The sequence below is a fragment of the Atractosteus spatula genome, chromosome 19 (genome assembly GCF_055471065.1).
Source record: "Atractosteus spatula isolate fAtrSpa1 chromosome 19, fAtrSpa1.hap1, whole genome shotgun sequence".
Lineage (NCBI taxonomy): Eukaryota > Metazoa > Chordata > Actinopteri > Semionotiformes > Lepisosteidae > Atractosteus > Atractosteus spatula.
The window spans coordinates 4,640,291-4,712,379 of NC_142724.1; the positions used below are offsets into that span (position 1 = coordinate 4,640,291).

Here is a 72,089-nt window from a genome sequence, read left to right on the forward strand (position 1 = left end):
GATTTTGTAGTAGGCGCAATACTGTATATTTCTGATATATACAGAATGCATACAGTATGCATTGCAAAGGGTTACGAATACCATGCTTAATTTTTCATGCTTAAAATAGATTTATTATTTTACACATTCCGCAGAACAAAAACTACATCACCCATGATCCTAGGGGAACTATGGGTTTCAGTTTACTGGGACATCAGTAACTACAAATCCCAGGATCCATATGACCACTCCGGACTCGCTAAACAAATTCACGGTCGTTGTACTGCGGCAGCCTAGCTCGTCTGAATGCTGCGGGAGTAGGAAGAAAGCAGTGCGATCAGCGTTTGGGAGATAAATGGAGGTTTATTTCGCGACATTTGCAGTACTCTTATAAAAATCATGCAGATGGCGAAGGATCAAGAAGTTGAACGTATTGCCAAAAAGCTAGACAAGATGGTAAATAAAAAAAACACGGTAAGGATAATTTAATAGCATCCTCTAACATAGGTGATAGCTGTTCAGATGTTTCACCTTTGTTTTGGTAGAAAATTCTGACGAAATCCAATCGAGGAGACGGCCAAGCGCTTTATTGCGTGCAGTTTCCTATATATAACAAGATAAGTCTAAATAAATAGGAAGGGCATTTTCGTGTTCAGCAAGAAAAATCCATCTTGTTTGATTGTGCTGTATTTCACAATTGTAACACTGGTAATACAAAGTATCCGTCGGTTTCATGTTCCCAGATATCTCAGGCCGAGATTGCACCCACCTGGGAAAAGGAAACAAGCTCCAGTCTCATACGGTTCGGATGCATGTGTAGTCTGTGCCGTTTTGCAGTAATGCAATAATAGCAATAGGAAGAATAACCGTTTTGTCAATTTGTAAGCACACTCATACTGTACGCAGACGCTATCGCATCCCATGCATTGCCTGTAATCCTTATGGATCCCAAAAAATCCGTAGTGAAATATGCAAATCTGTTTTGCGATGCTGGGATTTACCACACCTCTTGGGTAACGTGAAGTTTTGTGCAGGCTAGCAATCGTGCCGTCCATGTATAAAAGGCTAAAAGTGGGCTGCATCAGAGATCTGCATGTTTATGTGCTGATGAGCTGGCAGCTGGTATTGGTCCAGATTTTTCTGTAGTGTCAGTCTTTAACAAATGGGAAGCAGGCTTTTTCTATAAAAAACAATGGACTGGATCACTATGACCCGGGCGGCTACAGTTATTTAACCCAAATGGCGATATATGTACTGTGACTAGTGTGACACAGAACGACCCATCCGTATGAAGTGTCATTTCTGTCGCAAAACAGGTTTCACACATAGTAGGTATAAATTAATTAGAACGTTTAATGACGGAATAACTTAAGTGCTGAATTTATTTCAGTGGGGTTTATACAGTCTATGCAAGAAATGTATGTTATCAATACAAGAAAACGTTAATGATATAATCATGAATTCCATTTCAGTCACGCACTGTTTAAGAGTCCCGCGTGAATTTGCCTAGGAAGAAATGAAAGCGAAAGTCTCGGTTTTGATTGTGCCTTGCATTTACTGTATGTATCTGAATTCTTCTGAAGTTCACGGAGTTTGCAAATTATTTACTTCACTTTTCATCTTTTTAGGATGGAGCTGTGGACCTGCTCAAAGAACTGAAAAATATAAAAATGTCTTTAGAGACGTTGCAGGTGAGATAGAGCAATCATAACATTAGAAATGACAGAAATCAGAATTGTAACTTTCAAAACATGAGAACGTGCCAATGAAAGAAAGCCATCATGCTCACTTGGTTGCTATTAATATATTGAGTTTACAGTTTCATCCACCTTGCTGTAACTGTACTGTATAGCAGGGCAGTGTGCTCTGGACCAATTACTGTATGTTTCTCTCACATTAGTATTTATAGTATTGCTTTTAAAAAGGCTTATTAAGAAGTACCTTATAAAGTGCATGGAATGTGCAATTAATCCACCCTAGGCAGTTTGTAAAACGTGTTGTTGGCCTTTTATCTAGATAGGCATCAGTTTTTGCGCATTTCCAGATTATATTTTTATTTTGCACTGGACACACAATCCCTGGTTTTGAACTGGATAGGGATGGTGTGCCTGAAATCTCCACCAGATGAGTTGTGTGGGATGACCAGTACCAGGAGTGTGCCACAATGCTGGGTCGAGCCTATAAATGTCAGCATTGGTCTCGGATTACAATCACACTTTTTAATCAAGCAGTGATTTGCTCCGACCCTCTGTCCGTCCTTAGGGAGAAGGTGTGTGTGGCAAAGATCCACACCCAGCTGGGCTCCAGAGTGCCTGTAGCACCCAGGTTATCCCAAAGTTCCCTGCTGGCCAAGCTGCCAAGATCAGCCACTCTAGTGCGGCCAACACTACAGTGGGCTTCCACTTAGGGAATTCGTCCTGCAGCTGTGTAGTGGTACAGGGCAGAGTGAGTGTCAGGGAGACTCTAGGGCACAACCTGAACCCCAAATGAATGACTTTACTGATTGATTCAGGTTGTGAATCCCTTTTTTATCTTTACTGAATGTTTAGCTTTTACATTACTTTGGGATTTCTTTTAGGATTTTTTTTTTTATTCGAGACAGAAAGGAGACAGATACAAAGTGTTTTTTGCATGTTTGAATGTTATGTTCTGTATTTTACAGTCTACAAGGATTGGGATGTCTGTTAATGCGGTGAGAAAGCAGAGCAATGATGAAGAAGTCCAGACTTTAGCCAAATCTCTCATTAAATCGTGGAAAAAGCTGCTTGGTAATGAACTTTCTGTTTCAGATTTATATAAAGTAGTGCTTCTCAACCATTTCCATTCCGCAGTTCAATTTTATACAGTAAATATAAAAAATTTGCGGCACACCGCCTGGGCATGCACACGTCATTGGCCCAAGCACATTATTAAAATATTATAAACAAAACTCAGGAATGTACAGTATGATGGGTGAAGCACTGAGATGTTCTCTGTTTTTATTTTTCTATGTCAAGCTTAAAAAATTGAATTTGCGCCACGCACTATTCCCTTATGGATGATCTTTAAGTGTGGCCTCTGTCTTCTGTGTATACACTGAACATGTAACATGAGACTTTGGTTCCTCCACAACATTAATATATATAAAAATATTTAGTTTTTTTCATTTTTTATTTTCTCATATGTGATTTGTTCAAAGTTTTGAGGTGCACCCCGTTAATGTCTGAAGGCACATTAGTTTAGAAATGCTAATGTGAAGGTTTGCTTTGCTTGTTTTTTTTTTGCCACAGTATATATAGAGTTGTAAATAATCTATTTAAACCACATTTATTTCCAAGGTTTAGGGAGACGGGGAGATTTCATTGTTTTCTGCAGTTTCTGATGTAGATGGAAATGTTTACAGACCTTGTGAATCTGAAAAGCTGCTGTAATGACATGGAAGAATGGGTCTCTAATTAGGGTTGATGTACCTGGCCTGTCTTTACAATCTTTGTGTTTACAGGAGCCAGAGTTAGCTTGTAGGAGCTGCTGTGCATACCATGTCTGTCTTCAGCCAAATCGGTCTGCTGTACACAGCTGATACATTAGCAACCTGTTTTGCATAATGGAAGTCCTTGGTTGCATCCAAAGGTTCCCAGTGGATCATCTCAATAGATGATAAGAGGTTACAAGCAGGAGGAAGCCATTTGCTCTGTTTAACCTTTTCGGCTTCTAATTAGGTTTGAGGATCTCATCCAGCCGCTGCTTGAAAGATGTCAGTGTGGTTGATGAATCACAATCATGGCCTTCTGGTCGAAGTTTCAAATACGCATCCTAGAAGTTTGTGTGTGTACCCTCTCGTATCTGTGAAGCCATTTGTGATTAAATGGCGTCTTGTTTTCTATTGAGAATTGATCATGCTCCTGGATGTCAGCAGTGTGTATTTAACTGGGAAAATGTTATCATTTAGATGGTTCTGAAAACAAATTGGATGACAAGAAAAAAGAGTGTTCTTCATCTTCGTCCTCTTCAAGGAACATTGTGGAATCCAGTGACCAGAGGTACAGTAGGTTCTATTTCTTATTTGGTGATAAGAAGGAAAACGAGCAGATGATTGGAAATAGTCCGCATGACTTCCAATGTACTTTTTTAAATCTTTTATTTTTTTAAGAATGAATTTCTTACGAGCTGCAGGTCCTGTGTTGTTCCTGTCATCCAGCATTTATGAAAGCTTGTGAGCTTTAAATATTATATTGTATACATATTTTAATTGTTTAAACATTTTTCAAAGACCTACTTACTTGGTAAAAGCTTTAATTGACAATTTGAAGAATGGTGGCGTCTGTCTTCTTCTCAAGCAAAAATCAAGAAACACCAAAGACCCCAACTACTCCGACCACTCCAAAAATCACCACTTTCCCCCCGGCACCAGTGACCACAGACAGTGTGCGCAACAAATGCAGGGAGCTACTGGTAGCAGCTTTGCAGACAGATGGTGAGTATTGCATGGAAGTGAACTTGAGGATCATCCTTTACTTCCTAGTGTTTATAGAGCTACACTGCATGCACTCTTTTTAAGCACCAGTGTTGCCTGAACCAGCTGTTCACATTATAAATAATTTGGCACCTCCCTGTTGGAATGCTGAGTGCACCTCCCTGAGTCCTGGGTCAGCAAGGTGTTCTGAATTTCTGAATGTTCTGGAGAACAAAACTTTTAAAATGAAGAACTGTTGTAATGGTAAAATCACCAGAAGTCAGAAATTGAAAACTGAGTTATGATGACTAGGTTTCAAGCCTACAGTAGGAATACTGTAGCTATATGAAGCCCTGTATTGCACAGTGTGTGTAAGGTATGAGCTTGTTAACAGTTAACAGTTGTCTGCAAGCTGCTGCATATCCATACAGCCCTGTTAAAGTATTCAGCACGATTCATGCTTGTGCGAAGATTTAGCTTGGTTTGGTATTGTGCACTCATGCACAGCTTTTTTTTAGCTTTGTAAATTGCAAACATCAAGCTTGAAGGGGTGATTTATTAATAGATTTCATTATTGTGTAATGCTTTATTTTTGGAAAAGATCAATTGCAGGACTTGAGTTTGTCTCACAAGAAGCTCTCATCATCCCGATAGTGCAAATATATCTGAATAATAACTGTATTGTGATCGCATTGCGTAACAAGTGGGGCATATGAGGTCCTAAGGCCATTCATATGAAATGTACATGTGGTAGATGGCTTGATGTTCTCTAAAATGGAAGTGTCGATTAGGGCATAGTGGATAATGACCTTAGCTGATCTAAAATCATTTTTTTTAAGCTGCAGCTTTAAAAAAATAAAAAAAATGTTTCCTGCAGTCGAGTCCAATTCACAAAATAAGGAATTTATCTTTATAACATGACATCTAGTCTTACTACTGTCAAAGATGACATTTGATTCTCATAGCGGTGATGAAAGAATTACCTTATTCTTTGTGAAATGAAAGGTTATTAAACAATGTTCTTTGATCATCCTTATGTGAACAAAGATTATCCCATGACAATCATTTATTTCCTACTTCATAATGTCATTTTAATGTATTTTAGGGTATAAAAAGTTAATTTAAGTGACTATTCTTTCTTTAAAGAAAGGTATCCCTGCACAATTGATCTTGTACTATAGTGTGCATGTCACTAAAATGTCATGTCTAATTTTATATGTGGCTTAATGATCCAGACTCTACCATGTGTAATTAGTGTCCTGAAGGGAACAGCTTATTCACTGTTCATGCTTTCTTGAACCATGAAGCCTGTATTTACCATTAATAACTTTTCTTAAATAAATTTTTTAACAGATGATTATAAAGCAATTGGAACTGACTGTGAGCACTTGGCGGCACAAATTGAAGATTATATCCTTTGAAAATTAAATACTGTCAGACAGAATTTTTCATCAGTCTTGAAGGTGCGGTATGTTGTTTTCCTTCAGAAAAATAGAAAGTTAATGTTATTGTGGCTTTTAAACCGTTTGAAACATGCATCAAAGGTGATAAAAAACAGTATCACTATGGCAGAACTGACAGTGGAGCTGGGAACAAATGATAATGGTGACAACACAGCGTTAGGAAAACATTTAGCCAAAAATGGAACTTTTATCTATCGTAAGAAAGTTGGACAGCCATAATCCAAAGATCACCCAGCGGACACCTCACTCAGTCATATGTTAGAAAAATAAAACATGGTGATCTTCAAAAGGCTTTTCAAGTGCAGAACAGGTAAAAAGTGAAACATACTAGGTCACCTATCTGTTGGTGGGGGAGCTGGTGTATTTTCTCTGTCTTGGTTTTTAGTTTTAATAAGCCAAAAGATTTTGTAGAGGTTCAGTGGTCTTTGACATATCTGCTTGCACAGTAGAGCACCCTACATGCCACATACAATTTATTTTTATAGGACAAAACAATACATGCAGAATATTGCTGTTTAATGCAGTTGCTACACTGCCAGATATAGAACCACCTACCTGATGGATCATTCAGAATTTTGCCTCACTAAAAAGAAGCCTTGACATTATTATTGGACATTAAATTTACATTGAATCCTGTACTTCTAGCTATAATGAACACTTCATAACTAAACTTTTCATGTTTGCTTTTTTAAATTACTTTTTCTACTGTGAATGTACAGCTGTTCCTCGATATCCTAATCCCCGCTTCCGAGTTTTCACTTTTACCAAGTGTGCGTTTTCATATGTGCCAAAGAGATTTGGCAACAACAAAGGTGCATGCTTTATAGCCAAACAGAAAACCCCACCCACCACCCATTCTCTCCTCTTAACTACTGTACTAACTTAATAAGATAAGTTTTGTACTTATCATGAAAAAATAGTCTTCTTTGACTATTTCACTATTTCTTTACCTTTATAATTATAGGCAGTGAAACTGCTCAGTGCTCAATGCCCTGGTTGCTGTGCTAAGCATTCCCAAAAATAGAATGCCATTCATTTGCATTGTCCCAGTGCTGAAGTGCTGTTGCCAGTGCACTATGAAAGGCACTGATCTAAAGTTTTTTTTTCTACTACATTTGTCTTCTTGCATCTGGTGGCACTGGGCTTTAAAAACATGACGTGCCTCTTTGGTGTGTTTTGGCGGTCCTTGACTGGTGATTACGTATCTACAGAGAGTTCAAATCCACAGACATGAAATACAAAACCAGGCTGAGGAGCAGGATTTCCAACCTGAAGGACCAGAAGAACCCGGATCTGAGGAGAAGTGTCCTGTGTGGGAGCATCTCCGCAGAGCGCATCGCTACCATGACCGCTGAGGTGAGCCCATCCTCTCCCAGGGTGCTGGCGGTGTTACAAGACAAAGATTAGGCCGTAGGAAGGCTTAGCTTCTTTTACCATCAAGTGTGTCCAAAATAACACAATCAGCATCTTTAGTTTAATATCTGTAAAGGAATAGGAGGTGGTTAGAAAGCCTGGTCTTGGAACAGATCGCTGTGAAGAGACGGAATGCTGGTTAAGTAAGAGAGGGGGGGCAAGTAGCCCATGGAGGAGGAGGAGGAATGACGAAGAGGTCTAGATAAAGATTTGGAGGAAGGCATAGTGAGTCGCAGCAGAAGTAGGTTTACGTAGTTCAGGTGCGTAGCTGCGTCAGCATGCGTTGGCTGCAAAGGAACAAGTAATAGGTTTATTCCATGCTGAAAAGAGAAGAATGTTTCGGCTATGGAGCCTTCTTTAAGTGGCTTAGTTTAAGCCACTGAGTTTTGGTTTACTTACTGCGTATTTACCTTGTCTTGCAAATTCTGGAACCTTGAATTACAGTTTTGTAATTCCAGAAGGCTCCTCTTATTAAATTTATAATAGTTATTTGGGCTGGCGCTTTATTAAAAGCAACTTCCATTTGTACCCGTTTCCCCAGAAGCAAAGTGCTTTGCTTCAGGGTGCCACAGCAGTGTTGCACCTGGGATTTGAACCCACAGCCTTCCTGTTCCAAGTCCAGCTCATTCACCCCTCGAAATCTTATTCAATAAACAGTCGAAGAAGATGAGGAAGGTGACTATAGGAGTAGATGGAACTTTATTATCTGAAGCGCCGTTTGTAAACTACATTCAGCCGTAACTACAGTACATTCTTTGTAACGTCTCCTTTTTTCAGCCTTGAGGTTTTGGAGGCGAGAAGAATGAACTGCATGCTCACAGCTGTTGGGCGTTTTGGTTGCAGGAGATGGCCAGCGCGGAGCTGAAGGAGATGAGGAAGGCCCTCACCAAGGAGTCGATCAGGGAGCACCAGCTCTCCAAGGTCGGAGGCACGGAGACGGACATGTTTGTGTGTGGGAAGTGCAAGAAGAAGAACTGCACCTACACCCAGGTACTCCTACGTCTGTCCCTAGGGGCTGCACTCACAGGGGTGCTTTGGGTGCTTCCTGCCTGGCTTCTGCAAGTCACAGTTTACCTGAGAGTGGGGGGGCGTCAATTCATTGCAATAATTTGGTCCACCAGGCTTCCAGTCAAAATGCGTTTTAAATTTTAATTGTATTATTTTAAGACAGGTTATTGTTGACGTTTCCATATTTCTTACCCTGACACATTACCGCATAAAATGACCTTTTTGATTTTGTAGTTTGATGGTAGTTATTAAATAGCACTTTAAATAGCAATTTTAGAATTAAATGTATACTAAAATGGCAATTTAATAGCATTTGAATGCATTTTTATAGTAAATTTCAATAGGACACTTAATATTTGTTTTGTTTTTTTAGTAGGCTTCAGGAGTGCTTTAAGTACAGATAAAGCTGAAGCAGAAATTTCATTGATGTCTAAGTGATGTTTTGATGTCTAAATACAACCCAGAGCTGGTTTACTTCCAGTCTTAAAGAGATTTTTATTTATCACTGGGTTGCAATGCTCCATTGACTTTTTTTCACTCACTACAGTATACAGTATTTATTGTGTTTGAAGCATCATAAGTTTTGCAAATCTTGCATATCTTTTTTTTTTAGTATTGGTGATCAAGGAAAAGGAGTTGGAATTCAAGGCTCTTAAAATACAAGAGGGATTTTTTTACTACATTTTCATTTTTTAATGACAATGGTATTTTTGTTTTAGGTGCAAACCCGCAGTGCAGATGAACCTATGACCACATTTGTTGTGTGTAACGAGTGTGGAAACCGATGGAAGGTACATTTTATTGCTTTTCCTATAGTGAATCTGAAAACTACATTTAAACTTTCTCTGTGCTGATTTTGGTAACTGTGTGGATTTGGCAAATAATGGTACAAGGATCACTAGTTGATTAATGTCTGCATGTTTGTCCTTAACAGATTTATTACATTTCTAGTTCATCAGATAATTTAATGGTGTACTATGGTGTAATTTTAGGTCTTCAATAGGTGTAATTTGCTTTTAGCTGAATAGGTTTCGTGTGCTTGCAAAATAAATAAATCTGGGTTTTTCTGTTTTACAGTTCTGTTAAAGCTCAGAAGATTTTGTGAATTCCATGCAAGATGTTGGGATTTGGAAACTTCAATACGATTTATTGTTTTGCTACTAATACAGAAATGATTTTTGAAAAGTCACTATGAAGAGCATTCTATTGTTTTTTTTACAAAATAGGATCTAAAGTACTGTATCTGCAAAAAAGTAAGGTTTGACTTTTTCTTTGAAGAAATTGTACTTCCATATACATGTTTTGATTTATAGGAGGAAAAGAGTCTGTTCTTGGGCCTTATAACTTATTTTGGCCTTTATAATCTTGTGCCTTTTGCATTGTTGTGATTTTTATTACTCAGCTCTACTACACTACCAGCTTTTCCTTGAAGTGTTGTATTATGACCTGTACAGTGCAGCTTTGTAAATTGCATGGGCTGTCATTCTTGTCCATCTTGCTTCACTTTACCTTCACTTCTGCTAGAACCAAATACAGCATGTGCTATCAGTAGGAACAGAGAATGACTTGCTGAAGTGGCCAGTTTTGATTTGACCGTGGAAGTGAGGTATAACACTGTTCCCACATTCCTGTTTAAAAGAAAATTAAAGCGTGCAGATTGTTACAGTCTGAGTGCAAATTTTCAATGAAAATGACTTTTTGTATATATTGTACTGTACGATTAATTAAAACTTATTACATTGACTGGCTTTGTTCTTTTGTTAGGATTACACTTTTTGTATAAAGGTGGCATCGTAAGAGGTTTCCAGCAGGGTGATATGAAAGTGGCTTATAAATGGGAGAGCTGGGGAGGTGACAGAAGGAGCAAACTGACCATGCTGAGGCAACATGATCAGAAGCTTGCATGCTATGTACTTTATTACTGTCTCTTTATTGCAAATGATATTGGAGATACAGGCGACTTAAACATCAGTATGTTACATAAGCACCTACTATGGCCATACACATTAAAGCTGCAGTACCTCTGTCGGCTACTAGAGGGTGCTGTGCTACGCTTGAGCAGTTGGTTTGCAGTTTCAATAGCATTAGTTCCTTTAAGAACATACCCAATTGATAGGAAGTCAGAAATGTGTGGACAGATGAGTTGAACATTTATTCCAGTTTTATTTTTCATTGATGAGTGTCTCTCCACATACTTAAATAATGCTTAGTCCCAGAATCGACTTCAAAAGTGGGTACAATTTGAGTCAATACATTATAAAGTTCAACATGACTTCATGAATGTATGTTCTCCCCATGTTTGTGTGGGTGCTCCGGTTTCTTCCCTCATCTTTTTGCTTTCCAAACAAAATAATAATCCAATTTCCACGTCCCACTATCTTTCCTCTTTCTGCAAATTTGCTTCAAGCACATTTTCATGACAAAAAATACTGTGACATCAGCCACAGACACAGGTTGCCACATTTCTTCCGGTGTTTTCCTAATCGGTGTTTTCAGTTCTTTGTAATCCTCAGTGTAATAAATTCAGAGCAAAGCATTTAGTTAACTTTAAATTTTATTTTTTTTCAAACAGTAGAAACAAAAGTTTACAAGGTGCAAAACTACAATAGGTCCTGTAAGGGGGAGGAGGGTATGGTTATAAAATAAGAAAGGGGTCTAAATAAAAGTAATTTGTAAAAAAAATGACTTCCCCGTAAATAATTTCAGTAAATCGGTCCTGACCAGGGAATTTAGCAGCAAAATTAAGAAAAGCTTTGAAAGCTGCAGTGTCCATTCCCCTGAATCGACATATTTCAATGTAAAGACTTGTAAAGACTTCTTAAAATGTTTTTTCTGTTTTAAAACATACTCCTCAGTAAAGTGTATTAAAATTTCATGCAGCTCAATTGAAATCAAAACCAATTACCAAATTGCATGAGTTTAAGGTGAACTCATACAATACACAAGGTTGATAAAAAAAACCTCTGGAGGCATTTTAATTGAAGAATGTCTGCAATTGTAAACTTAATACCCTAGGGCAGCCATGTCTTTCCAGAATAACAAACAACTTCCCAGAACTTCGATTAAGTACATTCTTCAAGCCAGGGTTCAATTTTAACATTTACTTTTGCACAAATATACATTTAGGTTCAAATACATTTTAAGCCCTAAATGTATGACATTGTAATTGGCACAGCTTAATCTGCTACAAGTATAATTTTCCCCAAAAAATGTTGATACTAAATCAAAGTTAAAAACTTGCTGCAATCCAACATACAATACATAACTATTACAGCAGTCAAGAAAGTTTTTGGGCACTTTAACATACACCACTGTAAAAAAATCAGGGAAAACTGGTGTGTTTCAGAGGATAAAAACATCATAAATGCTTCCTAAAACTTTTGGTACAGAATAATTATGAAACATGCAGTCACAGCTTTTTAAGAATGGATTCCTGTTTAAAATAATATGTATGCATTAAAAATGCATTTTACCCTGCATGAATTGGAATACATTCTTCTTTGCATTATGCACAGGTGTTTTGAAACTTCATTTCTTGTTCCATTAATGAAACAATGAATCTCTCAAGATGAATAAGAGCAGTGTCAAAATGACGTATTCATGAATGAAGCAAACATTTTTAAGTCTTGGAAGGAAAATGGAAAATAAGGAGCCCTTAATGACAGCAAAACCATGACCGTTATTTTTTTATATTTCCGTGCAGAGCAAATCTGAATAGCTTAAAAATGAATGCAGGGTAGAATTCATTTTTTAAATATCTTAATTACCTATTCCATTATTCAACTGTGTTTTAGACATCAGTGAATTACACAGGCTTTTCAAATCCAGTAATACAGTAGTAAAGAGTTGCCACCATTGGAAAGAGCAAGACTTTGGCTACATTTTAGATATTATGAATGAAACATTTCATCTACTGAGGTTATGGTCTTGCTATATTTTATACAAGTGGAACAATGACCAGTGCCAAGAACAGATCACTCTACAGTATGTTATACAGTATAACAAAAAAAGGGCCTACATTGCTCAGGAACACTTTTCTGCAACACAGCCTACTGTAGATGCTTACATAGTGACATACAGAGGTTCATCAGTGTAAAAGCCTGTAATAAGTTAAGCCTTCAAAGTCTGAGGTTTGAAATCTTAGCGGAAAACGTCACATACGATAGTATGTTCTCCTTGTCTAGGCTAAGTGCCTCACCACAGTTTAGCAACGGAACTATATTAATTTAAAAACTGAAATGTATTGTTAATGTTTTTGGGACTTTTGGGGTGAATGTTTTACAAAAAAAATTTAAATACAATTACGAGACTAGGAAATGGTACCATTCCGAGTCCCATAGACACTTGCCTGTCTTGTCAAAAAATGAAGAATGTTGTAGAAAACAAACTTACGTAGGTAAATGGATACCCCAAACTAGGGTGTGCCTGATGACAACGCCCATGCCAAACTCATTTGGAATTTGTTGCAATTAGCCACTGATAGGAACAGCTGTTTGAAAATAAAACGGCATAAACCAAGTTAAACTTCAGTCTGAATAGAGCTATTACCATAATAACACATCAAATCTGTCTTAATGCAGTTGAAAGGATACTTAATATTGTTGTTATTGAGGCACTTGCGCTGCTTGCTTTTCAGTTAAGCTCTGGCCCTGTTAGAATGTGGGATGAGGTTAATAGGGGATGAATGAGATTTTCTCCATGAAGAGCAAAGATCTAACTGTGACCTATTCCCTATTACAGATATTGTGTCCAAGGAAAAGAGATTGACTTTTGAAAATATGGGAACTGCACAGGCAGCATTAAAACTATGACAGATACAGATCTATCAAAAATATGGTTTATATCAGTTCTGTCTGTTTGCAGTTCAGTAACCAAGAAATAGTTTTATGAATGCTGGAAGCTATCAAAGGAATTTTTTGCACACCAGACAATGCAGAGTGGCTCTTTCACTTCACTGAGCTTTCCTCCATATGGCAGCTTCACTCACACCATGGTGCAGATGGCTAACAGGTATTTTAAAACATTATCAAATTATCCATAACCCCAAAAAATGAGTTTAAAATTGTAATCTACATTGTTTACTACAAGTTTTTTTTATTATCTGGTCCAATAAGTGGACTTAGCACAGAAATATTGTGAATTTTTACCATCGGTTCATGTCCAATATATTTACTGTACATATCCAATTTTGATTAAAAAAAAGATTCTTTCTAAAGGTCATTGTACTTCAAGGCTGCTACTTTCTCGAGAGCAGTCTTGAAAGGTAGGAAAAAACTGGTTCTGAAATGTTCATTCCATTGTTGTAAGCCTTTGCACCTGTGAAGAAAAGTGTACTGGTAAGTGACGGTGGTTGTTACAATTTGAACCCACGTGTGTTTGTGCCACTGGGCAGAAAAGGGACAGATTCCAGGAAGAGAGAGTTTACTTGACAACGTTGAAGATCTGGGAAGGGCTGTTTGCCGAAGCCCTGTGGCACACCACGTGTATGGTCTACTGTATATCTATAATCTTCCTGTTATTTTTATAGATCTAATGCTCCCAGGTTCTACATCCAATGTTTTTGGATAGGGCCAGTGAAAGACTGAGTTCATTTGTAATGTGATGTCTATTGATCCAATTAAAATGTAACCTAAAAGCACTTATACAATAGTCGACTCACTGCAAATAAAAAAAAACAACAAAACAAGCCGAAAGGAACATTCACAACTGTAAAACTCAAGGAAAGTGTTAAGAATATTAATTCAATAGAAGGGAAAAATTGTTCCCCCCAGCAAAAATAACATTATTGATTTTATTATTAACACACAAACTATTCATTCAAAAAATGAACTGTATTTTGTTGGCTTTTTTTTACAAAAGTTTTGATTGTACCTAGAAATCCTTGCCCATTGTTTGCCTTTTATTGTTAAAGATCAAGTTTCACTAGTTACCTTTCAACTTTGTACATAAAACTGGTTTCACTTCCAGACATTTCTGAAGCAAAGAGCATCCTGTACAGCATATGTGAATAAAACAATTTTTTTATTTGAATAATTAAACAGATATTTGCGAATTTTATCCACCATTATGTAGATTTTATGATAATTCCAAGGTGTTATGTTATCTTAGGCCTCATTACAACCTACTGGAAAAGTGGAGCAGTAGCTACGAAATTTATGAACATACCTGGGTTGCTTATAGACCCCTGCAACAGATTAATACAAATTAAAAAAATAAAAATTTGGTCCTGTAGTTCATCCATGTATTTCAAACATGATAAAAAAGAACACTAATAAATAACTGTTCAAAAGTCTGACACAGAAGACAAATTGGTTGAAAAAACACTTTCTATGGCACTCTGGCCTCATGCATGTAACCTGCAAACCCTTCTAAACAAGGCTTCTCAAAAGTACACGCCACAACGTGCAGCCAGGAAGGCTCAAAAGAGAGAGAAGAAAAGAAGCTGATGCTAGATTGGGCTGGTGTAGATTTCAACCATCCCCTTTAAAATAAGGCGCAAAATTGGCTGCTCACCTGAACAAATGAGAATTTTTAACAAAACACAAATAAGCCAGAGGGAAAAAAAGTACAAATAACCACTTTTGGTTAAACTTGTTTACTGCTAATAATAATTTCACAGTTTATAAAAACATGAATGTCTTAAAAATATATACTACACACCTGACGCATTTTCAAAGCACCGTTATCTAGAAATCCCCAGGCCAGTTGCTGACTACTGAATAACAAAATCAGGGGTTTGGGTCGGAGGAGGATGGGGGGGTTTGGTAAAATTTAACACAGTGAGCCACCTTAGCTACATTTTGCCATAACTGTACCATGCGTTATAATTAATGCCCACTTCATGTACTGTAAACTTGAGGTTTGTTAAACACTTGGAATAATTGCTTCTCTTTATTGTGCAACTGCTTTTCTCTCAGCACCTCTCTCAGTCATTGTTAAACAACATTTTTTATCAGTGTGCAATTTAGAATATGCCGAACATTTATTAAGTTTACTAACCTTTTTCAAATACCAAAAACTAGGGATCAACATTATATTTGGATTTGTAACATATCTGTATATATTTCAATATCTTACTGCTTCCTCAAATATGGTGAAATCATTTTTAGTTCACAAAAGGGAAAGATACAGTAACAGTTATAAACCTCACACAGTTTTAGGATGAATACCCACCATTCCAGAGTGGGAGTTAAGAGCAGCAGTGGCAATGAATTACAGGTATGATTACTAACTAACACGAAACTACAGAGATTGAACTGTGCTGCAATTTCTCATTACATTATGAAAGTAGCTATTTGCTGAACATTTCGAATCAATGTGTAATAGCACAAGACCAAACTAAAGAAAGACAGTCAACCAAAAAAATGTTCTATACATTGTACCTGTAAGACACGGCAGAAAACAGTCAAATGGAACCCAACAACATTTGAGAGCCTAATAGTTTATAAATGGCATGTCATTGTTTTCTAGACCTGAAGGAGTACTCTTTTTTCTTGATCACAATAAATGAACAACAGCAATGTCCTGTGTCTTGCCAAAGACTTTTTACACCTTGAAAGATGACCGATGTATATTGGCATTATTCAACATTTTTGAACAGGTGCACCAGTCCGTGGTTTTGTTTTGTTTTTTACAAACAATATGCTAGAGAAGGGAGCTAACTTCTGTGAACCAGACAGTTATACTGTACATGTCCAAACCGCACACACCATCACAGATCAACATTGTATTTAAAGCTAGATGAACTGAAATTTGGGAGTCTAGCCTACAGGTCCATTCTCCTGTTTTGGGAAAATAATTTTCTTACATGAAACCACAGGGACCTCTGTTTCTTTGTCTTTTTATTTTGATATTTTTCCATATGAGATGCAAGCCACCTGTCAGATTGTCTGGAGAGTGACAGAACATGCATTCTAAACACGGCGCAACAATGCTCTGCTTTCACAAAGCTAGCCAACACAGCTGTATAGTCAATTAGAAACTAAGCCTCCAAACTGGCAGTCTCTTCATGATCCTGAGTACACCGAGTGTCGAGAAACTATGTTAAAGGGCATAGGGTCTTCATGGCATGAAAAGCCTTCAGCAAAAATCACAGAAACCTTGCACTTTCTGGACAGGCAACAATCACGGCACTTAACATGGTAAACATAGCATTCATCTCCCAATATATATATATATGTTTATATATCTAATAATTAATGTATATACACACATATATATATATAAATATCATGATGCACATCATTTTAAACCTCAAAGCAGAAAAATAATTTTACACCCGAAGCATTTGTTACTCTAAAAGAAGAGCATTAAAAATTGCAGTGCTCCTTTTGAAATACTCATTAAATTAAAAAAAAACTGTTCTAAAATGAAAAATGATTAATTTTCTACAAGGAATATTGCAAATTAGAATGCTTAAAAAGCTTTTTTTCTCAGTTGTAAACGTTACACAAACATCTCTCATCTCTACATGAACACACAGCCAGACTCTTCACTTGATGCATTCTTGGCTATCTTTATACTGAGGATGTACTTAGTGATAATGGCTTTAAGTAACAGAACAGGGCAATCATGTCAAATGTACAGGAAAGCCTCTATTTTATTTTACAAAGTACTAAAAATTATTTTTTTCCAATGTTCTAATTACAAACAATGCATGCAATACTTCTTGTATTTAATAAAGCAAAAATGAAAAATTTTGGAGGAAGGTTTTTTGTGGTTAGCCGGTATTCTTTAAAAAAAGTAAAGAATTGGAAAAAAGTTGCAGAGCTCAACCACAGTGTAATATAAACTTGCAAGGGCTTAGAAATATAAAGCTATTCATCACTATATCCCTCAGAAGCAGCAACATTATAAATATTTAGATAAAATTAAGATTATTTTAGTCTTAGTTACCTTATCTGATAAAGGCATTTTTTTTGGCAAATCAAATGCCAAAGTTGTAGCCTGTGAAGTAAAAAATATATTACACTTTTTTTTGAAGAAATTAAAAAAACAAGTTTCTTTCTCTGACAATAAATCTATACAAGTGGTTTTAGAATACACATATATATATTTTTTTTTTCTAAATGGCTGGTCAATTTTTAAGCAAATGTACTGTAAGTGTAGCAAATTAGCCAAAGGTCATTTCTTAGGTATGGAGCAATGTTCGCTTAAAACACGGGATCGGTACAGAAAAAATGTTTTTTTACCTCCCTTTGTACATAGTACAATAAATATACCTTAAAAACCACATTGTGATCTGTATAAAAGATGCAGAAAATGTATGACTGGGTAATCTGTAACTATTTGGTAACTCAGCAAGGCTTATCTGTCAGGTTTAACTAATAACTGATATGTTTTTCTTGTCAATATCAGCCTGATGCACACTGCTAATTAAAATATAAGGCTCTTCCTTCCACAGAAGTGGTCCCGCTGTGTCGGGACTGAGGCACATTATGGGCAAGAAGACTTACTGAACGTCATCCGTTAAGGAGAGATGCCTAAAAAATGTTCCTTTCTGATATCGTCAAGAATTATATCAAAGCTTCGCAAGAGCTGGAGGTAATACAGTTGCCCTCAGATTTATGCTGCAGAAACAAATGAAAACGTGTTAGTGCATATCGACAGAATGATTTCAAAGGACGTATAGTTTATATGAATTATATTTCAAGAACTGGGTACAGTGCCAGGTGTACAATCACCTCTCTCCAAAAGAGCAGTGGATAGCAAACTGGAACAGCAACAATGGTATGTCCCTAATTTATCATACTGATTATGAGTACCAATCTACACTCAGGAATACACATACAGTACATTATATGTATATATACTGTGCATATATATATATATGATATACATAATTGGAATTTGAATATTAATTATCTCTGGCCATTTGCTTGAAAGCTGAACCGTCTACACATACTTCTATTTCTGCCTTGTTTAAAAGTCTTCCTAAAAGGATCCGCTTTCTAATGCTGTGAAAGGGACAGAGCAAATTAATATTCACATTCCCAATCCATAAGACTGCTTGCTCTTAAAAGACACCATAACCCTGAGAGGTGTTCTATGTAAGATACATATTTTTTGTACAGTATATACACATACACACAGCTGCATACACATATGCATTTAGTAGGGAACAAATGCCTCAGGTGAATTTAATTTAAAAATGAATACATTAAAATCATTTTGCCCACTTTTACACCTTTGATCCATGTAAGATTAACACTATTAAAACTTTGACTAAAACACCCCTTTGGTGGTCTTTCGATATTTGGCTATCTTGTCAAATATTCTCTTTGCAACCTTTTTTATGCTTTGATAGAATCTGACTGTGCACAAACCCAATCTGTAAATGAAGTAGCAGTTGCAAGTGTCATTTATTATGAAAGATCCCGCCTTCTTGGTTCTGTGGAATCAAGTCTAGCAATACTCACAACGCAGCATGAGGTACCTACAGTATGCCCATGCCAGACTGCTGTCCGCAACACTAGTGATAATGACCATAAGACGGTAGTTTACTAGCTGTACTTTGTTTCCACTGGGTAACTCTACTGCAGCTAAAGCCTTCTGATCCAAAGGCTGCTGCTGATGTTTATTCTTCACAAGCTCAAATAGTATTTAACATTTTAAAATGACCTGAAAAAAATAATCTTTGATTTTTTAGACAATTAAACAGCAGAAGCATGCACAACAACAACAGCAGCAACAAAAAAGAGCTGTCATTCAATATTTTATCCCCTATGTGTTTTGGGAAGGGATCAGTTACAGTAAGTGTGGGAGCTAGAAGCTCTATAGCACCTCACCTAAGAAATTAGAGCCTTTGACATAATTTTCCAAAGAATATTCCACAGAATATGGGCTTCTTTCATAATGAATCAGCTGGACTGCAAAGCTTGATGTTCCAAACTGATTTATACACCCCAAATATGAGTACATGTATTAAACAGTGGCATTGTCTACTTGACACTGGGATGCATTTTAGCAAGGTAAACCCTAATCGTCCTTTCTTTAGCTTTGTAAACAACCGCTGGCAGCACTCCCCCCCCCCCCCACCCCTAATTCAGGTCAATTTAAACTCCCACCTCATCAACATCAACAAACACACCAGAAAGACAGTGGAAAGGTCAGGTTCACAAGAGTAAAAGGCCAGCGGTGATCAGCTCTACCACCGTTTTAGAACTTTTAATAGACTCCAGCGTCTTATTGCAGCGTTCTTTACAGTTCTCCTCCATTCGTGTGGCATCAGGGAAAAAAAAGAATAAAAATCAGTAGTAAACGCTGTAGTAGCTGTACGCATAGTAGTGGAATGATAGAAGAATATCATGTGATGACCCTGTTTCTTCCAGTTAGTCTGTAGATCAGCAATTCCAACATGGCAAGTTAAAAAGGGCTAAAAAATAAAATCCATAAGGATCTGGATTCTCCTTAGTGGTTGTGCAGTGGAGAGAGGGGGCCTATGACTCTGAGGAGGAACGAGAACCACTCTGAAGCAGTGACTTGTATATAGGCGAGTTCAGAAACCTAGGGTAGGAGTCTCTGTGCATTAGGGTGTAAATTTGAAGCTGCGCATCTTCAAATGTTTGAGAGGTGGGCTCCTGCATTTTCCTGTTAATGACTTCACGGACTCTTGAATCAAGGCTAACCTGCATGACATAAAAAAATAAAAGCAGAAAAAAATTAAAATGACAAGAAGATACAATAAACATCAAGAATTAGGCTGGAGTGAGACACACCTTTCATGAAAAGATTCCTGTTAAAGCAAGGCCTTAAACTGGCTATTTTTTATGGTTTGTTGAAGAATCAAGTCCTCTGTGTTGTCACAATATGATCATTCTCAAAATAAAGAGCAAATTACATAAGGCTGAGATCATGTAATTTAGTTTAATCTACAGAGACTTTAATTATTTCAAGTTTGATCTTACTAAGGAAAAGTGCTCTGAAAATGTATATGCAGAGATTAAAAAATTAAACATAAAACAATTGTAGTTTAGATGAAGAAAGAAACAGCTTCATCTCCTTATAGAAAAGCCCTTGAAATTTAATGGCACCAAAGCACAGTGCTAATAGAAAATGTAAAAAATAATTTTAGTAAAAACATGGGTCCCTCTACATGAAGCACACATATCACATTATTTATTTTATATTGCCAACATACATATACAGTACTATGATGTTCTTTGTTTCACTCATTGCAAACACTGGAGTTCTTGGATTTGTAATAAAATTTGTACTTTCAAAATCAGTATCACTAGTTACTATAAATTATTAAAGTAGTCTGCATTATAGTTCCAAATAAAGACTACAACTTAATTTAACACTCCAAATCTGTGACAATGACATGTATTTAAATTTATAGTATTGATAGAGTGATATAAACTAAACACTAGACCAACTGTATGACAGTAATAGACCATAATCCTGATCGTAGTCTGAATCATATCTGTAACTGATGAATAATATTTCTCATTAAACCTTTCCCAAAAGGACATCAGGTTAAGCTACCTTTGTATAAACTGTACTGCCTTTAACATTATATCAGTGCAGTGAAAAAGCTCATACATGTACTGGACTACATGGGCTAACTTTTCAGTTAAAAAAAGAACAATAAAGTCTTTCTCCATCCACATAGACCAAAATTCATTATTACTTGTCCTCCAGCATAGCTAGACATAGCTACAGCTAAGAAGTGTGTATAATAAAAAGAATCATATTGATTATATACTGAACAGAGATGGACTAAGCACAAAACCTTATGATTTAACTCATTCTAACTGAGTAAAAAATAGCAATTGCGATTTGATAGAAATGAAACATATCTAATACGTCTTTTAAACATTAATCAGACTCTTAAATTGCTTTTGTGCATTTCATTTCCTTTGGAATTCAAAAGGTTTCCGTTCCCTCTTTGCTTATTTAACCACAGAAACAAGGGCATACAAATTAACTACAGACTAATGTGTGAAAGAAAATATATGTACTGTATTATATGAAAAAAATCACAATTTCAAAGGGCATAGCTGTTTTAAAAACAATTCCAGGAAAGAGAAATAATTAAGTAAAAACAATACATTCTTTTTCAACACAATGACCAGAAAAAAAGCTATTTTAAGGAAATGAAAGTAACCCTTTCTGAAAAGCTATTCTACGCATATCTTAAATGTCATTTCTAACAGGCAAAAACATGCATGCTGTGTGACACTTGTGAAAAAGTAAGTCTCGCAATTCAGTTCCATCCCTAACAGGCTTTTTTGACAAGTCTAACAAAGTCTTATACGTATAATGTTTCCTTTATTTTACAGTACTTATAAAACTGAGTGGCTTGTAGATTAAAGCAATCTCTTGTCACGAGGTTGCTGGTATTCTAAACATATACATCAAAGACAGTTTTTTATGAACTGACTTTGATTCTCTACGTGACTGACTTAAACATGTGTGTAGTCTGTGCATCATTAAGAGCATTTCTAATGATTGCATTAATTCACATATTACCTCCTTGGGTGAGAGTATGGAAATGTAATCCTCATAGATCATCCGTGCTTTCTCTTCAATGACCGATTTGTTGATTTCTTTCTTGAGGTCTTCACAAGCCAACCAAAACAGCATGTTCTCCTCACTGTACTCAGTCCTTAAGAATTCCCTGAAGACGTTTCTCCCTGCTGGATTTTTCATCAGCTTGTCAAAGGACTGTGCCCAAATGCGCATCTCCTCTGTTGATGGTTTGGTGCTACATGAGAAGAAAGAGAAATGTATGGCCAGGTCTCCCGAGTGCCTCCACCATTTAAGGTACTTGCTGGGAGCATGTGCCTTAATGAGCCTTGTGGTCCATGTCAATGGTTTGAACCCAGGCCATGTCATTAGTTAACTGTGACCTGCGATGCATGATTATTTGAGCACACCAAGGGTAGACTGGATAAAATTAACCAGGATCAACTCCAGGGACGGCTACAAATAGGACGTGCATCCCAGTCAAAATCCTTAGAAATTTCACTTGAGAGGCTAGTGACCAATTAAGCCACTAGTAAGCTGATTCGGTTGGTCAGAGCTGAGTTAAAATGAACTACAGGAGAAAGTGAAATTTTTACAAGTTGCCTGAATATGTTTCTTTAAAACAAAAATCGTATCTACGCTCACATTAAATTCACATTGAACACAGATATTTAGAAGAGAACGTAAAGTGACTCAACATGCAAGGCTCCGTGGTGTGAAGCAGACAGGACTCTTCCAGTGGACAGGAAGAAATATACCCTATACCGTAGAGGAGACCTTTTGGCTGGAAGTTGGGAATCTGACGAATAGCTGTCACCTCTAACTTGTTAGTTTTTTTTTATAAAACTCTCCCTTTCTAAGATGTTGTTGCAACCCATGAGTTTACCAGTGTTAAACCTGATGCTGATGACCAGAGCTGGTTTTACTCAGTTTATATACTGGGAGATCCACTCTTCCCCAGTGTTTGCATCCTCACAAGGATTTAGGAAGATCGCTAATAGGGCTCTTTCATTCACTGGAGTGATATTCAAGAAGCTGTGCTCTGTCTCTCACCCCTCCAGCATCTTCGACTTCGTCACACTAGGCAACATTTTATTAAAGAACTACATCTCAACCATAACATAACTACCATACTGTGTGAACATACTGTAATTCTGGTCAGCAGAGGGAATAAAAAAGTCAGGTCCATGACCTAACAGCAGGCCCAACTAAATTTCGTTAAGAATCATTTATTGGATGGATTTTTAAAAAAAAAAAAGACTGGCTCAAACTATTGCGGAATCTACGATGGCTCTTAACACAACAAGAAAAATGTGGACCACATCCTGTGGAAAGCTGTGGAAAAGGGAGGTATGTAGATAAAATAAATAACATAAAGGGAAAGTCAGATTCGAATTGAAGGTTTAAAGAAAAAAAAACGAATGAAATGGAGAATACATTAAAAAAAAAGGAGGAGCAGGCTCACCAAGCTTCACAGTTTGGTATGGTCTCCAACTTGGTCTCCTGGGACTTCCTTCGTGTCCGGTTCTCATCTTCATTCCTAACAGTAAGACTGAAAGGTAGTAAACGGCATTAAGAAATAACGGCACGCTTACTAAAGTCACCTCTGGTGTCTTCTTCTTCCAGCCCACACTCGTACTGTAGAAAGATGCCTTGTTCACCCTTAACTGGAGGCCCGCAGCAGCAGCAAAAGCAATAGGGCTGCTACTGGATTCAAAGTGACATTAGGAAAGTTTCACATGGAGAAGAGCTCATGGCCCAGAGTTGATACTTGTCTCCGTTTCCTCCTAGAAGCCGACGTGTCAAACCGCTAATGAACACTCAATGATCTTGATTCAACTCATTATTCTACTGTACTATGAAAAAATCAAGTATGGGCTATGCCTTTTTTATGTGATGGCTTAGATTTTTAGTACTTTTAAAGTAATAATACAAGTCACTCATCACTGAGTGTTGGCGTTTGGTATTAAATTAAAACTGCTACCACGATCATCAATAAATGACTTATCGGGTCAGATCAGTTTTGGGCTGCTCGCGGAAAGGAGAATGGAGTTTTTAGAACATGCTTCTTAATTTTGGTTTTATGTCTAAAAATAACACCCTTTTGTGCACCCTCTTTCCTGCTCCGTTTTGATGACTTTGTGGTGATGTTGGCATTTGCAGAAATGAAGACAACTACACAATATATACTGTATTACAGAAGTACATATAGTATCATGCAAAAAAAAAATACTCTCTTTTTCATATACAATCTAAAGTCCAAAATAAGAATACACCAGAAAACTGCTTTCTACAAGAAGGCCATCAAAGAGCTTTGCAACAGTGATTGCATTTTTTACAATACAGCCTTTGGAGTGAGTTGCAGGAGGCATGTTGAGCTCCGTTTCAATATGTCTGCTAACTGCTTTACTTCTCAGAATTTTGGCTAACTTCATTTTAAATTACAAACCACAGAATGAACAATGGTTCCTGTTTGCAACACAGCTTTTTTTCTCTGGTCTTGCTTGATATAAAGGTTCTTCCTTTGCAAAGAAGGGCATGGCTATGCAGTCGGCCCATCTACTTCCTTAAAGAAGAATTTCTTGTCTTAACAAAACAGCCTGCGAGTTGTAATTTCCTGAAATGAACCTCCACCTGCAAGATCAAGTGCATCTCACCATGCCTCAGTGCAGCCCTAATTAGAACACGTCACATTATGAGAGCCACCAAAAACAGTTCCTTATTACTTCTTCATTTCCTAATACCTCTTTCTACTTCAATTAAAACACACAAGTACTGAACGCACAGCCACTGCATCGCAGATTCCATGAGGCTAAAATCTCACACCCTCCCCTTATTTAAGTTTTGCATAAGGCTTGCATGTAAGCATTTGTTAAAATTATTTTAATTATAAAAATCAAAGTGCATTTGAAATAAATCTTTACAAGTATAGTGAAAGTATCACCTGAGTTTTTAATTCTTTTCAGAAAGCAAGCTAGCAAGCTCTCAAATCCAGTAAATTGGCATCAGACACAAATAAATATTTCAAACAGATTTATGTCGCTTACAGTAAGTGTAGAATAATTACTATGAGAAAGTGAATGGTCAGACTATTCCCATGCATTCAATAACGTTAAACTGACTGAAGAAAAAAAAGTAAATACAATCTTTTTTGTACTTCCGAAAGAGTTTTGGCAGCTTTATACTGGCTTTCCAGGCAGCAGGGTACTGGCTCTATGCAAGTAGAAACAGCAGAAGCTGCCAAATCTCTTTCTGCCAATGCAATACCAAGAACTCTCCTTTAGGGGATGTGCAGATGTGGATTATTTCAGGATTTCTGAAGCACACACAAAACATCTTAAGAGTACTGCCCTCCCTAAAAGATTTCACAGCTGAAATTCTCTTCAGTGGGGTACAATTGTCTTTTCCAAAGTGAAACGAACACTGCAGTGTTAACCCTACAGAATGCCGGGTTAAAGTTAATGTTCAAAGTTTTTGGTATTTTCTGGAAATAATTGTATATTTGTGTTCTGAGGACATTTTCATGGTTTACTTTGTGATGGAGCATCACATGACTTTGAAATTATCCTTATCAGGAAATCAGCTATAAAATGCTATGAATGTGTTTGCATCTCCAGCACAGTGAAGCCAATCACATACAGTATATTTTACTTAAGTGCCTGATGCGGTTAGTCTGAACTTGCACGACTTAATTAGGGGGGTTGTTACGTTACATCTGATAATTACAAAAATAAGTACAACTGTTTAACTGGAGCTGTGTTTCCAATAGTTGAACAGAATGCCTTGGAAACATAGGTGCAGGTCTATAAAAGGGATCAAACAGCATAGTAGCCTGAATTTTTATTTATTCTAAATTAATAAGTAAGGCATTCCAAAGTCTGCAGGAAACACAATTCATAACCACTTGATTTGGAGAATGCTTTTACATGACTGGTAGTGATGTTAATTTCTTAGTAGCATCAATATAAAGCAGTTTTCTCCTATGATAATTTTAATAAAAGTGAATTTGATAAGTTGTAATGCCAACATCTGATTTTAAAGGAAAAAACATCTTCCACTTCATAATTCATACAGTAGATATTCTCATGCAAGATTCATGTCTCATTATGTCTGCAGTCACTTATGTTTTTTTCTTTTGGGAGGGGGTGCCTGTGTGTGTGGGGTTCCCTACAAATACTGTACTTTGTACGTTATCACACTTGCTGCTAGAAACCGGATTCAAGAGTTTAAAAGTGTCCATCCTCCCGCCTGCAATATTTGTTTGTGAAGCCCTTTGTGCTCCCTATTTTTGGACAATAAACATGTGATTCTGCAAAAGAGATGCCTCTTAAAAAGAACCTAAATTTGTCAGGCTCATCATCATGTCCTAGATACTTACTGTACTAACAAAATGACAAGGGACTTGAAGCAAAAGAAACAATAAGGAGAGGATCGCAAATTTGTTTTCAATACACTGTACTTTCTTTGGCCCACTTCCAACATTCCGTTGTGAATGTCAGATTGTGTGAGTTAGGTGTGCAGTCTTGCAGTGCAGTCTATAGCAAGCAACAGCAATAACTTTTTGGCTCTGCTTTGACAGCATGCCCCAACTGCTTCCACATCCCAGCAGTGCTACAGTACAGTACCTGTCTGTCTCCTGTTGGAAACATTCCTGCAGGTAAAGTTTTTTTGGTGGTTTCCTCTTCATGTTTATGACAGGTCCCGTTTGAACTATTTTCAAACAAAACAGATGCCGTGCATTTTGTGCAAAGGAAGGAGACCCACGCAGAATCATGTTAGGGCTTCACAGTGACAAAATGGAATTCTTTCAATGCAACTCTGGTTTCCAGATAAAAGGGATTGGTTTGGGCTCATTTTCAAATTCAAGAACACACAGCAGAGAGCAAGGATTTAATGGAAGAAGGGTACAAACGAGAAGAGGCCATACAGCCCATTTTGTTTGTTTGATTATTTAATATTTAAAATATCTGTCTTATGATGCTTAAAACTGAGTACAAGGACAATATTCTAAGTAAGGTCTTACTAGTGCATTGTAAAGCTTAAGCATAACTTCCCTGGAGTTAAAATTGCTACTGTTACAGTTGTACTGTATATACCCATGGATTTTTTCCTTTTTTATGTCTTTTTTGTGTCTCCACATTGTCTTGATAGGGATTTAGAAAATTCAGCACAATCATCCAGATTCCCTTTCTGCACAGCTTTCCGCAGCTCAGAAGCACTCCTGAGATATGTATAAGGTAAGATCCTAGGACCACAGTGCATCACTTTGCACTCATTGATGTTCAGGTTCACTTATCTTGTGTCTGAAATGACACCATGATTTTGCCAAAGTCTCTTAGTAATTGTCCTGCTGCTGTATTGTTTGCCACCGTTTCTTTTCTTGGATTATTAAAAGTGAATATTCATGACACCAGGTTTTTTTTAATCAACCAGAAAATAATAAACTCTAAATAACTGAATTTTTCTAGTACTGTGAAAAAGTGTGGCATGGATTAAATGAACAAAGGCAAATATACTGCATACTGAACTATATCTGTAGCCAGAATATACAATTATTCAAATTACTAAGGTAGTCAAATTCTGAAATAGGAAAAACATAACTTATAGAAGACTGGTAACATAGTGTTGTATACTGATATTGTATATATAAACAAGATACACCATAGCATCTGTCTGTTCATCTTAATCCAGCCAGGTTTAAAACAACAGTAATGTTGCTGGAAGGTAACACCACACCAATACTGCAATCACTGCATTTCGAATCACGTGACTTAATGCAACAAATACAGTCAGTCAGCTCCTAGTCTTGTAAAGCTAAATCTTTTTGTTGCTTCTTTCTTCTGCGCTGTTGTCAGATTCTGATACCTCCAAGCCATTGTGTACTATAAGTATACTAAAGTTTTAATGAAAGAAAAAAGCTGACAAATGGTTTAAATCATGTGGAGCACACGTTTGATGATTCCTTTTTTTAAACAGGGACAACATTTTCATTCAGAAAAATCCTATAACACATGGATTTCTTTATGAAGGAGTTATCCCATACTGTATTACAGTTAGACTTATTGTGTGCGTTTGAGCATTGACCCCTTTTCACATCAGATCCAAGCGTGTGTAAATTGGAACTATAGCCCAGACCATGAACATGGCCGCCTATACTGGCAAGAAAGCCTATAACCTAAAAGCGAAACAGCAAGCAACGAAATAATACAGTTATTACAGTTGCATTCTTTACATAACAGGCCCTAGGATGAAAATGTACAGTGGCATTATGTCACTTTTTTCTCCTGATAGTTAATATCAGAGTGAAAATCAAATGCAATTGATTTGGCTGAGCTGGCCTGATTCAAGAATGATTTCCAGTGAAAACATATACTGTATACATTTCCCTTTTAACCTTTCACCTTTACCTTGCGATTTCAGCAATAAAGAGGATTCATCACTCAAAAGCACCTTTGATAATGTAAACTCACTCTGAAGGACACAACAAACAGCAGGTTATGAAATGAGGGTTAATAGTTACATAAAAAAATCACAAATCTGTATGAAATGACATGTGACAGTTACAAAAAATATAACAAAATGCATTGGAGTCCCAACCTCTCTACAAAACAACAGTACTGTACTGTATGTTTCTTATAAGCTAGTATTCATCAGCTGTAGGCCTTGAAATTAGAATGCTATATTCTCTGCTGTTTTTGAGCAATTATTTTGCACTCAAGTTCATATATAAATGCAAAACAACAGTGAAAAACACAATAAAATACAGTATCTGTTTTTAATATAAATACAGATGATTTATATCTGAAAATGAACCTTCTTCAGGTATTACTCGTTAGAAATGATACAGATATGTTAAAATCTAGAGGCCCACTGTAAAGTTTTCAGTATTGAATAAAACACTGCTTTACTGATGGAATAAAATAAATAATACAGAGCCTATATATTTAATATTCTGCCTTAAAAATAAAACAAACATTGAAGAATTACATTTTCTTACATAGCTCTCGGTGAACATTTTCAAAGACATTTTGTTTCTTGAGTCATTAATAAGTGATTTTTGCATATTTATTTATTTAAACTGGGCAAAGGCACCAAAAACAAAATCTCCCCAGTCACCACCCTTCCAAAAAATGATTTTGAGAGCATTTCCCCAATGGACAGATGATCCAACAACACCAACAACAGCAAAAATGACAAGATCCAACTTCCAAAGAAACAGAAAGAGAAAACAAGCTGTTTCACAGGTATATTTACCTGCTACACATGCGTCGCATTTCGTAGCAAATAGATTGTATGACGTACCATGAGCAGCTACAACAGCAGCACCAGCAAAAGCAGCAGGTGTTGGGACGCTGGTGGCCAGCCTGTTGTGCCCTGTTTGGGGAGGTCTCATTCCGCGCCATCGGAGGCTCTCTCTCTGCCGGGACAGGGCCTGTATACTGCACCACAAACAGAAAAACACATCACAACAAATCCAACTCCTTTAAAACTTTTAATGTAGCAATACTCACTCCTGATCTAGAAGACCTGTAAGAACCCAGATCCTTCTTAAAACCCTCTTTAGCTAAAGACTAAAAAACAGTTGGACCAATTAAGTACATATAGTAATTACCTCAATTAAGTCAGGAAGAGCTCAGGTGAATTGAACACCATGACCCAAAGGATAATAGGTTTATTTGCTCTCTGAATAGTAAGACTACTTTTTTACAACTCACTGAGTTTTCAATATAAAAGCACACTTTGTAGCAGGTAGCAGAGACATTTGAAGAGTTACAAAAAATCTGGAATGAAAACAAATGCTAATATATTTTCATTTCCCTCATTCCCATCTCAGTAAAATGTCCAAAGTTGTCTAGGTCTGTTTAGCAGCTGAGGGCATCTTACCAAGTAAACTGGGATGCAAAGTCATTACTATGATTTAAAGGAAAAAGACATTTGATTTAAATTACTAGAGACTAATACTTTCCCAAGACCCCAAACCCTACACTTCAGCGCTCATCTCCAGTCTCCCACCACAACTGTCATCAGGTGCTATAAGAAAATATGCAGGAAGAGAAGAGAGAAATAAAGAGAGTTTCAAGTATTTTTAATGAATTGGACGGAATTGGGTGAGATGAGTCGTTAAGTTTTCTCTTTTGCTTCTAAAACTAAATAAACTAAATAAAAGCACTCATGCTGACAGTACAAACACAGCAGAGCAGATGCTAAAACAGCTGTTCAAAGCAAATAATTTGGTTTCTCATTCTTCATTTTTAACTGAAGACTGTCCCAGGTGCAAGGGATTTTCCCTGGTATTGTTCATTGAAAGGCCAGGTCTAGCAGACAGGTATAGGTAGCTGTTTTATCTTTCACAGACTTGGAACACTGTTTCTTAACAAGGCAGGGCTGTGTTGTCCACATATATCACAATGCGAGCATATGGATGCATGTCTGCTTGTGTACTGTATATCACACAGTACCATAGTACTAAGAAAAAAAGCCTTCCCAATAAATAGCGCATACAGTGGAGGAACAAAATAATGTGATATATCATGTGATTCTGCCGTGAGCAGTTTGCTGGATCTATTTCATCACACACAACACAATCCTGTTGTGTTTTTCTATACCACCTCTCTGGACTTCACACTTGATGGAACATGCCAAAATCCACAAAAGCTATTATAATTGAGCACATCAGAATAAAGAATGGATGGCCCCAGCAATCACATCATTTGCATCTGATATACTGTAGTGAGAGCAGCTAAACCAGCACCCACTGGATCACAAGTGATCAGTGAAATCTGATGTGGGATGTTAGCTCAGAAAGGATTCTTTCCAAAAGGACTGAGGGGTCTTATTGACTCCCTCAGTGCAGATATAAACAAGACTGTTTCACACATCTTTCAAACAGCAGCAACCACAGCAGTCTGCATTGCCTTACTCTTTCCCTATCAGGGCTAATACAAAGGGGTCGCACCCTCAACCCACAAGATCATATCATCGTTTTAAAGGATCTGGTTAACACATGTAGGTGAAAGAAAGTACTGACGCTTATTCCGTTAAAGGACTGTCACCTTCTTAAATCTTTTTTTTTTTCATGCATGTAAAAAAATACTTACAATTTTGACTTTGACTTTTGAGACGCCGTGCAAACCTAATCTGAAATACTCATAATTTAAGTGGATGCAAAGCACTTTCACAAAATGAATAACCTGTACATCTTTTGATCACATATTCCTCATTAATTGGTCTTTGGATGAATGCAGTAATAACAAATTTGAAGTATCTGCTTGAAGTAAGGCATTGGAAAGAATTTATTTCATGCAATACAAAGCTCTCCTGTACTGTACCAGTCTGTTTCACTGTTCCACAGGGGTTATTTTTAATTTGCTGAAAAGCTGTAGCCATCCTAGTTTCCAATTACACTTGGACCAGCTGTCGTGAATAGAAGGGCACTATGTTAATACGCTGCAATATGAATTACAATAGGAGAACTATGCCACAAATTAAAACAAAAGCATTTGTTGGCTGATATCATGTTTTGCTTATTTAAATGGTATTACAAGACAGACAATGTAATACAAGAATGAGAGAATCAGTCATGCGCAGGCATACATAATGTCGTGTCAGCAATAAGCACCAACAACGATGAACAACAAGCTCTTTCTGACAATTTCAGATTCAGAACCGCTACTGGATCAACTGTCCACAAGCTAATGGAAATCAGGACCTTCTTGAAGGGATTTTGCTTGTTTGAGAAAACAACATAAAATCATTCACCATCTCCCCCAGAGCAGTGCAAATGGGAACTTTCTGAAACAAATTCAGAAACAAAAGCTGTATAAAGAATACCCTATAGAAAATAATCAAGAGTCTGCCATATTATAACAATGTTCCATTATTTACGCTATTGTAAAATAAAAAAATCCCTTCTTTACATTTAATGCTGAAATAAAACATATAAAGCGTAGCTGCATACCACAGACCTCAATAATATCTGTAACTGAACTTCGTGAATTTTTCAAATCTATAACCACCATGGAAAACTTCCACGAATGGGCGGTTCAACACTATCAATGCTCTCAAACTCTCTATAAAAATAGCATTGACTTGATTATGAAACACTTTCATGTTTTCACCATGAAGAATTATATGCTGCCACTTCCCAGAAAATGATAATAAGAGCCTTCTCTTTATTCTTAGCAATGACTCGGGCCTCAGTGCAAGAAAACAGCAGGTATTTCAGAACTGCAGAGAAGCCGCTCACAAGCACAGAGAACAATACCTTGCACAAGTACTGTGGGATCAACACCTTAGTATGGTTTTAATGAAGTGATTTATAAGGTTAGAGGAGCTGTTTTTTAATGTATAATGTACATATATTCTACACATAATTCATCATGCTGACAATGATGATGGTTTCCTACAAACCATTTTCTTAAGGGTAGTTTGTACCACGTACAGCTTCCTGTTATTTTTTATTTTTTATATCCTGAATATTGTCTTGTTAATTTTTTGCTTTTGACTCTTAGAGGAGAAAGAAAGATAGCCCAAAAAATATCTCAAGGTTTTATCAAAGCTCACTTAAGGAAGTATACAGGGGAAGTCAAATGCCATCGCAGAAAGATCTGAATCCCATTGGTGTAGCACTGCCACACTTCCTCCTGCCACTTCCTCTCAATGGGCTTTAAGGAGTGGCTTCATCGTTCCAAAAGCTCTTATTGTTTTCCCTCTTACAGCGCCTTCTAGTTATAAATAATCTAAAAAATAACAGAAGAACATCAGGAGGGATGTACATTAAAAGTTGCTGAAAAGCTGTATCTAAAAACACTGAAGGTTTTTGGTGACACATACTGTATTTTTTTACAGTGTAGGGCTGTAGTGAGCTTGATCTTGTGCATTAAGAGCTTCAGGGGACTATCAGTAAATCTAATATCCATAGCAACCAGCAAAAAAAAAAAATCCTTATCTACAGTATATAAATATCAAAATGAAGGCTGTATTATTGAATTTACAGGCAATACACAACAGATTTTTTTGTCAACAGTAGTGATTGTTCTTTTTTCTGGTACCTTTGCAGTTTAAAAAAAAAGGTTTTGTGATGTGTGACAAAATTAATAATGCTGCAAAAGCATTGATCAAGTACTTCTTTTTCTCAAGGTAGAATGAGAATGAAAGGTCAACACATCAAGACAAAATTCTAAGTGTGCTGAGGATGTGAAGAAATGCTCAGATATGAAACATTATTAATTATATACTGTATACTGTATTATACTGTATAGTACATTTAATTTAAAGACTTAGCATCACATATACATTTGCATACATTTATGCAGATACAGAAAGAGATGAGATAACCCTGAGGTGCAGCGTTATAATTTCCTGTCAGATAAAGTTTTTCAACTGCTTTGTTGTTCACTGCGTTTTTTTTCCAGCTGTTTTCTTTTTGGATTTTTAAAACTTAAGATTTTTAAGGTTATTCATAAAACTCTACAGTACATACTGTACACCTCTTTTGGATTTTGGTTTAACTACTAGCTGTCCAAGCATTGTCTAGATTGCCGAGCACTGTACTGTATACGAAGAGCAAGATCTGCCATGTTCAGTTCACAAGAATTTGAGGTCAAAGGGTAAGTGAGGGAGGGAGTGTGGTTACCCTGTTTGGCTGCAAAGCACTTACTGAGAAGGTTTTAGAATTTGAAGAACACCAAATAAACTTCACAAACAAAAACTGCACGGACATTCATTACATAGAATGCATCACTGGTGACATTCTAATGGTTAAAGCATCCTAAAAACAATGTACCACTGTTTTCTGAGGGTATGAAATCCAAGAGTGTACTACAGTAGAATGAAATTCAATCAAATCCTTGCTTGTGTATTTTTAAAATTATTAATATACATCTTTGTGTTGAAGAGCAGAGTAAATGCAAACTTTAAGATGATCATTTTTGCCATCTTGGTGCTGTAACTACTTATGGGCCTGGTCCGGTTCTTCTAATACCTAATGGTTTTCCTCCCAGTCAGGGGCTGTACAGTATGGCACCGCTTACTCTCAGACCCAGCAGAACTGAAAAGGGGGCTTCCGAGAGAAGCACAGTAATTCTAAATTGCCGCTTTAATTGTCTTTTTTACTATTATTATACAATGTATAATAAAATAATATCAGTATCACCTTTTTTCCAAACCGCTCCGTTTTCTCTGGGATTCTCTGTGAATAAAATTAACAGATATTATGTCCCCCAAAATACCACTCACCAATTTTATTTCAAGTACCATAGTATAAACGAGGGTTTTTAATCAGATCATGGGCTTTACTTAAAGGCCAAATGTCCTGTCATCTTTCACTAAATCAATATCACAGTGTTCTGGGGAACTGCACTAACCCATCTGTTACTTTTTTGTGAAAGAACATTTACATAAAAGGGATCACTTGAAGATAACATGTTCAATTAACACATCCTTTTTAATACACTAAACCAGGCTTTAGAATGAATCACAGACTACACGCTATAATCATAATGTATTACTAATATTCAGAGAAAAGCATTTATAATTGTTTATAAATCTTGTTACAAATACATTAATGCATTTACACATAAGGATAAAGCTAATGATCATACAAATGATAAAACAGCTCACACACATCCTGGGCAAGACACAAGCTACTGTATATAAAAAAAGTTCATGTCTGTGCTGTGTGTGTTCATTTAAAAGCTAGACTACTCAGCGTTTCATTAAATACCCTTCACAAGACATGAAAAATAATGATTATGTCTTTTATGGCTTGCTGTTTAAAGACAACAGACTTTACGTTGTCAAAGAAGAGTTATTAGAAAGTCATGAGCTCTAAATCTTATTATTTAAAAAAATAATTTTGGGACAGTAGCTAATGTTTTTATTAATACAAAAATCCAGTGGTCCAAGAATAATTCATATACTGTATATAGAATTATATTATGTCCAGATAAATCACTTTTGATTTTTACAAATAACTCTCAGGAAATATTGTTTAGCAAAACAGGTTTCCAAAGTACTTAGTGAGCCCCTAAGGAAGTCAGTATACTGTAGTATTATATACATTATAGCTCACAGTAAAGCAATACTTGTCAAAGAAAATACAACTATGTATAAGGGTAACTGTACAATGATCTGTATTATCTGTCCCACAGTGAATATTCTGCATCTTCAAAATATCTTCTGTAAATCTATGGTGTTACTTTTTGATCCTTCATAAAACAGATTTGTACTTTCACTCAAGCCGAACAGATGCAGTGACCCTTCGGCTTTGTAGTGTAAGGCTGCTGGGGTAAGGGATAGCTTTTAATCGTACAATTTTCAAATCCTGTTTTCAGGCTTTAAACAGCCTGACCTTTCCAAGTTAAATAACATTTCTGTGAGTGTTATTTTTAGGCATCTGCAAATTGGCAGACTTTAAAGTGTCTATTTTTTTACATGGGGTCATTTAAAATATGAGTAGGCAGAATGCAATTATATCAAAGCAATTGGTGTTAATCACACTTACACAGTAACTGTAGAATTTCTAGGCCACTGGAATGAGGAGCAATTTACCAAGATCCATCTTAGGGGTTCACTTTAAAGAAAGCATTCCTTAAGGAGATACTACAAATCAGAAAATCTAATTCAATTTTAAGATCGGAAAATAAGGGTTAACTCCTAGCTTGCCAAGCAAGCAGACAGCCTCATTTGCCTTCTTTAGAGCTCTGTACCACACACTGCTTTGAGATTCACTAAGCAGATTTGCCCGAGATAGGGAGCACAGTCATTCATTCTGTCACTTTATTAACTAATGAAATTGACCTATACAGACACTATTAATACTAAGAGACATGTCCCAAAGTATTGATTGATGACCACCATCACTTGTTCTCTTGAGAAGATCGCCAGGAAAAATGAATCGCTACTGATCAAAACAAGCCATCACAGTAACAAATGATACATTAATACAATCTCTCCACCTCAAACGAAGGTGTTACTATTTGAAGCTGGTGTTTAAAAAACGAATCAAGGCACTGTTTTTTTTTTCGTTGAGTTTAAAAGTACTGTATGAATTGCATCCTTTTATTTGTTAGTTATTCATAAATGTTAATTCGTTAAAGGCCCAGCAGAACTGTACAAACCCCAAATTGCAAATCTTGATAAAATGTTGCAACAGAAAAGTATGGCAAAGAAAGGGAAGTGTGATTAAATGTGAAAAGTCAGCTTTCTTTCAGATGTCTCCACCCTAATGCATCACAGGAACTCCCCAATTCCTAAAGATTTCAAAGCTCTTTTTAGCCACTTCAGAAATAACACGATTACATCTTCGAATTCAGCTTATTCACTATTTTAACATATTTGCAGAGTGTTTTTTTACAAAAACAAACTAATCATTTAAGAAATCAATTAGGACATAGTGGAACTCTCTCAAACATGAAAGCAAGATTTTCATTCTTACATTTTTTTTTTGCACACTCATTTACCAGAAGTAGAAAACCACTTCTTGCAGCTACAGTTCCGCTTTCACGTCTCAGTTTCTGCCAGTTTGGAGAATAAAAATCCGGTTTTTATTCAAACACTGATAACTTCATTATTAGTTCTTGCTGAATAAAAAAAGTCATGGTCTTTTGAAAAAGCTGTAGTATTGTGTGAGATATACTACAATACCCAAAAAACAAATAAATCAGCAATACATACTTGATATAATATTTCACCGCTGTACAGGTAATAACACACAGGTTCTATCAAGCAACAGGTTCAGTTATCAGAAGTAAATTCTTAGCTTTATCCACTTGTGGTTCATGAGAGGAAGGGATTCTTCTAGGTCTCTTTAAAGCAGCATCACACGAAAAGCCATGAAATTTGTCCTACTAACACAATAGTGAACTGATATGTGTTGTTATGAGAGAATTCGGGAGCTACTACGTGTGTACAAAGGTCTCTAACATGGGCTAATATTTGTCAACATCACTGCATCAAAAAAAGTCATTACCAGATTTATAGTATAAATAATTATGAATATATCAAGGCAATTACAGTTGACTTAATATAATTTTTATGGCTAACTCATTCTATCCCCAAAACATAATTTAAATATCATGGTTTACTGTACATTTCGGTTTCCTCATTTGTTTTCATGCCCCATTTTTTATTTTTGCACTGACTGCAGTTTAAAACCAATTTATTTTTAAAAATACGCAAACAAATCACTCCACAGATGTCTGTCAGTGGCCATCTGAAAAGGGAATCTGAAAGCATGTGTTAATCAGACACTGCAATCTGCTGTCAAGAGAGTGGACAGGGCATGTATACAGTATACTATTAACAAATGGATGACTAACCCACACTTAGTTTGTGTATCTTAATATTCTTCTCTTCATACAAGCAGATAGCATGACCTTCATCTTATGTTTCAGCTGCATGTTGATAAAATGAATACATTTGGTTATTCTGTTAAACAGATTTCACAGCAACTACATAAAATATAAGCACATCCTCTTATTTAAAGGTTGCACCTTTGATTGAAAAGTCTGCATGTCGTGTAAAGGTTACACAATAATAAAACTGAAATAAATTATGGCATTTTACTTTGACAGTGATCAGATTGAGCAAAAAATAAATCACCAATAAATCAATAAACAGCTGAGCCAAGAATCAGGAAAGTAACACCATTACAGGAGTTAGCAAGGAATTCTGTAGCCCTTCTGAAAAAAAAACGTGCACAGTAGAACAGAAGTCTGGAAGCAGCATATAAATACCGGATAGAAGAAACTGGGGTGAATGAGATGCTGCTTGTTCCTCTTCAATCTTAAACCTGTTTTATCAATTTATTGGCATTCCTTAACTGACACCCATCTATTAAAAAATCATTTGAGAATATTGCTGATCACAGGATTTCCTTAGGACTTTTCTTGAAGGATCCCAGGAAACTGACTTCTACAATGTGGCTGGGCAGCTTATTCTACACATCCACAACCCTCAGCATCAGGTATTTGCAAGATAAGTACTGTATGCTAGAATATTTCCTCTTTCACCCTGCAATATATGCAAGACTTTGAGAAATCAAACAAAACTGTACTGTAGTAAAGCCACAAATATGATCACTTTGGCCTTGATTTTAAATTTGCTGTTGGAATGATGCAAATATTTACTGCATTTAGAAAATGCACATCTTTTTAACCATTTGTAGCCTTTTCATTTATTGAACATTATTTCACTTAAGTCAGGCTCCTACACATAATTTACACACTGTTGCACAAGGCACAGGAAGTACTAGAATTCTAGTAGTACAATGTCCCTTCCAGGCTCTGATGGCTTCAGATGAAGGTATCTGGAACAGTTTAAAAGCAAGCACCATCCTCTATAGAAATGTGTGAAAATTAAGAAGTCGAAACATTGTATTCAAGGATTGCCTTCACTCCAGAGAAATCTCAAAACTTGATATCCAGTTTACACGTAAGTATAGGGCAAAATATACTATTTCTTAATATCTCAAATACTTTAAAGAAAACACACCCAACTGTTAATCAATACTAAATATCTTGAGTTTATTGAAATTGTAGTTACCTCAAGATTGTTGTTTTACTTAAAACCAAACACCAAAGGACAATTTGCACTCTTCTTAAAACTTATGACCATTTAAAAAAAATAAAAATTTGGACAATTCATGGAATGTTAATCAGACCAAAGGTACTGTACAGTATATCCAGAAGTTACCATGTTTCATCCTGAAATGATAATGAAAATATAAATCAAAGAATCTTGACTAGAACCTTTGATTTTCTATGTATTTTATTAATAGGATCATTTTTTAGCCAGTGACATTTATCGCCTACTAACTGTAATATACAAAATCTTCATTATTGTGCTGCTCTATTCTCCACATCTTTACAATCTATACAGGTGTGAACCATAAGCCGTTTTTCAGTGCTAATGAAGATCCAGTTTATCTGGCATAATCTCATGATTGTCATTTAAATCCTGTATGAGGGATTCCTTCTAAGATAAACATACACACAGAATATCAGACAAGTACATTTTACAGAACTTTTCAGTTAAAACTTGCTAAGATAAAGTGAAAGGTGTCACTGATTTTCAGAACACACAAATTACAAGCTGTAATGAGCCTAATGTGTCAAAAACCCTTTTAACGGATAAAACAGGCTTTAATACAAATATCTGGCAGAGAATTTTCACACCTCAAATACGTACAGTTTATATCTCACACAGAAAAAGTGATCATTTGATTGAATACTCAGGCACATTAAAAATACATGCTGTTTAGAAATATCTTTACAAAATAAATGTATGTTTTTAAGTATTGTGTGTGTGGAAAAAATACACATTTTTCACTGGCAATGTAATATTTAAGGCTTTCTTTAATTAAGAACAACAGATAACTTGCACTGTTTTACTGTATTAAGACAGACTAGAGCACATGACTTAAAGCAGATACAACAATTGCATATGCATGAGCCTGCAGATTTCTAAGTAAAATATACAAAACTGCTCTCTCCATATACGGTAGATTGAACTTGCTGTTTTAAAAGGCTGGGTCCCATTTACTCTACATGAGAGCCTTCTAAAAGCAAAGTGACCAAGTTTCTTGCACTTGTGGAATTTTAAGTACAAATATTCACCAAACATGGTCGTTTGGTGGCCTAGAATTAGTCATGCATTTTTAAAAAGTGAAGGTTGAGCTATAACCAGGCTTACAGGCACAGAGAAGACAAAAACTATCCCTTCAACAAAAGAAAATGGAAAAGACAAACTGAAGGACTCATGTGACACACAGAATAACGCACATGCACAAACACACTAAGAAAGAAGACTTTTTCTTTTCTGTGAGTATGTCTACTGGATGCTGCACATTTTTGTAGGGCATTGCAATTTATAATTACAGGTATATATAAATTCCAGTTGCTGTTTTTATTGCTACATAATAATCCTCAAACAGGAATTACAGGAATCACTGCAAGAAAGTATTGAATGATAATACTGTGAAAACATGAAATATGGAATATACAGTAGGTACTGTATTTGGATGCGAATTCTGGAGGGAAAATCACCTTCTCTTTTTTAATGGAAGCCATCTAAAGCCAGAGGACTGTAGTTTTATAAATCAGAGAGTGTAAAAGCAAAGGTGAGAGCTGATGCTTGATGTTTGTCACAAATCCGAGCAGGCTTTGTCCTGTAAAGGGAATTGTGACACAATAAAATGCTCGTAGATACATGTTGCTTTATTTTTGTTGTAAAAGTACATCATGTCTATTCTGCAGATTGTAAGCACCCCATAGGTCCTGACGGTATAAAGGCTGTTTACCCTCACCACGCTGCTGTCAATCACACATAAAATCTAAAACCACAAGCAATGCAAAGTGATGCTCTTTTACACAATGTCAAACTGATGTAGAAATGAGAACAACTCACCACCTAGAAACTGGGAGGCACAGAAAGTATTCCACTAGCCTTAAAATGTTCTTCTCCTCTCCTCTTTCAAGCCCAATCCAGATTCTGGGCACCAGTCAGATAATCATAGTAGACCCAGCATGACTCCAAACCACCACACTTTGTATATCGCTTTTGAATACTTAACAAATGACGCTGCTACCTTCGCTCAGAAACACAGCTTCGATAAAGATAAAGTTTTGAAAAGAAGAGCAAGGGGTGGACAGCGGAAGTTGACATGTTTTGAAATAGATGTTGTAACTTAAGTGGTTGGCAAAACGATTTAAGAAATACTGCTCGCAAAATGAGTCAGCCCTGCCCATTTCTTTGCTAAAAAAAAGGGTTAAAAAAATCAAAATCGAATCCCTTACTTATTGATGAACACATTCCACGACTAAGAGATGCTCCACTGTACAGTGGCGAATGTTTGAAAGGTTTTGAGACTAAAGGTATAATTAAAATGCGTACATTTCTATTAATCACATGGGTCTGTTGCAAATGATTGCAGGAAAGACCAACAGTCATGTCACCACTCACTACTGAAGCACTGCTGAGGAAAGGATATACAGAAAAACGCAACCCTCACCCACACCCACACGTAAGTTACTCCAACAGAAAGGCCATGAATTAACGGAACACAACTGAACACTGAACACAAACACAACGTGACCGTTACAGTGCCACAAATGTAGAACTAATCACAACAACAATAAAAACAATAATAACAAAAGAGTTGTAGATTTTTTTTCCTTCAGCACCGTTATATTATGTTTACATATACATTAGATATGTTTATTTAGATTTTTTGTCTCGATATTTTTTGTCTTTTTAAGATAAAAGTATTTTACAGATTTTGTGGGATGGTCAGTTCTAGCAGAATTGGAGACAAACAACCCCTACAAAAGGAAATTTCTATTTCCAATTTTGGCTAAGAAGGAAAGCCACAGTTATTGCCACAAAAGGAGCCAAAAAGTCAGTGGCTGTGATCTTATAGCTGATAAACAGAACTATTTGTGCTTTAAAAAAAATCTAATATCTCAGTGTATGTACATAACCTCATATATTTGTATTATCATTTTTATAAACAAAATGGAAAAAAAATCTTTCCAACTCCACACTAGGAAGAGTGAAACGGAGTAATGAAATTTTTCCCTTTGTGACAAGGTTCAAAAAGTTTTTTTTTTTAAACTTAGCATTTCAAGTCGCAAGAACATAAAATTGCTAAAAAAAAGGAAATTTAAAAAACCTATTGTATTTTCCTACGGGATGCTTTGTGAACTTAATGTTTTTTCTAAGTAGTTATTTGGAAGTAGTTATTTGGAACTGGAAGGTCCAAAATGAGCACCTATGTAGTTAATTAAAATTGATCCAATATTAGAATTAATGAATAAATTCTATAACAGCAGCTGTGTAAATCCCTATACCTATAATTATGTAAATTTGCCATTTTGTGCATAGAATTTGGGGAACTGTTTCATTGGATCATTACAGTACATGTACAGTGGAGATGAAGAACACAAAAAAGTGGAGAATATTAATTTGTTAAACACTGCGATGAAATATACAGTGTTTACCTTTCCTATATATAAAATTACTGCCTTATCATACGAAAATAAGAAAGTGCCAGCTAATACATCCAAGGATTGCACCCAACTTATTCTTTACTGAAACAAACCAAGGTAATAACGTTACTCTAGTTTCACAAATTTTGTGTAAACCACTGTTGACATTGTGAGAATAGCTATTTTTCAACCAGACAAGAAGCTAAGGAAATAACACTAATGGACTTTTTATCAAACAGACCAAACTAAAGTTTTAAAATAACTTCAAATTCCAATATGACTTTATTTTACCTGCTGTCAGTATATTTTGAAAGATTACTCTCTGTTAAACGTAATGCTGGGTTTGCTGAAAAGCTATGTGTGAAAAAAATGTGTGTGACTTAATTAAGTTAAAGAGAGATGGGAGTGATGACTGCTTAGGTGTATGATGCTAATGTTGCAGAACACGGTGCAGTTAAGCACACTCTGCTTTGCTTAAAACTCAAGACTCCACAAAATGCAACAGGAGACATTCTTCACATGACGTATTAACTTATAATAAAAATCCAAAGCATGTGGCTGCACACGCCTTTTGCCTTCTGAATTCTGAAAGGTTTCAGTACCAAGCATCTAATACTTATGTGCAGAACATGATTTTAAAACATTAGACACCAATACCGAAGATTTCGGCAAGCTCTCGAGTATTCTAGAAAAGCCAAAAAGCTAAAACTACAAGTTTATTTATAGAATTTTATTACCAAGTGGCTGTCTTGGTTTCTCTCCGTTTCTGTGTCGGAGAAAAATCTACCTTTGTTTTTCACCACAAATGAAAGCACATACTCAAATCCTACTGACTTTATGGCCAATAAAAAAAGAATTTTAGCCTATGAGCATTCATTCTGGAATTAATATGGATATACATAGATTAAGTTTGAAAATGTTCAGATGTTCATTCGTACCTTTGCTTGAAACACACTCTAGAATTATATTATAATTGTGTGCAATAACTCATTTTTAACAAGTTCTTGCTTAGAGAAACAAGCCAAGACATGAAAGCCTTAAAGAGCTGGGAGAATTTTCCTTTTGGAAAAAAAAAGTTTTCTTTGCTTTCGGTTGAAAGTTTGACCCGCATTTCTGGAAAAACAAAATGCTTAAAAAACTAAAACACTGCCGAAATTTTCACAAAGAAGGATATGTTATATTTAGTACTTTCTTTAAAACATAATTAGCCGTAATAAAAATAAAATAGGGAAACTTTTCTGGTTCTGCAGTAAACTCTCAGTGATTCTGAGGTGAACACAGGCCAGACAGAATGAAAGAGAAATGCGTTTCCAAGCCAACACAGACTGTGATTTGTTTGGGGGAGCACAGACAGCTCAATCTGAGAGCAGCCCCCCTCCCCCCTCAGTCCCCACCACTTCTCTCCAGAGACCAAAGGAACTCTGATCTAGGGGGAAGGACAGAGGAGGAGGCCACAAACAAATGTGACAAAGGAGAAAAATGACAAGGACTATATATAGAGTCCTAACATGAAAATAACTGAAATTTAATTTAGTTAGTAAAGCAGTTGTACTAGGCAGAGTACTGTCTGATGACAGAAAAGGGGGCTCAAAATGTGTAGGCCAGTGTGCAGATGTAGGTTAGTTGTTTTCTGTAACAACACATAATAGAATTTAACTTGCAAAAAATAGATTGCCGTGCTATATAATGCGTCATCTGCAGGACAAAAGCAATATCCATACCTCAAGAAGGAAGTAAAAAAAGAAAACATCCTATATAGTGAGTGTTCTAAATCCAATGCTATATTGCGTTTTATATGTTTATTTTAACTTGGTCTCTTAATAAAAGTAAGGGTGCCACAGTGTAGTGGCTAAGCCTTTGGACTCACAGCAGACAGAACTGCTGCACACACTGCGGATGTACCTTGAGCAGCAGTGTGAAGGGTGGAATCCCTGTGGTGAACCAGTGTTTCATGCAGGGTGGAGTCACGTGCTCCCTAGTTTGCTAACACTACAGAAACCAGGATGAGCTCTGGCTTGCTGAGGCTTTGTGGCTCTGCATTGACTTTACCTTTCTTATCTTGATTGGGTTGATTAAAACACAATCCAAGTAACCCCCACTAAAAATATACAGGAGGGTGTCTGCTTTTTCCTGTTTCTTTGTTTACCCCTTCACAACTAGTTATCATTTACACAAGATGTGCCAATAGATAGGGATTACAGTGTACTGTATATCTCACATATCGGTAGTGAACTATAAGGAAATATTTTTGACACAGTTCATTCCATGTTTGTTCATTCTATATAACACACCACATGTTCAAGCCTTACCTCTAAAGTATGCACATTTTTGTGAACAAGCTTTTTTTTTACATAGGACTGTGCACTATGATCTGCTCTTAATCCAGTGTAACTGACAGTAGATAGGATTTGAGATGTTTTCTTTTTTTCCTTTTACTCAATCAAAGCCACTGAGATCTTGCAGGTGGGGGATATTTCAGAACGGGTTTGTTTGATATGAAACAAAAATAGTCATTATCAAAAAAACTGATTTGGCTTTCTGCAGCATCTTTTTTGAAAGAACTATTTGCTTCACTGCTGGGAATATTTTCTGAATTTGTAAACGTGTGTGGGTGCATGTGGAAGAGAGTGTGTGCTTTTTTGTTTCTGTTTTTAATGTCTTCACACAGCGGAATGATAAGCTTTGAAAGGGAAATGAGGATAGCATCCGCATGAAAGATACACTTATCAACAGGCCCCCAAACAGGCCTGAGAGAAAACAATCTACTTGCAATGACTGATCCTGGTTTGTATGTCTTTAAGAGAGAATTTGACTCATAGGAGGGTATTGAACATTCCAGATTATCATAAATCAAATAGTTTAATGTTTACCTGCACTCATTTACTGAGACGACTGGTGGACACTGGAAGAAAAGTGAAACAAAAAACGAAAACAAACAATAATAAATAAATTCTTTGGACTAAAAGTTCATTCAGAAAACACCGTGACTGAGCTGACAAGCTCTCAGTCTTCTCTGATCACATCATATTGGCTTCACAAAGCCTTCTGCAAGCTGCTTTGCACAGAAAAAACTGGACAAAAGCTATGGAACTTATTTAAATTAAAGGAACATCTCACAGACACTTCAAACTATATAATAATAAAAAATATAAAATTGTACCAGCAACGTATATCTTCATTGATGAAATCCTATTTTGATAAAAACTCAATGTATCAGACATAGGAATTTTTCCCAAAGGAACTGATGAGCTATTTACAAAAACAAACATGGAATACAATGATGACAAAACACCAAACCATACAGTATTATAATTCCTAGATAAGATGACCAGTTATTAGATTCGTGCTGTTGATGTTTCGATTATTTTATTCAGTTACCATGTGTAAGTTTTCAACAGGATTTATAACATTTGCTAATTATTATATAAAGAATATTGTGATGTTAGAGTGATATCATGTTTCCTTTCTCCTAGATCTTAAGCAATATACAGTAAATGTGTTTTTTTTAAAGTTACCATTTTCATAAAAACTTAACTTTTTTAGATTGATTTTATAGCTTAAGAAAAAACTGAAAAGCCTATCGTCAAATTTTAAGACATTAAAACTGACAGCTTTCAGATTTTCACCTGCAGGGTCATATTGGTGAAGGAACCATTTCAAACTGACCTCTCATTGTTCAGTGGCATATCGAGAAAAGCAGTGAGGTTTGTTATGTAGAGTGTTTGGCTGTGCCTCTGGTCTGTTAGATAATATAGACATTCTTTTCTGTTTTAGATCTTTGTGGTTTTTCACTCATTTGAGGTCCATGAGTCCCCACGAGCCATGTGACAAGTGAACTTCCCAGGAACAGAAATCGCCCATCTATTTTTTCCTTACTCAGACCTACTCAGCTCTTGTGGTACAACAGTTTTACAAATTTGCTTTTATTTAAAGAAAAGGGTCAATTTGAACTTTTTATTACTTAAATGCTAAGACTGTACTAACTGATCCATCCATTTTCTAACCACTTTACCCACTACAGGGTTGCAGGGGAGTCTATCCCAGCAAGCTACAGACTTCAGGCAGGATACACCCTGGATAGGAAGCCAGTCCATTACAGGGCAGACACAGACACAAAGACACACGCAAGGCCCATTTTTCCAGAAGCTATTTAACCTTCGTACAGTGGGACAAAATCAGAGCACCCAGAGGAAACCCATGTGAACATGGGGAGAACATCCAAACTCCACACTTTATCACTTTATTAGCCATATACAATTTCTAGCATTAGGAATTCATCTTTTCGCATACCCCAGCTTGCTCTCCATGAGACACAGACAGGGAGAGAAGCTTGGGGTCGGAGCACACGGTCAGCCATTGTACAGCGCCCCTGGAGCAGTTGGGGTTAAGGGCCTTGCTCAGGGGCCCAACGGAGTAGGATTCCTCTGCCAGCCGCAGGATACATATAGCACTCCAGATCTGGAACCACTAACCACTGTGCCACAGTGCTGCCCAATACTAATTTATGAAGTGTTAAAGGTATTTAAACAAAAATGAACGCAAAGTATTAGGGATAAAATGTCAAAACTGGTTTGATTTCTATCTTCCTTTTTACTGTTGGCTCTATTGCCTCGGGTCACATCTGATAGCCACATCCAGGTAATGTACTACTGCCTCGGGTCACACCTGATAGCCACATGTTACCAACTAAATGAAAAGGAGTAATGAAACAAAAGTGTCTCTGCTCAAAGTCTACAATTTACTGAAAAGAACAAAAACAGAAGGTGGCGGTTAACAGACTGCCAAAATGCAAAAAAAAAGCAGAGACTAAAAGAGACGATAAGGATTATAACAAAAGGTATTTCATTTGTTATTTGGACTGATCCTGAAAGACAGAGTTCTTGATTATACTGTATATATAGTGGAATATCTAAATCAAATACTGATTATCCTCATCAAAAAAGACAACTACATTTTTAACTTAAAAAGCAAAGTAATGGGACTGATTAGCACAGTTATTAAATATTACTTAGAAGAATAAAGATGGAGAATTAAGCTTAAATATTTCTAGGTTATATTGCTAAATAATTTTACTAGTCTACACACTGCACTCAAAGTGGTGGGATACATTTTCACTCTTATGTTATTTATTATTACATTATTCAGATTACAACTAGAATCGATTTTGGAGAACAAAGAATAAAGGTAACTTTGGGAATAAAACAGATTAACAAAAATTCTGTTCTCTTCTGTTTATCTTTCCTGCTTTCTTGCCAAGTTGTCACATGTTCAAGCAGGATGTACATAATATCACCCAAGTAACATGAAATATGACTTCTGAAGGTAAAGAACACCAGGTGCCCAAATAAATACCACCAGAAGCCATTCCCACATAAACAAACAGCACTCTAAAACATGTGCTCTGTTTTCCTATATAAATCACACAGTGGACATCAAGGAGGAACCATCACTGTTACAATAAGAAAGCAGTGTTTTAAAACCAAAAGGACATGATGCCAGTCATCTTATGATTATTTTAACATATGAAGGTATTTTTATGATAAAGTCTTAGGGAAGCAGGAAAGTACCATATACTGAGAGGACAAAAACAAAATGTGAGAACATCATACAAATCTCCTAAGAAGCTACTGTAGGTGCAAACCTTCAGGTGCAACAGATCTCCTCTGGATCACAATGTTTATCATTTCGTCAAGTAAAGAAAAGAACTGATTATCGATATCAATGAATTGCCAGGTGCTGTCTTTCCTGTGTTTATAACTGGGTGCCTGGAGCTAAAATGCTGAAATGTCGATGACTTTTAGGTGGTATGAAACAACAGTTAAAATAAGGAATACTGCTCAAGAGATAAGCCAGGTGCTGTTCAAACCAGAAGGATATCTCTTAGGTAGACCTCCTGCTCAGCTAACCTCCAACAACTCATCAGTCCTTCACAGACCAGGACCTCTGGATTAAAGTACTGGCCAGGTAATAAGATCACAGCAAGCAGACTCGCATTCAGTCACCTACATCCGACTGTATGTTGGTAATATGAAGTTGGAAAGGAACATTTCTCAAGCCAGAGAAGAAAATGGGAAAGTGAAAATAACAAATATTTTTTGCTGATGTCTAAAAAACATACTGTGCTCTTTTATCCCCCGTTCTCACTTCAGGTCAAAACTTCATGTTCTCAACTATTAAAAAGCTTTTTGTTCACAAGCATGGCTCACCTTCCTCCTCCCCATGCACCAAAGTCGACAATAAGTAAAACGTACAGCAAGGCACTCCAATCTGATTGCTCCAGCAATGTTTCCTCCAGTAAAACTTTCCAGTTCATTCAAAATGACAATTTGTTTTCAATTTACTTAAACTTGTTGAACAAAGGCTTATTTTTATTATTACTATTATTATGATTACGAAAATGAATGTAAGCTCTTGGGACATTTAAAATAATCGACACCCTTGTGCTTCCACTGCCTGTTTCTTTAGATCGGGGCAGCACAATGAATGCGGAGGCTCCATGATCATAATGAGAAAGGCAGTGCAATTGCCCATGAGGAAGATGCAGACAAACGAGCATGTGATTCCGAAGTGCCCAAGGCATTACACAGTCAGGTCAGCTATGCATGCGAAAATAGCTGGAGTACAGACTAGACTGCAGCCACACATGCTGGAAAACAGTGCTGTGTTTCAAAACTATTATTGAAGGAAGTGTCACCGTAAGGGAGGGGGGAAAAAAATCTGGGAGCTCCAGGAATAGAAGAAATGTTAACCCCTCAATCGACACAAATCGAAGGTCTAACTAAAAAGCACTACCCTACTGCCAATCTGCAAAGTATGCCGTTTTGTTTAGTATCTTTGTTTAGTGGAGGGAAGGGGGTGGTTGCATTAGCGATGGTGGTTTTAAAGACATATGCATGCTGCCCAAGTGAAAGCTTATAACTTCTCGAAAACAAAAAGTGAACTCTCTAATAGAAACTTTCACAGTACGTAGCACCTTCACTACACACTTTACACAAACATAAAAAGCATGTATTGCAATAAAATAAAGTTAAAGAAAGTTAAAGCAAATTGCCCGTCATTGGACATTTAACCAGTTAAGTCCGTAGAGAACAAACTCTCATTTACAATCATGCCCTGCAGATGCAGCTGGGCATTTTACTGGAGCAATCTGAGCGAGGTACAGTACAGTACCTTGCTCAAGGGTATAATAGCAGCATCTCACCCAGAATGTGAATCTACAACCCTTTTCCCTGAAGGCTCCTAGGGAAGAAATCAAGTAATAAAGGCTGGACAAGATTCTTGGATCAAAATCATGAATAAGATGGGCTAAATGGCGGTCTTTGACTTGCAACTTTTCTTATGTTCTTACATTAACGTCTGCTAGGATTCAACACATACATTTTCTTAATATATAAAACATTAATATATACTTCTTAATATATACAAGATTTGCTTAACGGATCAGTGGATACAGTCTCATTCCAGTGTTCTGTGTTATTTGATCCCATATACATATTGTCTGTCTATTACTGCGAGTGACCTCTGGAAATCCTCATTAGTCTCATTAGAACTTAGAAAAGACCGCCTGACCTACTGCATACACTTCTCCCTGATTTTAAGGCATTTAAAGGTTTGGTCAATTTACTTGCAAAAAAACGTTGTTAGATGAATGTAAAATGTCTTTCAAATGGCCACTGTTCAGATTGCACAGCAAAATAAATTCGAGAACCCACTGCTCTGATCAGTCTCTGCTGCAGAAAGCAGATTACATACAAAAGTGTATAAACTCCAGTCACTGACAATTGTAAATGAATTAGAGAATAACTGTTTTAAAGGAAGGATTGACTGTATGAAATAAACCACCTTAGCTTTAATGAAGCTTTTAGGGGGAAATTGGAAGACAACTGAAAATGACATAAAAAGCATATCCTATTACTTTTCTGTAAAGTCTCAATTTTGTCGTAACGTGCATATTTCAGCATTGCTCATAAATGAGACATATATTAATGTCAAAATGTCAAGCCCAGTTAAAGGTAAAGGATATAATTTTTCAGGTATCATCAAAGTCCTGAATCTGCGTGCAGCTGTCACTTTAAGCTCCCTGTGAACAATATTCTTGCAGCAACACCATACGCAACTAATATGGTATATTAAATTACACACTGAGCCACAATGTGCTATGATGACAACAATAAAAAAATAAAATATCAAAAACAAATTATTTGCATCCTGGACAATAATTTTCTATTTAAATTTATAAAACGCCAAAGCATCCCGAAGAGGTTAAATAATTTTGATATTAAAAGCTGTGAACAATTTCTATTGTGAATATCCATATCTGTTTCACCATACAGTAGTTTGTATTAGCTATTTTCTCTTTCCGAAAGTGGGAGTGGATATGATATATTACTTGTATGTTTATAAAATGACCGTTTTCCCATTGTGTAGGTCAAACTACACAATACTATCCACTGCTGGGCTGCACTGTACATACTGTACCCACGCACACCAAACTGTAATTCGTGCAGGAATTGTTCATTTTTAAAACAAAAAACCAAAAGCAACAGAAGAACAACAAAGAGAAAATATGTAAAATGAATAATGTACAGTACCAGAATGTCCATCATGGCTCGAGAACTTGCAATCTAATTGTCTTAAAATCCACAATGTTCTTAACATCCTGGAAACATGCATGCCATCTCTTCCTTCAAACTGGAGCTAATATCCCTGCACACCACACAGAGAAACACAAACAAAAAGAAGCTTCTACAGTTTTTTCATCTTCTTTATGAATGTGAAACCTAAAATATGACAAGCAATATAATGGACTTAAACTATATGAGAAAGAGCTATTAACAAAGCGTGCAAATGTATAGGTCTTCTGGAGCCTTTAAAATAATCCCTACTGTTATCTGAACAAGTATGTAACTGTATCTCAAAGTGAAACCTTGACCAGAACAAAATGTGTGACTAAACCAGGACTATTCAATATTGTTTATTACAGGCTAGATATTCTGACCAAAAAACAAACTATAATTTTCTACACAACAAAAGATTATATAGAATATTCTCCATCCATCATTTCAGCTGCTTAAAAGTTGCTGATATTGATTGGCTCAACCTCTAAAGACCTTCACAATGTGGGAGCAGACCCACTGTTCCAAGAATGACGTGTATTTAGCTGAAGAAATGAAGATCCCTACATATGCAAAGAGAGATGAAGAATTTAAAGAGGCAATGCACAATTGGTTGGGTGCTGATGGTGTGGCTGGACTTTAGTGAACCAGGGTGACTTTCGCTGTAAAAACAGCTGTAATTTGCCCAGCGCCTGCAAGCTTGCGCTGCTGTCAGCGAGAGACATGCAGGTCTTCTGATCAGCACTCCCTCAGTTGCAGGACCCTCTGGAGCTCTCAGCAAGACAAAAGATGAATGACTCAGATAGGACAGAGGTGCTTGTTCACAGTTGCTCATTCACACTTTAAATTACAGGGGCTGTACCCATAATATCATGTCATAAGCAATTAGTAATTCCAAATTTGGTGTATAATAAATTGGATGATAACTATGAATTTCAAATTTAAAGGAAAGACCAGATCAAATCATAACATTTTACCGATATATTGAAATCTTGCAAAAGTCAAGAACTGAAAGCATTTTAATTGAATCATTAATTTCAATTAAGACCTGACATCACGGTCCTGACGACTATGATAGGGCACTCTAGGTGGAAAATTTAACACATTTCTATTGGCCTGGTTCACACCTGATAGCCACTCATTCTTTTTAAAATGATCATTAAAAAATTTAAGATTCATTTTAAGATATAATCACCAACAGGGAATGGAGACATTTAAGGTGAGTAACAAGTTATGAGAAACCTATTTCAACTGGATGAGGGGACATATCATCAGGTGACAATACAGCACAACCCGATTTTAAAACCCTAATCCTGACAGTGACCTCTTACTTGCTTAAAGACAAATGTTGAGGTCTGACTGGCCAAATGGCCTGCATTTGTCATGAAACATTTTTTTAATATTTCTTATGAGATCATTTACAGGTGACTCTGAAAACTAATACAGCTCAATATGAGTAATACGACATTCCCCTAAAAATGAAAAAAAAAACATATAGCACTGACGTAGGGGTATTTTTCTTCCAAGAGTCCGCTTTCACTAGCTCAGATTCAAAATGTTTTTTTACTTCCATCCTAGCCCACTGTATATGTTATCCACTACTTCATTATGTTAACTACTTCAATTAAATATATCTAGTTTGACAAGATTGGAGTGTTACATGCAGGCAGCAGAAACATACGCAACATATATAAAATAGGAAATGCTTATCTTGAAGAAGCTACATATAAAAATACTTACTGTAACCGTTTGTGGTGACATCATTTTCAGACAATGTGGAGAGACAATAAAAGTGGCAAGCAAAATAACAGGATGTGCAGTTAGAAGTGTAAAACTTTCATTACTGGATGTTATGTCATAACTTCACAATGCACTAGTATGGCCACATTTAGAATATCGTGTCCCAGTTTGGCCACGATGGTACACAAAATGTTTTACTGCTCTCGAACTCATCGTGAGAAGACCCACCAGGTACATTTCCAAACTCAAAGGAATGCCCGACTCTAATAGCGTAAAATAACTAAATCTTTGGAGCTTTGAATAGATATGATTATGAATGGAACTGATTCAGGTATGTAAAATTCTCAAAGGCCTAATGGACTCCTTCAGAAACAACAGTAAAATACGAACCAAAGGACACATGGAAACAAGGAGAAAGTGTAAGAAGCGGTACTTTACACATTAGGTTGTGGGAGTCTGGAACCGATTACACAGCTGACACCATCGCCTCTTTGAAGAAATGGCAGGAAGAGACCCTGAGAAAATTTAGCTACCGAATACAAAACAAACTAGATGGAATGAATGTCCTGCTCTTTTTTGCACATATTGCCTGTTCTTACAGAAAGACTAGGAAAAAGATTAAAACAAGCTGCAGGAAGTGGGAGAGGCAGAAAAGTAGGATCACATGATTCTCCTCAGCATGTGCAGTACTAATACACTTCCCCATCACATTTCCTGTTACACATCTTCAAGCAGTCTTTTCAGTCAGAAGACTTTTTTTTTTTGCTAGTAGCAGAGTTATCCGCACTTGCAAGGCAAAGGTCGAAGCAGAATGTATGACAGAGCATCATACAGAACACACAGAATATCGCAGGGCAGGCAGATGTAAGCAAAGAGATAACTGGAAAACACAGGGGACAGACCCTGACAATACTCCTTTAAGAGGCATCATACCGAAGAGCAAAATGAAGGAGAACAGCACACAAAAGAGGAAATGAATGAGAAAAGAGGAAGAGTCAGTACTGAGAATGAAAATAAACAGCAGCCTAATGGTGGCAGAGGTGCTCTTAAGATGGAGGATATAGTATTCAAGATTAGTCATCTCAAATGAGCATATTACATAAAACTGAATGCTTCTTTAAAGCCGTATTACAAACATGGGAAAGGTTAGGTCATGTTCATGTTACAAAGTTTTAATACAATAAACATTAGATGGTACATTGACAATTTAGGGATAAACTGTTTTACTTAAAGAAAGCAACCTTTTCATAATTATGTTAGTCATTTTTTATCACAACCAATTTGACACGATTATTATCTGTATCAGGTCCTGAATTCCTAGCGCATTCATTCCTAGACCATGATGAATCTTGCACTTTACAACTTAAAGAATATCTGGGCTTACACGTGAAAACCATGTGGCTTGTAACCATGTACTGAATTTAAAATATGGATGACTGGAAGGTGATTTATTTGCAGTTGCATCTTCACTTATCTCCTGGTTAAACTGAGCACTCCTATTTCAATACAGGTTTCTTTACCAAAATAACATAAATGGCTCTTTTGTACTATTTTATATATGTTCATATTTAGACGTGACATATTTTTAATTTAAGATATTTTTAGGATTTCCCTAAAGGCAATGGAAATAAAGGGTCTTATTAACTTGGTTACTTCAGAAAATAATACGACCGTGTGAAATGCAGAAGGAAACTTTTCTGGACAATTGTGCACTACCATCAATATTTATCGAGAGAGTAAAATTAGTCTGATGAAACTGTAATGGAAGTCAACTGCATTATTTTCCAAAGGCATATTTGCAGAAAACAAAAATACAAAGAGGATGTTGTGTTGAAAAAGGAGATAAGGTTTAAGTGAATTATATTTGTATCCATTTACACAACTGGGTATTTTACTGGAGCAATTCAGGTGAAGTACAGTACCTTGCTCAAGAGTATAGCATCAGTGTCATATCTGGGATTCGAATCCACAACCTTCCAGTTACAAGTCCTAAACCCCTAACCAGTGTGCTACACTGCTACCCCTGTTTGTTAAAACAGCTCCCTGTGGTCATCATCACTATCATTACCTTTGGTTTCTACTGTATCACACATGTGAAATGGTCATACTATTAAAAATAAAATTCTTTATACAAAAAACTGACATTTTTGAAAGTATGAATGCTTGTGAACATTTCTCTGTATATATATATTCCTTATCTTTTCATTTACCTGCTGATACACACCTTATAAATGTTGTATATTATGTTACTGACAAAAAAAACTATAATTTATTATGACTCAAATATTATACATTAACTACATATTAATGTTTCAGATCCATACAATTACATTTTGGAAGGCTTAATAGATGAAGGTTTCTTTCAAAGAAAACTATGTGCATTCTTGGCCACCTGAAAGCACTACTTTAAAGACAACTGCAGTCATAAGCTTCTGAGTGTAGATCCCATACACAAAAATGATCTGTAATCGACAGAATGAGAAAAACTCTATTGCTTCGGGTTGTGATAGAAGTAGAAAATGTTATCTCTTCGAATAAAATGTGTTCGACACAATCTGTGTAACACAACATTGAAAGCAGCACCGCACGAAGACACGTGTAAATTCAATCTGCTCTCTGTTACTGTTCTATCACATTTACAAAACCCTGCACCAGGAACAACTACTGTACAAAACTGATAACATTGCGTCTACATTACGTTGTCCAATATAATCTTGGCAGTAAGGAGTTTACGGTCTTTTGACTTCAGTATACTATACAGTCAGCATTCGCTCTATTTTTTTGCATAGCTTCATTGATGATAATATTTACTGGAGCTGCACATACCGACAATGTTTCCAAATCAGGGGATGTCTCTACTGATTTAGCTTATCGAAAGGCTGAAAAAGGACGGAAAATAGAAGAAGGGTTCTGAAGCCATACCGGGTGTAGAAAAGAGGAAATGCACTCATTTAGAAAAACCGCTCTCCCCGGCTCTAATCTTCGGTCTAACTGCAAAGGAACTGCCCCATTTCTCTTCCCTTTAAAGCGCGTGCCCTGTAGATTGGCACGCGCGAACTCGTCCAAGCGCTGTGCCGCCACGCGACACCCCGAGCCCCGCCCCCCCCCCCCCCGGTCGTGATCGCGCTCAGGCCACGCGCACAAACAATTCATTCACCCGTGGGTCGCGCGCGGATCGGGCACGAGCCTTACTACACAGCAACAGAGAGAACATCCTTTGGACTGGAAAGGCACGCAAAAACCTTAACGAAAAAACACCCTTATAGTATTCCGCAGAATTGTCAAATACAGCACAGTTCTCATCCGTGACAAGACGATTTTGTACGCACAAAACACATTTTGCAAAAAGCACGGTAAACTGAACAGCATTACTACCGAAGTCAATTATTTCGCAAAACTGATACTAAAATATATAGCCGCTATCCCTTCAACGAGAATTGACATATCAATATATGCTATATCAGTGAGTAGTATAATTACCTACTTCCTAATGGCTTCATTTAGAACAAAAAACGCGGGTAACTCTGCATATGTATTTACACATTCTATGTACTAATAGTCACTTTTAACGTTACATGTTATTATGATTGTTCTCATCTTACAGAATTACTTTGCCGTTTCATTTTTTCCCCGGTATGGCAGCTGAGATGATGTGCTGGAAATTGAAGCTATTTTTCCTCGACAAACTGTCCATTACAAATGCACGGCCAGCGAGATGGGTCGAGTAATTTAAAATATATATATATACTGTATGAAAAAAAAATAAAAATACATATTTCACCGCAGTAACGCTACTCACCAGTTTCTACAATGAATGCAACATTAGGCGTTTTGAATACTCAGCCTCACGTACAGAAAATCATAAGCACGGCAATGTGATTTATATAGAAAGCAGACTTTAGAAAATGCGTGAATACGGTATACACACCGTTTGTTAATAATATACATTTACACACAAAAATAAGCTAGATATATACTTTACTTAGAGATATGCAACGTAACCACACTTTACCAATGACAATCGGCGATCTGATTCCAGGAAAGCCTCGTACAGTACAGACATATGTATTACTGACCTAAACTACACATAAAAAGGGAGACTGTCAGTATAAGAATCATGGGGAATCAGGGGTTTGTAAAAGACAAGCTATTCTAGAGCAATCACGGACCTTTTCAAATCGGGCAAGAAAAGCTAACATCTGGTCGCGTTCTTCTAAAATGCGATAGTTAAATACAAAACAGTACTTACAATTTTTGCATTAAAATGATCTGGAGGGCTGTAGCCGTTTCGTTTTCTGAAGCACATCCGTTTCTTTTATTTTTTTTTTTGCTCTAGTGCTCCAGCTTCAGAATCGACACCACAGGAGGTTGGCAGAGGCTGAACTGCGCAGGCGCTTACTCAGACAGTTCGACTCCGCCGGCTCGCTGAGGACTTCCTTAGTAATCGTCCCTTCTGCTGGAACTCCTGTCTCTGCGCGCTACAACTCGAAATAAGAGCCCCAAGTTACGTTAGCTGGGGAATTATCATGCATCTCGCGAATGCTTACTGTCAGTACTTAGTAATTAATAATATTTTTGTTGTTACACATGCATCATAAACAGTACAAACTGAAAATAGATCTAACAGAAGGCTCTTACTGCTGCCGGTATTCTTCAAGTACACACATTTTTGGTAGCCTAACACTACGGAAGCCTGACGATTAATTCAATTTAAACTATTTTAAATTCCTGGTGTAACAGTACATCTTTCCCGTAACAAGTAAAGGTGTTCCAAAGAAATCACGTCTTTGAAACGTACGGTCATGTATTTACCTGTTCGGTCCCCATCTCACCGTGACTCACTGTTACAAATTATTTCTAGAAGTCCGTTTATTGACACACTGATTTGCCCTGCATCATTTAGCTTGGGTACACGGGCACACTAGACTGGAATCAAAATGACAGCACGCCTACGAAAAGTTTTTATCACTCTCGGCACTCAGCTCCACCGCGCAGGTAACACAAGCCCCTCGTTGTTTTACTGTCCTTTTTACAGTTACAGTGTTATGCAGTTCATCTGGATTAGGCTATTATACAGTACATGCTTGGAAGGTCAGCACGATTATATTAATAATTTGCGTTGATTTTGAGGAAAGTAAGAGATGATAGTAAAAATAAATGTTAACCCTTCCCAGTGAAGTCAAAGAAGACCGGAGAAGGAGTTCGCAGAGTGTTAGTAGGATGTCTCTTATAATTATTTAGGAATGTTATGGAATTCCCTGATTAACAGTGGGCAATCACACATTATTGTATACAACCCTAGAAAGTAAACTAGCTACAGGAAGGTGACTTAATTCTCAACAACATGTAAAGTACAAAATACACAAAACACAACAGTTAAGCCACAACTATCACGTATCTGCAGTCGTAGAATACAGTACACATTAACCAGTTTTAGAACTGAAAGAAACTTTATTCATAACAATTTTCTACAGTTTGATGATTTTACATAGCTCAGTTTAATATGTGTTGTTATACACGCAAGGCAAAGCAAAATATCCAGATTTAATTTCTTATTAGAACTATCAATATTTCATATTTTGAACTACAGCATTTCTACAAAATTATTATCCACATATTGAAATAGCACATTATGTACTAATCGCTGGAACTACATGATTTGTAGTCACATTGTTGCGTTTATATGCTTATCTGATTCCATAAACCTACCAACTATTATGACTGTCCAAATGTATTATTAACTAAAACACTGTTCACATGAGTGACGTCAGTTCAGAACACTGCTTTTAACAAGCAGAAGACGTCTACTGGTGGATAATCTTTATGCTACTTTATAATAGTCATATCTGTACAGCTTTACCTTAGTTCTGTTAGTTTTGACTTTAACATCACTGGTTCTTACAAGTCATGACGTGTTTTACACCCAAAACCTATATGGTGCCTGTAAATGATGCAAATAGTAAATTTGAACATTTGGTGTAATATGTATCACAAGAAAAACGAAATACCTGTTTGGAGAATCGGTAAGCAACAAAAATAATTAATATTTTCTAGGTGCCAAAACGATAGTTCAAAACATTTCAAGCCACAGATCAATATATTTATGAGAAGTATCAGACTGTTAGTTGCTTATTTTATTTGAATCAATGCCCAGGCCAAGTTCCTATTGAGATGTAAAGACAATGTAATTGCGTCTGTGCAAACATTTTCACTGTCCTTTTCTGATCAAGATTTCAATTCAGAGCCATTTTTCTATCATTTTGTTTAGAGCTAGATTCTCTGTTACACGTTGAAAACAAGGCAAAATCTCTTATTGTATTATTATTATTATTGTATCATTCGTTACACTGTTGCTGTGTTGTCTGTGGTTAGCTGCTGTTGCACTGCAATTTCCCTCAGGGGATCAATAAAGTATCTATCTATCTCACTGTCACTAACATTTTAGATATAATAACATATTATGACTGAAGGACATTATTAGTGTTTTAAAAAAAATCAAATCCATAACTATACGATTAGTTGCAAAGTCCTGTTCCTGCTGTAAGTAATCCTAATTTAAAACTAGAGGAAACTCGTCTTATTGGCGATAGAATCTTTTTTTATTATTTCTGTCTTTCCTATACTATATTGTCATATACTGTACAGTCTTGGACTTCTGATCTTCTTAGGTTTTAACCGCTCTCCAAAGTTTCAGTAGATGTCGCCAAACTCCATCAATAAACCATGCTAGACTAAATCAAAAAGAAGAGAAAGAGCTGGGTAATTAGTGTATACACCCAGAATTTATACTCAAAATGCTGCAGAGACTTAAAATCTCGTAAAGGAAGGAGTCGTTCGTAAGACAGATGACAATCTTAATATTTCTTTATGCTTAACGCCGACTGCTGGGATAAAAAAAAGGTCAATAAGCAAATGAAATCCTAAATCATAGCTTTACCGGTCACATAATAGATTTTAAATGTATAAGAAAATCAACGTGCAAGTAAGATCACTAAAAAAGGACAAATTAAATCTCTTAGACCTCAAGGTTCAAATGATCTCAAATGTATCCATTCAAGACTTCTTCTCACGAAATGCGTAGAGGCGGTCAGATGTTTTTTAAAACCCGTAACCACGCTATTTTACAGACCTTTCCTGCTAATGACCTCTAACTTTCATTGATTTTTAACACATTTCTTTCTGTTTTATTAGTTTTCTTTCCCTTAGAAGTGTTGTGACTACCGATTTCAATTTACAGTTAATAAGCAATGCATAGGCCGGCCAGCTGGTGTCACTAATATCCCCTCCGATGTCTGTGAAAAACAAATACATCTTTAAATTTTGCCATTGTATTCAATGCAAATTAGTGTATCAGGTTTTTAAGTGCTTTTGTCAATTAAAAATGTTCATTGTATGTTACAGCCTGAATTCAGTTTTTTTGTACTCTCAGTCATAAAAGCAGGTCAGCTGTTTATCAATGATGATCGTAATAAGGCGCTTTTTGGAAAATAGTAGAATTCAAAGATTTTAATTTCTTTAGTTACAGTGTTTTGCTTTCAACGATGTTTCCACAACTGATGTTTATGCACAGTATTTTAAATCTCACAATCCTAATATTTCTGTATTTCATAAAATATATTTCTACTAATTAGAAATTAAATGATATTTTTTTTTCTTTTGTGGGCAAGAACAAAATTGCTTTTCAAGGAACATTTAATGCAGACTATTTAGATTACAAAGATATTTAACTATGTCATGAATTATATGTTTTTTCTGCATATATCTCATTTGACTGTAGTATACTCTAACGCCTTGAGGGGGAGTGTATGTGTGGGGTGTATTTAGTAGAAAAACCGATGTAACTTTCAAATCTGGTGCAGTGCAATATTTGAACTACAATGGAAATTTTAAGAAAAAAAAGACATCCTCTGATATGTCAGCCTACTCTACTGGAACCCTGTCAATATTATGAAACCAAGGAAGATTCCCCTAAGTCAATCACAGATAATAACCTTTTCAGTGATTTGGCTTATGTGCTCCTTTGTGTGGTAATGCAAGAGAAATGGCAGAGAAGAAATATGATTCACCAGCAGTTGATCTAATAAATTGTAGCTAATGGTTACTGTTCACAGCTATAGCAGCTCATCCCAGATGCCACGTGTCCTAAGGGAACATTATCAGTCTTGACTGGCATTTCAGAGAAATGACAGAACAATTGTCAGCTTTTTCTCGTTACAAAGCCTCCCACTGGAATGTGGGCAGGTATACTAAGGTGTATTTATAATTAAATCTAAGGACATGGAAAAACCAGGACTCGATTGATCCATTTTAAAGTGTGGCTTTAAGTACCTCTGCTATATCAGAGACATAGGTAATTGTGCTATCTACTGACTGACGCACTCATACTGAATGAACTGCAGGTATAGTATGCGCAGTCCAAAATTTTGCAAATGGCTCAGTTTGTACTGTGGTTGCAATATTTTAATTTAAACTTTGATCTGTCCATTTTCAAAGAACATACGTGCTGCATCTAATCACATACTTAATGCTGTTATTTTACTCAGTTCATGTGGAATAACACCACCCAACAATTAAATGTATTGAAGATTTTCCTGATCACTTCGTTATAGTAAGATCTGGCTTAATCTGCTTGACTGAGGCAGTGTGAGAAGTCAACCAAGGGGCTGCAGAAAGGAGACAAAATGCAAGGTAAAAGGGGCTGACATATTGGTATTTATACTTTATTAAACTGATGTCAGGAATGATTATGTGTTAGGGCAGCTGAGGTGAGAGTGAACGTAACTTCCTGATCTTTCATTGTAACCTCCATAAAATGAAGTTCCACATAAGTAAATTCTTTACGAATAACAATCAACAAAGCCACCTGTTGTCTTATTGAATAGTACTAGGAGTGGGCTAGATGTGGGTGGATGACTGGAGTATATGGCAACATTTCGAATCCAATGTATGTAGCTTAGTCAGTAACTGGATACATCTTTGTATATAATGCTAGATAGGCTTTGCAGATTATTAAAACATTAAAAAACATTTTGTAATGTACACTATACATTTATTTTCAGATTATCACAACATCCATTATTTATTGGAGCATACTTTGCACTACATTAAACCTCACTGCAGGTCTTTATCCAGTGGACTGGTTTTCCAACAAATGATAAAAAGTGCAATTAGCTATCAAATTTTTTGTAATCAATAAAAGTTTCCAAACCCATAGATTGTTGACCCTTAGATTAATGTATACAATGAAACATATCCTGTGAAATACTCTGGCAATATTGTGTGTCTACCAATATACTGTTTAATTTCTTATATACCTCAGTGGGTCAGTGATGTATTTATGATAGGTGCAATAAAGGTCTCCCTGAGCAGTGTATAGACTAATTGTGCTTTGGACAGTTAAATACCTAATAACTCAGGGCTCTACTTCATTAAAAATGACCATTAAAATTGAATGTGGAATGTATCAAAATAAAACATGCTGGAATTATACCAGCAAAATCCACTGCTTTCAAGGAAAACAACTTCATTACAAGCCTTCAAAACTTAATTTCCACAATGAAAGTTATAGGGCAGAATGACCTGGTTACTGGATTAGGACGGTAAATTCTGTTCCATTTTTCTAGTTCTGTTTTGCGATAGTTTAGATATAACAAAACATATTGATACCTTTGCAATAAATATAAATTCAATTAGCCAACTTGAATTAAAATAATTATATTCCAAATAAAATTCATAATACTGTAAAATTGTTGACACATGCAAGTAATACAAGAAGAATTACAAACAGGTCAAATAATGAGATTGAGATCACAGTACCCTTGATGTACAATTAAAGGTCAGCCTTGCTTTTAGCACCAGGACTTTATGTAGTAAACATAACGTCGTCATCATCATATTGAAATTACGATTCTTGGATTGTTATCAATGAATGGTAAATGTCATGGCAAAATGATTTACAAATTGTGCAAAAATGTTGGCTGGTGGAGACTCATCAGGAATATATTCCCCTCATTTGTTTCTGAATTACTGATGATCAACAGCTCTTTTCATTCATAACTTAAAAGTTGTGGAGTTCTGCTATGTTTATCTTTAAGCATGTGCTCATACTAATGAGTTATCCATTTTCTTTTGTTAGGAATACACATCTGTTGCTGAGGAAAGCAGCCTGGATTTGCACTCCATCCATCCAACACAAACAGAAACATACACACTTACATGAGGGCCAGATTTCCCAGAGGTCTAATACCCTACCAGTATGTGCTTGGACAGTGGGAGGAAAGCAGAGCATTGGGAGTTAACTACGCAAGCACAAACTCCATGCAGATAGGACTCCATTAACTGAACCCAGGGTCCCAAGCACTACGAGGCAGCAATGTTAATCACCACCAAACTTGCCGCTCATCATGAGTCACTTTATTTAAAAAAAAAAATGTTCAATGGTTGAAAAGAAAAGCCCACACACCAATTACTGGGTACAGATCCTCCCTGTGGTTAATTTTACATGAGAAAATAGGGACCACTTGTGCAACTGCATCCCTTTTTTACCTCATGTTGTTTCATTAGAAAGACTGCTACTTTGAACTGATGCAAACACAGCTTCCCAAAAGCCAGGAAAGAAAACACATTTGTAATTTCTGCAATACTGAGAATGGTACTCTGAGAACAGTCGATGATTACTTCAGCGAGTCAAAATCATCAAATAATAATAGCAGACAAACTACACATTATAGTAAATGTGAGCAAAACTTCACATGCTTTTTGATTTGGTTTTCAAAACTGCATTGTTCACATTTACTATTCAAATAATAATAGACATGGCCAGGGTGTTTTTATAAAACATCATGTAAAAATGGAAAACCACCACGGCACTAAATCTTCAGGGTAAGATCATTCATTCATTCCCAATGACATCAATGCTTTCTCTGCAAGACATTGATTATACATAGCATTGTATTTGATCATCTTTATTATTGTATTCTCTTTCTGAAATAGCTTTTACAGAACCTAGTCTGTTACATTTTTCTTAAAATGCTGTATGGGCTGTTAAGAAGATACTGATACTGAGGTGCAGAAATTATGAGGTCCTTTTTCTTTACCTTGAGAAAGTCCTATTTGTATGCAACTGCTATATTGTACATGGTCAAGCAAGTGACCTAACAGTGACTAATTATAATAAAAAAGCACATCAATGGATTTCATGTTCGATTTATTGTCAGTCCCCTTTCGTCTTCAAGAATCTCTTCAATTCTTTTCCTCTGCAAAGCAAAAAAGAAAACAAAATAGTATGAGGCATTCACCCGCAAAGCTGCTGATCAGGAAATATAAAAATTTGAAAACAGAAATATACATTTGTGACCAAGAGAACTCAAGTATATATTTTAGATACATCTGGCACTGCAGAGAAGAACAGACAGTAAACTGGGCAATCATTTAGCCTATCACATTTAACATTGGCCATTATGACAAAGAAAGGACCTCTTCACACAGCTAACTTTGTCTGCATGAAACAAAAGACAATGATGCTGCACTCAGAAATTATTTAAGGCACTTGCCAAACAGAAATTACTGATAAAGAGATGTGGACTTAAAGTGGTAAGTACTTAGAAGGACTGGTTCTTGTTTTTTTTTTAAAGAGATCCAATAAGTACTTTGGAGTGAAGCATCTTCCCAGTTCTCTCCTCACTTATTTGTGATCTTAACATAACATTCATTCGATGAAAGACTGGCAATTAGCTACCAGATCATTAAAATCTGCTTTGCATGCACAAGATCCTCCACAGGCACACCTCAAGCCATAGGGGATATCCTGAGGAAGGGGTTACTTTGCAACTTCCTGCAGCTGAACCCAATGACAAAAATTAAAATTAAAAATTGCAACAGTGCTGTGTTAGAGAACAGGACACTCCAAATGTTTATTTGTTTGATTGTCAGCTGAATACGATTTAACCACTATAGTTGCAGCATTGGCTTACTCCTGCTGAAATGGTCTTTTTAGCTAATCTTTACAATAGTTAACCAATACTAGCGTGTTTCTACAACGGTGCTGCTTGCACTGCTGGTGATATCTTGCTGTCAAAAATAATGCCTGAACTCTGCTTTACTGCCACACTCGCAGTCACCAGGGAAACACCCTGAAGCTTTCTCAGTGGAATAAAAAAAAGTTATGTGAGAGGTGAGAACAAAAATCTTTAGTGACAGATTTATAAACCTGTTCAGCATGGGTAAGGGTGAACACAAAGCACAGCTAAAATATTTATTTAAACAGGAACCAGAGAAAAGTAAAATCTTATAATAAATCTAAAAGAATAGAGTAAGTCAAGCAAAGCAGAATAAAAACCCTTTTAGATGTATCTTAACATAGTTGAAGGAAATAGTGCAGCAAATTCACTGCAGGACTTATGGCTTCCACTTTAAAGTCCCTAATGTAGACAAAATGATTCATTAAGCTGCTATATTATTTCAATAAAAATATGTTTTTAAGGAAAGCAGGTGTATTAAAAGGTTACTATTTTTGTTTTGTTCTTAAATGGGCATTTCTAAAATACGGTCTGTACATTTTGAACTGAAAGCCCAATTCTATCAGTTACTTAGGAAAATTTGAAGCTTTGTAGACTCAAACGTTTCTTGATTCATTACTTGTATGTTTTTATTGTTTGCCTTTTATTATTGTTTCACTTAATACATGGAAAACATTATTTTATACAGTCTTAGGCCACCTACTTGTCACAGTTCCATAAACCATCAAGGTCAGAAAGATGAGAATAAGCTTAATATTGCATATTGAATTTAAAATCATTATACTTAAAAGTATTTCTGAATAATGTGTAAATATTTTTAAAGCTTCTAGTCTATTTTACATTTTTAAAAGTAAAATGAATAAAAATATAATTTCTGATAATATACAGTACATCTCAAACTGTGATTTATTGTGAACCACCAATATTGCTGAACATCAAAAGAAATTTACACTAACTGCAAATATAATTCACAGAGTTAAAGAAATTAAATGTTTTGTAGAGTGGGACTTGAGTTAACATAGCACAACAGCACTGATCAACAAGGTGGTCTAATTTGAAAATCACAGGCTAGTAGCACGTTTGGCCAACACTGGAAGCAATGTAAGCTGTACATCTGTCATGCATGCTTTACAATAGTTGCACATGCTGTCTGGTGGGAATCGGTCCCATTCCTCTTGTAGAACCCGGTCTATGGTTAAGCATGGGCCTGAGCCCTACATGTCACAAGTTGTCCCAGCTGTTTCACAAATGGTGAAAGGGGCTCTTGAGAGAAGGGCATACACGGCATAACTGTCACATTTTCATTTCACAATTTAGCTGTTGTTAAACGAGCAGCATGAAGACATGTGCTGTCCAGCTGGAATCATGTTAGGATCAGCCTGCTGGAAGAGTAGCAAGTGAGGTCCCAGAACTTGATCAATGTGGAGCTAGGCAGTCAGGCTGATTCACTGATAAAGAGGGGCAGGCTCCGAAGCTGACAAGTTCACATAGCGTGTTGCATCAGATACCAACTGCACAGGCATTATTCTGTGGATACGCAGAGCATATTAGTTTTTTTCTTTTTCTTTCTTTTCACCAGGCTTGCATTCAAGAGGTTAGATCTCCTGAAGACCTCTGCCCTATCATCTCTGACAAATTAAGGTCATCTGGTCAGTCATGAATGATCAATTAACCGAAATGACATCAAAAAGATTTAATTAATACCCAAAATCCATATACAGTACCTGATTTTATAAAACATACAAGCATAAACAGAGCAATAGTTTCTTTTGATGCCCAGTATATGACATAAACCTTCTTATTGCTTGGGTGGGGTTCAGCAAATCCTGATATGACTGCAGTTTTTAAGAAAAGGCCTTAACGGCTGAGATAACATTAAATACTGTATCTGCTCCTTTCAAAACAACAAACAAAAGTTTAATTGTTAAAGTTTAAATACATGTAGCAAAATATAATGGACGTTATTATATTATTCAATTAATACCTTCTATGAAGACAAACCACCACTTTTCTCAAAATAATTAAATCAATATGTCCACATTTTCATCCAAATCCAAAGTCTCAAATTGAGACTGTATCTGAACTGTACCTTATTTTAAAAAATGTAATGAAATTTGATCTCTTGTTTGCAGACCCTTTGTACTAGAGCAGTGACATAATAATGAATATCCAAATTTAATTCTTATACAAAGTGCACATTAATAATGAACAGCCACATGAAAAAATGTGCAATCAGAAGTACTGATTATTACTATTATTATTATTGACTGAGTATATACAATATGCCAGAAAAAAATGCCCATTTACTATTTTGTGTATACTTATTAATAATTAAAATTACACACAGGTATGGCATAGAGTAGCCCTTGGTTCATATTCCAACCTCCCAACTCATTCACATATAGAACACAACTGGAGAGACTGGTTTCAATAATGTCCACTATGTACAGTGCCTTGCGAAAGTATTCGGCCCCCTTGAACTTTTCAACCTTTTGCCACATTTCAGGCTTCAAACATAAAGATATAAATTTTTTATTTTATGTGAAGAATCACCAACAAGTGGGACACAATTGTGAAGTGGAACGAAATCTATTGGATTTTTGAAACTTTTTTAACTAATAAAAAAATGAAAAGTGGGGCGTGCAAAATTATTCGGCCCCCTTGCGTTAATACTTTGTAGAGCCACCTTTTGCTGCGATTACAGCTGCAAGTCGCTTGGGGTATGTCTCTATCAGTTTTGCACATCGAGAGACTGAAATTCTTGCCCATTCTTCCTTGCAAAACAGCTCGAGCTCAGTGAGGTTGGATGGAGAGCGTTTGTGAACAGCAGTTTTCAGCTCTTTCCACAGATTCTCGATTGGATTCAGGTCTGGACTTTGACTTGGCCATTCAAACACCTGGATACGTTTATTTGTGAACCATTCCTTTGTAGATTTTGCTGTATGTTTGGGATCATTGTCTTGTTGGAAGATAAATCTCCGTCCCAGTTTCAGGTCTTTTGCAGACTCCAACAGGTTTTCATCCAGAATGGTCCTGTATTTGGCTGCATCCATCTTCCCCTCAATTTTAACCATCTTCCCTGTCCCTGCTGAAGAAAAGCAGGCCCAAACCATGATGCTGCCACCACCATGTTTGACAGTGGGGATGGTGTGTTGAGGGTGATGAGCTGTGTTGCTTTTACGCCAAACATATCGTTTTGCATTGTGGCCAAAAAGTTCGATTTTGGTTTCATCTGACCAGAGCACCTTCTTCCACATGTTTGGGGTGTCTCCCAGGTGGCTTGTGGCAAACTTTAGACGAGACTTTTTATGGATATCTTTGAGAAATGGCTTTCTTCTTGCCACTCTTCCATAAAGGCCAGATTTGTGCAGTGTAAGACTGATTGTTGTCCTATGGACAGACTCTCCCACCTCAGCTGTAGTTCTCTGCAGTTCATCCAGAGTGATCATGGGCCTCTTGGCTGCATCTCTGATCAGTCTTCTCCTTGTCTGAGCTGAAAGTTTAGAGGGACGGCCAGGTCTTGGTAGATTTGCAGTGGTCTGATACTCCTTCCATTTCAAGATGATCGCTTGCACAGTGCTCCTTGGGATGTTTGAAGCTTGGGAAATCTTTTTGTATCCAAATCCGGCTTTAAACTTCTCCACAACAGTATTACGGACCTGCCTGGTGTGTTCCTTGGTCTTCATGATGCTCTCTGCGCTTTCAACAGAACCTTGAGACTATCACAGAGCAGGTGCATTTATACAGAGACTTGATTACACACAGGTGGATTCTATTTATCACCATCAGTCATTTAGGACAACATTGGATCATTCAGAGATCCTCGCTGAACTTCTGGAGTGAGTTTGCTGCACTGAAAGTAAAGGGGCCGAATAATTTTGCACGCCCCACTTTTCATTTTTTTATTAGTTAAAAAAGTTTCAAAAATCCAATAGATTTCGTTCCACTTCACAATTGTGTCCCACTTGTTGGTGATTCTTCACATAAAATAAAAAATTTATATCTTTATGTTTGAAGCCTGAAATGTGGCAAAAGGTTGAAAAGTTCAAGGGGGCCGAATACTTTCGCAAGGCACTGTAAATAGCTAATAGTCGAAAACGCAATGGAGTAATTACGCCAACAAATTAAATAAGTGCAGGGTAGTCCCTGCAAAGAACAATGTGAACTTGGATTATGCTGTAAATCTGTTTTTTTTTCTCTTTTTATCAGTTCATTAAAGCAACCCCTTTATTTGGTTCCAGATGAATTATTTTTACTAAACAAACAACTGTAATGTTCTTATCCTGGTTACCCATGAAAACAATTCCAAAGCTGTCACCCTTAAATCACATAACCGATAGCAAAAAAGCAAAAGAAGGAAAGTATTTTGACCACAGGACATTGCAGGAACAATTGTTCTGGGGTTTCAAGGTTTTATTTGTGTGTTCATGTGTGGCTTTTTTTTTTGGTTCCACTAGATTTCTTCCCTGAAGCAAGCAGTGCAGCCTAAGTCAAAATATATTTTTTTGTTTGTTTATCCTTTATTTTGATGATTTCCAGCTGGAGACTGTCTAACTCTGTGAAGGCATGCAGAAGAGGAGGAGGACTCAGCAGGCAGGGGCAGGACTATAAAGGAGAACCTGGGTTGTCACAGCAGAATACAGCACAGAATACGGCAATGCAAAAATAGTTACTTGTTTTTTTCATGTTAAAACTATGGGAAATAGCAAAGCAAATCTGGTAACCTTTCAAAGGAAGGTACTGTAGATTACAAGTAATCTAATGAAAGAGAAATAAATATGGCAGCTTTGGTACAAACATCAAAACATCCATAACGGACCAGTCTTTCTCCTTGGACAGTGGACCTGTAACTATTATCCATTGATAAAAAATGGATAATAGTATAATGGTAAAATGGTAAAAATGTACCCATCCTGTGCCACATGAAAAACTAACAGTGTATGTGAAATAAATTAAAATGTAAAATGGTTATAATAGCTTATCATCTGCAGTTCCTATTGCGTATAGGAAAACCATATGATAGAGAAAAATGTAAAACAGGTGGAGCCGAGAAGGCACAAATAATGCACTGCAGTGCTCACCTCTAGTTTATCTACCGCGTCGTTGCCAGGGCTGAACTTTTCAAGCTTGGCTGGTAGCAGCAGCTCCAGTCGAACAGCTTTCTGTGCAGTCGGCTGGCAAGAAATCAGATGGTTGATTTCTTGGGCCTGGAATTAGAAACAAAATGATGATAAGGAGAGCCTGCTGTACATATCCAGCAACTCTCACCTTGTTTTCATGTTATAGGCCATTTTATGAAGTCTGACATGTAACGCAAAATGTTTATTTTTCAACACATAAAAGTCACAATTCTGTATAAAGCAGATGATAGAACCTATCCACGCTTCAGTAAGATTTGTGTTGCTAGGATAACTGTAACTATAGCATTCAGTTAAAAAAACCCTAAAATGTTTTTAAAAAAATAATTTTATACTGCCCATTGTCATGAGGCTGACTGCTCAAAGCAAAATACTCTGTGAGCTACAGTATTGAACTCCACTGGTCCTCATAAGCCAGACCTAAGTTATTAGTCTACTTAGCATCACAAACAATCCTACAGTATCTTCTGCATAGCTTTCATGCTTTAGTCAAAGTGCCCACGTTCCGGTTTGCCACACATACTAACAAATAGCACTTACTGTACGTACCTTCTAAAAATCAAACAAAAATTAGATTCAGCAAATAAAAAAGCTCTATGGGAGGCAACTCTTTAAAAGCTGCTAAAATGGCATAGAGACCTACAGTACGACTGTCCTTGTTCTCACTGTAGGATATAAACTGAAATCTGTAAAGACGTTGAGACGAAGTATGCAGTTGGGCTTTTGTACGTACAGTACGTGTCTATGTTTGAGTTCGAATTTAGTTTGTTTACTGATCCACACCTTACAATTCCAGATGTTAAGAGCTATACAGTATAAGACAGGGACTTCAGTTAATGCAGCCCAACTTTGCAACATGCCTGCAAAGAATTAACACAATCATGTTCGTTCTGTGCGTTGTGTCGAATCAGGAAAAAAAAATGTAAAAGAGAAACAAAAAAGAATGATAAAAAATGCAAAAACAAACCCACTCTCATGCTTTGGTACCGTACTCTCATCGATCGCACCCTGTTGCGAGCTTCCGCAGCCTTCAGCTGCCCGATCACTGTGTCCTGCTTCCTCTGCTGCTCCTCTGCCTCTGGGTCTGGGTTTTTTTGCGGGTTTCTGCTGACGGGTGCCCTCACACGAAGCCGCTGCTTCGAGATCAAAACTGAGTTTACAACCTCCTTGCTCGGCTCCTCGTAAGCGAGGTACCGAGCTTTTTGCAGGAGGGACATCTTTTTCAGTTCTGATCCAGGCACATTTTTCCAGTTATGAGGCACGAACTTTTCTTTTTTTGCCGTCGCGGACATGTTTTCCTGCTGTGAATATTTCTTTTCGCTGCAACAGTGCATACTGTGTGTTTCAGCGTCTCATGTTCACTTAAACCTTTTCATCCTGAACTAAAACAGAAAGCATGCAGAGTAGAGTTACATTTTAAACACAGCCCAAGTACCGGTTTTATCTTGGAGAAAGTAAATCCAGCTAACTTCAAAACAGATAATTGTTCTGTTTTTTGTTACTTTTTACCTGTAACAAAATTTTACTTATCTCTTCACAATTGATTAAAAATGCCCTACCTACCTTTCGTTTGTTATCGTCGCTATGGTAACTGCCGCAGTGACGTCATATTTGTGCTCCCACTACTTTCGCTAAAGCGAGGCGCTGTTGCACTGATGATCCACTTAAGGGCTTTGGAGGAGAGCATGGTGGTGTCATCTGGATCTCCAATTACAGTATTCTTAAGGCAGAACATACTGTATTTTTTTGTTGCCTGTAAACTAAAAGAACTCAATGGATTGTACATATTCCCCTTACGTGATCACTAACTTCAAAGTAACAAGAATTAGTGTGGGGGCAAATGCGCACATTAAGTAGTATATTTGAAATACGGGTATCTCAAGATAATACATATGAAAAATTTAAAAAAGCAACTCTTAATATATTATAGAATGCAGTATTGTAGACGACTGATCCACAGTTAAAGTACTTTGCAAAATAATTTATATTCCGTGATGGCTCATGTGGAGACTGAGTTAAAGCCTCTTCTGTCTTAAGAGTAAAGTGGACATGCCTACCTTGGTTGACTGATTGGATTTCTCCGTTCCACAGGCAGAAAAATATTTAGCTGATTGGCCCTGTGTATAACTGGACATTCCTCAGGAGTAGGAGCAGTCTGGTGAAGACAGCAGGGAGCTGTGTCTAAGCTTTTACAGTTCAGGAAAGGAAAGTGTATGATTGGTATCCAGATTCATATAGAGTTTATGGAACTCCTCTGCTTTACTGTTAGTTGGCCAGTTTGAAAGTTAGAAAGAGATGATGAAGACTTATGGGGATTTTTTTATGGGGTTCCAGGAAATGAAAGTGAAGCAAGGAAGGGAGAGGGAGAACTAAAAGGAGTCTGACAGGACTCCATCCATCCAGTGGAATAGAGGAACTAAGGATCTTTTGCTGACTAATACCTCTGTGATGGACTGGCTTTTTATGACCGAGCAGGCTGAGTGATAGACATGTTGCCTCTGTGACATGTTGACTCAGGGCTACATATTCATGGTATTCATGCCTGCTATTAAAGGAACTGCATCAACATAGGAAACTGTTAACCCTCCATTTTAACCTTTAATTTATGTCAGACAGCTCAACAGACTATCACTATCCTCTTGGCCCAAAAGAGGCCACCCCACTGTGAAAGGATCTGTAGTAAAGTTAGTCTAGAAACCAAGCACTCCTAGTTTGTAATTTGTGTCATGCTACATTAAGTGTTTAATTCCAGTCTATCACGGCAGGAAGATACCTGACGCGTGTCAGACTACATGCAAATATAGTAAAGCGTCAAACTGTCAATTG

General features: G+C 36.6%; 3 protein-coding genes across 6 annotated transcripts; 1 reads left to right on the forward strand and 2 right to left on the reverse strand.

The window, feature by feature from the left end:
- Positions 1-220: 220 nt before the first annotated feature.
- On the forward strand, positions 221-10,038 carry tcea2 (transcription elongation factor A (SII), 2). The gene is made up of 10 exons (XM_088937633.1): positions 221-453; positions 1,608-1,670; positions 2,642-2,747; positions 3,908-3,998; positions 4,296-4,432; positions 5,765-5,821; positions 7,076-7,230; positions 8,131-8,277; positions 9,015-9,086; positions 9,373-10,038. The coding sequence occupies exons 1-10, from the start codon at positions 379-381 to the stop codon at positions 9,379-9,381; spliced, it is 912 nt and encodes a 303-aa protein (XP_088793759.1). The 5' UTR covers positions 221-378; the 3' UTR covers positions 9,382-10,038.
- A 4,262-nt stretch (positions 10,039-14,300) lies between these two features.
- On the reverse strand, positions 14,301-56,495 carry rgs19 (regulator of G protein signaling 19). 4 transcript variants are annotated; one of them, XM_088937743.1, is made up of 6 exons: positions 40,174-40,347; positions 33,920-33,955; positions 29,068-29,204; positions 23,231-23,317; positions 21,769-22,003; positions 19,372-19,922 (listed from the first exon to the last, which is right to left on the reverse strand). In XM_088937743.1, exons 3-6 carry the CDS (start codon positions 29,166-29,168, stop codon positions 19,734-19,736), a joined length of 612 nt encoding a protein of 203 aa, XP_088793869.1. In that variant the 5' UTR covers positions 29,169-29,204; positions 33,920-33,955; positions 40,174-40,347; the 3' UTR covers positions 19,372-19,733. The 4 variants fall into 4 exon arrangements, with proteins under 4 accessions (XP_088793867.1, XP_088793869.1, XP_088793866.1 ...); XM_088937741.1 differs by lacking the exons at positions 33,920-33,955; positions 40,174-40,347 and adding an exon at positions 56,358-56,495 and having other exon boundaries at positions 14,301-19,922; positions 23,231-23,305; XM_088937740.1 differs by lacking the exons at positions 33,920-33,955; positions 40,174-40,347 and adding an exon at positions 56,358-56,495.
- A 6,014-nt stretch (positions 56,496-62,509) lies between these two features.
- On the reverse strand, positions 62,510-70,693 carry LOC148817920 (uncharacterized). Its single transcript, XM_088937628.1, has 3 exons — positions 70,235-70,693; positions 69,207-69,332; positions 62,510-63,363 (listed from the first exon to the last, which is right to left on the reverse strand). Exons 1-3 carry the CDS (start codon positions 70,595-70,597, stop codon positions 63,304-63,306), a joined length of 549 nt encoding a protein of 182 aa, XP_088793754.1. The 5' UTR covers positions 70,598-70,693; the 3' UTR covers positions 62,510-63,303.
- Positions 70,694-72,089: the final 1,396 nt, after the last annotated feature.

What these genes read in the sequence shown, in the direction of transcription:
- LOC148817920 (XM_088937628.1), bottom strand. Translation starts at nt 70,597, where the DNA reads ATGCACTGTTGCAGCGAAAAGAAATATTCACAGCAGGAAAACATGTCC. An exon ending in TACGGTACCAAAGCATGAGA is followed by an intron (nt 69,333 to 70,234) that starts GTGGGTTTGTTT and finishes TTCTAATTCCAG; the next exon opens with GCCCAAGAAATCAACCATCT. An exon ending in ACGCGGTAGATAAACTAGAG is followed by an intron (nt 63,364 to 69,206) that starts GTGAGCACTGCA and finishes TTTGCTTTGCAG; the next exon opens with AGGAAAAGAATTGAAGAGAT.
- rgs19 (XM_088937740.1), bottom strand. Translation starts at nt 56,414, where the DNA reads ATGTGCTTCAGAAAACGAAACGGCTACAGCCCTCCAGATCATTTTAAT. An exon ending in ATCATTTTAATGCAAAAATT is followed by an intron (nt 29,205 to 56,357) that starts GTAAGTACTGTT and finishes TTTGTGGTGCAG; the next exon opens with TATACAGGCCCTGTCCCGGC. An exon ending in CCATACTCTCACCCAAGGAG is followed by an intron (nt 19,923 to 21,768) that starts GTAATATGTGAA and finishes TATGTCATGCAG; the next exon opens with GTTAGCCTTGATTCAAGAGT.
- tcea2 (XM_088937633.1), top strand. Translation starts at nt 379, where the DNA reads ATGCAGATGGCGAAGGATCAAGAAGTTGAACGTATTGCCAAAAAGCTA. An exon ending in TGTCTTTAGAGACGTTGCAG is followed by an intron (nt 1,671 to 2,641) that starts GTGAGATAGAGC and finishes TGTATTTTACAG; the next exon opens with TCTACAAGGATTGGGATGTC. An exon ending in AGCAGCTTTGCAGACAGATG is followed by an intron (nt 4,433 to 5,764) that starts GTGAGTATTGCA and finishes ATTTTTTAACAG; the next exon opens with ATGATTATAAAGCAATTGGA.